This window comes from Notolepis coatsorum, assembly GCF_963971535.1.
Source record: "Notolepis coatsorum genome assembly, chromosome: 16".
In the NCBI taxonomy this organism is placed as follows: domain Eukaryota; kingdom Metazoa; phylum Chordata; class Actinopteri; order Aulopiformes; family Paralepididae; genus Notolepis; species Notolepis coatsorum.
Genome location: NC_140180.1, coordinates 19,122,747 through 19,194,835, shown reverse-complemented (window position 1 = coordinate 19,194,835; position 72,089 = coordinate 19,122,747).

Here is a 72,089-nt window from a genome sequence, read left to right as displayed (position 1 = left end):
CTCCCAGTCACACAAGTCACATGAGTCTCCCAGTCACACAAGTCTCCCAGTCACACAAGTCTCCCAGTTACACAAGTCACACAAGTCTCCCAGTCACACGAGTCTCCCAGTCACACAAGTCTCCAGTCACACAAGTCACACCAGTCTCCCAGTCACACAAGTCACATGAGTCTCCCAGTCACACAAGTCTCCCAGTCACACAAGTCTCCCAGAAACACAAGTCTCCCAGTCACACAAGTCTCCCAGTCACACAAGTCACACGAGTCTCCCAGTCACACAAGTCTCCCAGTCACACGAGTCTCCCAGTCACACAAGTCTCCCAGAGTCTCCCAGTCACCAGGTGGGTGAGAGCAGAGTGAGGTACCTGGGCTGCAGGGTGAGAATACAGCCTTCCATCTAAAAACATAAATGAAAACGTACCATAGTCATGGTAGCCATAATAACTTCAATCCGTTCGGATCCTTTGAATGAAACGAAAATGTAAACACTGACCTCGACGTTAGAAAAAGTAGCACTGGTGACGTGAAATCACTGCGCCCAGACAGGAGTGGTTAGGCAAAAAATAGTTCTGAGTATATCTGCTTAGAAAACGGAAATGTCTAATTCAATAATTTTTTATTTCTCCACGTGGTAAATACACAGATCACAACATGTTTACAGGAACGTTTTGGAGTTGCATTTTGATTGTATTTGGAGTGTATTTTCGTGACTGTTTGGGAACTCTGGTAAATATATGACCCACTTCCAGTGATGAAGCTAGGCTAACGGTCCAGGCGTTCCCTAAGCCTAATGCATGCAGAGAGACAAAAAAGGTATGTATCTTCTTGTCTAACTCCAGGGAAGATGTTAAATAAGCTAATTTCCCAAAATGTTGGAGTGTTCCTTTAAGAGTAGGCTACTCTAATCCATAGCATCAAACACATCAAATCCATCACTATGATTGTCTTCATCACTCTCCCAGCTATCCGTCTCCAAAGAGTCCTTTTCATTTATATTATATGGATCGTCCTCAACATCCACAACACGTTCCAATGCTTTTGAAGATTATACCTCTTTTCATGTCTTTTTGCCATTTTATTATAAAACCAGGGAAAAAAGTAGTAGAACGCGCTCACTTCACTAGACTTGACACTGGGTGCTGTAACCTCTGATACCATACATAAAAAATAGGGAAACAAGTCCAGGCACGCACTCCAGGTTTTTCAAATATATTGGCAGCCTGAAATCATGACGTTTCGGTGTGAACACACCTGCTCCAGAATGGCTTGCATGAAGCATGAAGGGTACGTGACCAAGTTTATACAAGTCAAACAGGAAGTGACAACATAGGAAGTGACAGCACATTCCAACAAGAGATCTGCACAAGAGTACAAAATACAAAATACCACTTAGAAGCACAACCTTTTCAGAAGTATGTAAATCAAAAAGATATATCTACAGAGTAGGCCTACATCTTAAACTACTGAAATATAAACACTCATGACCCATAGTAGCCGTTTTTAAATTATAAATATAAAGAATGATAAATGAAAATAAAATAAAACGAATGAATAAACAATCGAATTAAATGAAATAATCAAATGAAACAGGTCAAAACATTTTCCTCATTGAGGCCTCTAGGCTCTAAACAATCCAGAAAATGAATATAAAAGCTTTCCCTTTGTAGCAAGAGCCTGTCTCTGTCACCACCTCTTGGTGGTCTCAAGACTTGTTCTAAACCCATGTATTTCTAAACGTTATGATTTCAGGCTGCCAATCAATTTGAAAAACCTGGAGTGCGTGCCTGGACTTGTTTCCCTATTTTTTATGTATTATAAAACCAGGAGAAAGCTCCTCTCTTTATCCCGTTACACACAATAGCATGTGTCTAACTGACCCGATCTGTGAGAGTGCAGAGCTGGAGTATAGAGAAACTACACGAGTTTTCCATTTCCATGTGACCATTTCTATGATTTCCATTGGCTATGGGCTAAAGGCTCAGTGAGAGATACATAGATGCAGTGGATTTACTGTCCTTGCAATCAGAAAACAGAAAAAGACTGATGTTTCAAGATTTTAGTCAGTGACATTGAGATAATACTTTCAATGGAAAGAAGATAATCTCCCGATTCAGATACAATTTAAAGCAAAGCTTTATCACAAGCGGTTCCAAATATATTTAATGTTTTGTGAAACATGTCTAGTGTCGCAGAACTCTCTGAACTAATACTAAACAGAGAACATAATACAAAAAGACTAGACCAAGACAAGATAGCGAGGAGGGGAGAGAGCAAGAGACAAAACACAGAGAGAACGAAAGACAGATACAAGGAGAACAAATAATGACAGAGGGAGAGGCAGAGCAGGGGAGAACAGTCCATGGCCTGGCAGGAAAGGCAGAATGTTACACAAGTTGCCGTTGGGAGGAAGGGGAGACAGTGGTCAATGACAAGTGTGGGGCTGTTGATTCTGTTGAGGGTGGACTTGGAGCCGATGAGGAATTGTTCCGTTGTGTCACTGTTGAGTTTGAGGAAATGTTGCATCCAGACTTTTATTGTACACAAGCAAGAGTTAATGTAAGAGATGGGTGGGTTGAGGGGGGATTTTGGTGCTGAGGTATATCTGAGTGTCATCGGCATAGCAGTTGAAAATATAGTCCAGGTTAAAATGGTGGAGAATCTGACAGAGAGGGAGGATGTAGAAGATTAAAAGGAGTGGTCCCAGTTTGGGACATTGGGGAACGCCTTGTGTGACTGTGGATGTTACAGCGGAGTGATTGTGAAGTGATCTGATGAATATATAGGGCCGGAGACAGCTGAGTGCGGTGCCTTCAACACTGAGGTCTTCAAATGCCAAGAGCAAGATGTTGTAGCTCGCGGTATCGAAGGTCAAGGAGGATGAGGAGGTTGATGGCTCTGGTGTCAGCAGACTCAAGGAGGTCATTGAATACTTTGAGGAGGGCAGTTTCTGTGCCGTGGAGTGGAGTGGGTGAAAGCCGGACTGCAGTGGTTCAGATGGGTTATTATTAGAGGGCATGTGGGTTTGGAGGAGTTGTGTGGGGCGGAGGACAGGAAGGCCTATCTTCAGCATGGGGGTGAGGAGGGGGTCGAGGGAGCAGGTTGTGCGTTTGGATGAGCTGATGAGTTTATAGATGAGGCTGGGGGCAACTGGAGAAAACTGGGCAACTGGAGGATAAGTAGTGATGGGGGGGGGGGGGGGTGGTGTCATGGTCATTGTATGACCATTATTGTCGTTTATGCCACTGATGAAACAGTATTATAAAGTGAGCATCTCACTTTATTTTGCCGCAACCAAAGTTGGCATTTCAGGGCTCTAGATTGCAAAATGGTCGCATATGTAAACTTTATTTTGGGAAGTGCAGTTCATATTTGACGTGGTGGCATGGTGGGGGTTGTAATGTCCATGGTTCACAGAGTTGACATTATGTTTATAATGTTCAATGAGTTTGGTAATGTTTAGTTCTGACCTACAGAGGGCGCTCTAGGTTTTACTCCTCAAGAGTGTAATGGGAAATATTAAAGGACTAAACGATGAGCCGTTTACAAATCATTCTGAGTCATTATTAATAATAATAGGAAAGTTTATTTCACCGTGGCCACAATGAAAGGACAGTTTACAGTCAGAGACAACATGTTAACACAGTAGCGTCTGGCCATAAACTGACCAAGAGCTCTAGTCAGACGTAATTAAATACACAGTTGTCAGACGTAACATAATATATCAGATATGATGACGAAGGTAAACAAAAATGGTTCTCAGTCACTGGAAGCAACAACAACTTTGTTATGACTGGGGAGATGTTAGTTCATTGGAGTCTTCTTAAAGAGACACATACACATTAACCAGTCAAGCTGGTCACACTGAAAGTCAAGCTGTATAACATGATATCTCAACACAGATCTATAAGGACATGATAATATATTCCACGACAAGAGCAAGACATGGTTATCTTGTTATTGCGATACAGAGAAGCAGCGGGAGAATTGGCATTGTAGTAGTTCTAGCCATAACAGCAGGAATGTGTCTGTAAACTTGGAAACGTCTACATTATGCAGGGGAAAGTGTACAGGATATTTTCGATACACTGTCAGACACGGGTGACGCAAAATACTATAAAAAAGCAAAAGAGAAACTGAGTGAGTATTTTCCCCCTAAACTCAACGTCACATACAAGACTTACAAATTCAGACAAGCTATACAATTAGCTGGAGAAAGTCTCGACTCCTATCACACCAGCCTGCGACAGCTAGCAGCAACCTGTGAGTTTTCTCATATTGGAAGAGAGATCAAGAAGCAAGTGGCAACATTAATTAAGCGGTCTATTGCTGATTATTTTAAAAAGCAACATACAGATACAGCTCTTCAGACTCGAACCTCCACTGCTCCTCTACCGCTCCTCCACCACTCCACGGGCCAAACTGATTTTGTGACTCCTATTGTTCTGGAGCGGGCCAGATTTCACACCTCCACTGCCTCCCACGGTGTATCAGGCTGGCGTGACTTTTTCATCTTCAATTTGTATTTGTCCCAAATGCCCCAGCTCCATCCGATTCCTTAGCTTTTTTCACTGTTTACTCATTATGCATTGCAACACTATATGGGCAGTACCCCAAGTCAGACTGCCCCGAACCCACTTATTAAAAATGTTCTTGGGGGTCTGAGGGCAGTAGCCCCTGACCCCCTCCCTGGGGGAGCACTTAAGTTAAGTACCCTCCCTTTGTTCTTCTTGGGAGCCAGGGCCAGCTGTCACTGAGCCACCAGCCCCCCTACTTGCAAATCCCCCGCAGCATAGTGGGACTGCTTCCCACTATAGATTTTAATTATTCCCAATCGCACCAGCTCCAACCGATCTTTTCCGATTTTTTCACACGATTATTATTACACATTGAGTCACTTCCATATGGGCAGTACCCCCAACCAGACTGCCCAGAACCTGTCTTCTAAAATATTCTGGAGGTCTGGGGGCAGGAGCCCCCGACCCCCTCTCTGGGAGAGCACTTGAGTCAAGTACCCTCCCTTTGTTATCTTGGGGACCCAGTCACCCCCGAAATATAACACCTGAGTGCTAGTTCTAAAGTGGTAGAAGGGTGGTACAAGAGCAGTAGAAGGGAACTGAATCTGAAGAGCTTCATCTGTAAGGGGAGAGGAGAGAGAAGAGAATGGAGATTTTAGTGAGTTGAGTCCGATGCGTGACCAAAAACACTGACCCTCTCCTGTCTGCTTTTCAGCACTTATATTCATATATTATTAAGATATTGACTCAATGGAGGAGAATGAAACGGTCATTCGGTTGACATACCAGCTCGTTCGTGTTATTAACGGGCTCTACTACTCTCTCATTCGGCTGAAACCCCACACGTTCCCCAAAAAAGTCCGACACCAGAGTTGTGTAATGCTTTGAAACCAAGTCCATTTATTCTACTAAACGTTCTGCCTGGAATTGTGCAGTCGTCGAGAAAAACACCTATTAGCCTCGACTACCACGTTATCTCTGCACTTCACCTGGCTGTTTCACTGCTGCGTGCCGTCCACTCTGTGTGTGTGTGTGTGTGTGCCGGAGGAACTGCTGCTGAGCTCCGCCTCTCACAGAGAGCCCCGCCTCCCACAGAGAGCTCCGCCTCCCACAGAGAGCCCCGCCTCCCACAGAGAGCCCGGCCTCCCACAGAGAGCTCCACCTCCCACAGAGAGCCCCGCCTCCCACAGAGAGCAGACTGAGACGAGAGGGACGGAAGCAGTGCGGCTGGCTAAAACAAACACGCATGTAAGTGGCAATATTGAGTTTATCTCAATATAATCTTACACTATAGGCCTAGCAGCATATGGAATATGTTGTGGCCAGCACGTCTGTGTGAGAGACTAGTGAATGAGTGAGTGAGTGGTATTAATGGTGGAATGGTAAATGGTGCATTTATAAAGCACTTTTAACCAAAGCGCTTTATAATTTCCTCACATTCAACCATTCACTGACACATTCACACACTGACGGCAGAGGCGACCATGCAAGGTGCCGTCCTGCTCATCGGGAGAAATTAGGGGTTAAGTGTCTTGCTCAAGGACACTTCGACACGCTTCCCTGGAGAAGTGGGAATCAAACCAGGAACCTTCTGATCACCAGATGACCGATCTACCTCCTGAGACACTGTCGCCCGATATAGAGTCGCCTATTCTCGGTCCTCGCTCCACAATGATGGAACGAACTTCCCACCACAGTTAGGAGAGCCGAAACCAGACCAATTTTTCGCCGTCGACTAAAAACACACTTCTTCAATCAATATCTGAAATACTATTTCAGATAATTATCTAATATTTCAGATAATAAATACAAAATAAAATAACCTTCTTACTGTCTTGTACTATGGACTCTTCCTACTAATAATACTATACTATAATACTAATATGTCTTTACTACTATGCACTCAACACTGCAGCACCCAGGTTTCAGCACTGTTTAATGAACATTGTTACTCAGCTCCGATGCTGGTGCCCTCAACATCCTGATCCTACTCGATCTTAGTGCAGCCTTTGACACAGTGTGTCAGTCACTCCATTCTCCTCCAAAGGCTGCACCAACTGGGTGTTGAGGGCACAGCACTTGACTGGTTCACCTCCTACCTCACAGACAGACAGACATCAGTTATATTATCATACTGGCCAATTGCGTCTCGCTCTTCGCCATTATGAGATATCTCTTATCTCCTAGCACCTACTGTGCTCACGAACAAACAAATGCACCCACATGCACGTGACCAGGCCACGCCCCCACGTCCTACTATATGACGCCGGACATGGTCACACTCCAACACTGAAAACCCATCCAAGGGACCTACTATTCATCATCGGCACCAAAACAACCCTCAGCAGATCCGGACCCATCACACTCACCATTAACGACTCAACCATCACCCCCTCCCCCTAGTTTGCAACCTCTGCGTCATCCTGGACCCCACCCTCTCATTCGACCCCCATGTCCGCTCCATCGTCAAAACCTCCTACTTTCACCTCCGCCAAAATTAGACACTGCCTCTCCCCCCCTTCCGCTGAATCCCTCATACACGCCTTCATCTCCTCCCACCTTGACTACTGCAACTCCCTCCTCACTGGCATCACCTCTCGCTCCCTCCATAAACTTCAGATGGTCCAAAATTCAGCTGCCTCACAAACACCCGGTCCCGTGACCAGATCACTCCTGTCCTCCACTCTCTCCCGATCAAGGAATGCATAAACTTCAAAATACTACTACTCACCTTCAAAGCCCTCCATAGCCTGGCCCCCCTCTCCCTTACCGCCCCACCCGTTCTCTCCGGTCCTCTTCCACTGCTTCCCTCACTGTCCCGTCATCCAAACTCAAAAGTTTTGGTGACTGGGCATTTTCACGAGCTGCACCCCGACTTTGGAACACCCTCCCTCAGACTGTCAGAGACTCTCCCTCACTCTCCACCTTTAAATCCTGACTCAAAACCTACCTGTTCTCCCAAGCATACAACCTTCCCTACCCATAACCACCCTCCTCCAACCTACCACCTCCCCTTCCCCTTCCCTACTTTCTCTCCGTCTCCTGCCCCCTCCCCTCGGTTTCTTTACTTCCCTGATTGTTCCCCTACTGGAGTTTGTATTTGCTACTTGTTACTCGTGGTTTTATGTCTTGTGTATTCATACTGTTGCTTATTCCATGTGGTTCTATGTTTCTCTGTTCATTTGTTTTGCTTATTGTCAGCGTCTTTGGGTTCTTGAAAAGCACTTGTATAGTAATAATCAAATGTATTATTATTATTATTATTATTATTATTATTATTATTATTATTATTATTATTATTATTATTATTAGCTGAAAAAGTTGTACTCTTCCTGCTGACTTGTCGTACAGAACTTGTAAGTTGCTTTGGATAAAAGCGTCAGCTAAATGACAAGATGTAAATATAATTTATATATCAAATGTTGATGAATTCCGTCATAGCAGAGACAGAGAGAAACTACGTTCAATCTCCTAATAAATCCAGCCATGTTGAAGGGCAATGTCGGGTCACATTCATTCTTAATGGGCGCATTACAAAGCTCAGTTAATGCGGATTAGTAAACATTTGTGATTAACCAGCTGAATTAATAGAGTGTGTCACATTAAACCTCTCTCAACCCTAGCCTCCCCTTGTCCAGAACCCGGCCACTCAGCACCATTTGTAATACTACACCAGGGAGTATTATGTATTATTAGTGCTATGGCCCATAATTATGTGATTAAAGAAAGAGGGGACATAAACTCTAACCTGACTAACTTTCTCGGTTTGGTGACAATACACACAGGACACAATTCGATTGGGTTCACAATAATATTAGTGTATTTTGAACAAGTGGTGTGAAATGTTTTTCTAGAGGACCGCAATGGAAATAACCCTTCAGGCTTTATTGCAATTTCATCCTCAGTGATTTTTAATGACATGCAATGACTGCAGTGCAGTGTTATAGGTGTTTTATGTATGTCAATTATTCATTTACATTTACAATTTACATGATTGAAAAGGTATTTTCTTTAATTTTTAAAGGCATACAATATGCAAAACAATGCAATTTTCCATTTTGCATAATTAAGAAGTAATGGGTGAGTAATGGGTCACCATCAGCAACTGCATATAATCACGTAATATTATTCATTACAATATTTCAATATATTGTCACAATCCCAGTGCTAATCTTTGAAGCACCTAATTCAGTCATATTGCTTCTAATACAGAAGGAGGTGTATCATTTGTCTTGTAGAGCACTCACTTATTAGGTTTTCTAAATGTATCTCTTTTGATTACATTTCTGATTAGGGTCTGTGACATAATGTCTGATGTCTTTCTGCCAGCCCCTCTGTCTATATTTGTCTTTCTGTCTTTACTGTATGTCTCTCTGTCTTCCTGTCTCTGTCTTTCTGCCTCTCTCTGTCCCTCTCCTTTCCCTCTCTCTCACTGTCTATATTTCAGCAGAGAAGGGACACGGAATACAATGTTAATCACTTCTGATTGGATGCTAAACATAACTAAATACAATAAGTGATTTTGTTGATTTTTATGGTAAGTCTAACCCACAGGATGTTGACTAATGACTGTGCATATAAGCCTCCCATTGGCAGACAATTCGCAACTCTTGCCATTGCATCCTTTTTAATAGTTAAATAATTAGCCATCTTAATTCATTGTTAGCCATCTCACAATAAAGGCGTTGATTGATTGGAATGTGACTTTCTTTATTTTAATCTTTTTTTACATAATACAGAATCCATCATTTGAACTTAACTACTATTTGCCTGCCTCTTATTAGTCTATGATCTAGCCTAAGATATCAGTGGAACTCATTATTTGTTTTTCTCATTATTTCATTGCCCTTTAATTCTTTACAAATTAGAACAAGCTAATGTTTTGTAGTGGTGGTCATTATTGAGCCATCCGATATATTGCATAGTAAGCTTTCATTTAATTTTTGTTGGCAGGTTTAGCCTGTCTGGCGCCCAAAAGTATAATTCCCTATAGTATTTGACTATTATTGGGTTGGCCACTGCTACAGAAGTGGCGCCCAATGTGGGGCCGATTCACAGTCAGTTTAGTGTCTGCCTCAGATTATGAGTCACCTATGTGTTCATAGGTTTTGTTGAGGTGGCTTGCATCGATTCATGAAGGGAGTTACACCGGCTCCAACCAACCCACATAAAAAGGAAATAGGCCTGTCCGGTGCGCTCAGAGTACAGCAATTGGAGATTTAGGCCCAATCCCATTTACCTTGCCTTGCCTAAACCCTACCCCTAGTTTTAGAGTGCCCTCGGCTGGGTAGTGGTGGAGCTACAAGGCGAAGGGGTTGACATAAAAATTGAAATCAGTTAAGACAAGTCGATAGTTACACAGTGGCGGACATCATACTTTTAAATGCAGTAAGAGAAGGAAGAACTTCAACTTCAGAGTCAGTTGGAGGGCATTTGAACTGTAAATGTTGTGGAACAGAAATGTTCATCTGGAGAGAAAGGAGAGAACAAGCCACACAATTTTCCCTCAATATCTCTGCATGTTACTAAACACCACTTCGTAACTGGATGTGTCTCTCCTACATTTTGACAAGGGGACTTACTGAATAATTGTTTTTTTTCTTGATTTGGAGCAGTGGAAATAGTTGTTGGAACGGTGTGTCAGCATCTGAAAACACTCACAGTTTGGAAGGCTACATGCTCACTACCCCTAGATCCACAAAACAATTGGGACACCCTACCCTACGGCTACGCGACCATGTGCAAAAGGGAAGGGTAGAGCCAGGGGGGGGGGGTAATTGGGATTGGGCCTTAGTCCACAGTAGAACACTGGAGCACACATAGATTATGGAAATAAACTTTATGTTGATGCAGGGTGCATCTTCAATTGACTCTCATCAGTTTGACTCTGATGAAGACTGAAGCGTCGAATCATTAGTTTAAAAGAAGGTTTATTGCCTTAAATCTGTGTGCTCCAGGGTTCTACTTTGGACTAAATCCCCCTTATCCTGTTGTAATGTGCTATTTCATTTGACTGTTATGCTGAACATTATGTTGGTATTCACTGTGCCAGGGGAGGCCAGTAATTCCCTCACACCTTCCTCAACTTCTGAATCTGTATTCCAGTGTGAACTTCCAGGAGTAATTGCAATTCCTGCAAGGGAGTTGAGTTATATTTCGTATTGCATCGCGTCCCGCTCTGAGCCTTACGAGATACTCCTATCTCCTGTGATACCTAATGTATCTCCCACGAACAAAAACACATGCACCCCACCTGTATGGGGCCCCGCCCCTTATGGTGGCACCGCCCATATAACCATGACCCTGGTCATGAAACACCCTTCCTCTATTTTCGTCCCAGCGTATTGGATGCGTGCACCATACGAGCTAGCGGAATGAAAAGATTAAGGAAGATTAATAATGTTGGAAGCTTACCGGAGGTTGCTGGCCCCTGGCATCTTCGACGCATGTTTTCGGCGACACGACGGGCCTGTGATGTTCCTCGTTTGATGACTGCACATCGAGGTTCAGCTGTACAAGGCTGGCTGTCGGGCCAGCTTGTACTCAGGTAGGCCCTGTGTCTTCAGGCATGGGTATTAGTGTTAGTAATGCTGGTTTGTGTTGTTAACACAACCTTGTTGTGTGTTGGCGCCAGGGGCAAGATGGTTTGGTGAACGTTCTCTGCAGGGAACGGTTTCCAAGCTGTCTTGGGCGTGCTGCTAAAACATCTAAAGCTATGCTAACATGCTATCGCTACTGCCGCATGCTATCACTACTGCTAATTGCTATGCTGTTTTAATGTCTCCGCCGTGAGATGTTGTCACTCTCCCTCCTCTTGCCCGGTTCATCAATGAAGGTCAGTCGGTACAGATGAAGCTTTTAGTTTTCCTGGGCGCTTTGCCGCGACGTGAGCACGGTTATATCACGTCGTGGAAATGAATTAGGAACCCAGGCTGCTGTTCTATTTTATGCCGCCAGGAGGCGCAAAGTCATTAGACGGACGCTACAACGTCCTACACAGTATACTGTATAACGATCTGTATGTTTTGTTGTCTAAAATAAATACCATACCATGTCTAAAGCAATGTTGCTGAATAAAATAATTAACCAGTTAAAACCTGTCGAATGGAGCAGTCAATGTATATATTTTGTGTAGATAGCTAGGTGGGCTCTATTTATAATGATATATTTTGACTAGTACCGTGGTCTAGTGGTTTATCCCCATTCCTTTCAAGCCGACGCCCGGGGTTTGATTCCCAGGCCTTTCTAATATTTATATTTTTTTTTATTATTTATAAAATTAAATTGCCCGCAACGATGTGCATAATACAATAGTAATAATATATAATAAGAATCCAACCAATAGAGCGACATTGTGCAATAAACAAGTAAACAAAGTAGGGCATATCGGCATTTGTACATGAGTTATTCTGAGTCAACTTATTGTCTGTTGTTGCTACGCAACTTCACTTGACTTGAAAAGACTTGATACCTCCCCCCATGCCCAACGATTAAAAATTAACGTTATTAAATGTATATATATTAATTCATTTTGCGCGAATCCACACTTCATTTCCCAGACCCACTTTGTTTTGAAACAACCAATCACGTTGCGCGATAGCACGAGCGATCCACAGTCAGTAATAATGTTACAGCTGAGTTCACGGCGAAATGTGAGTTCAGCCTCCTCTGAACAAGCCCCCAGGAAGCTACAATGTGAGAGCAGAGTATTTAGCTTCATATGTTTAGTTTATTTAATTTATTTAGCACATTATTTAAAAAAACAGTGCTAGGAGGGAACGAAGCCCAAAGGGCATGTACAAAGTTCCACTCCCATCTCATTGTCCATAAACAATATGAACGAAATACATGTGTAGCAAGGTCTACACACTATAGCGAAAACATGGAAGATTGACACGAGTCAGTAACAAGAACAATTATTATTATTTTTTTTGATATACAGCAACCTAATTATATACTTCAGGCTAAGTTTTGCCAATAATATTACTCAGCTCAATGAGCTTAGTCCAGCTCAATACATACAATTGTTAAGGGGTGCAGACCTGAGAAATACTTTCGTCTTGTTTACATCAGGGTCCCCCAACAATTAGCATTTCAATGGTGTGTGGGGGGTTGCCAATCCAATGTGACACCTTCACAGGCTAGTCTTTCTCTGCTCTGCATCCCCTTAAACATTTTGTGTGTATTGAGCCATACTGTATTGTACCCATTCTGCAATCAGTTAAATAAAGTTTTCATTAATTCATTCTGTCCATCTGTCTCTCTCACTTGTTTAATCTTTCACTGCAACACTGGTTCTCTCGCAAAACCCCAAACGTTACAATGCCCGCTACGATTGTGCAATAAAACAATAGTTTCGTTTGAGTTTACTCAGTTTATTTGATCAGGGACAGTGCATATCAATCAACAGTTATACATTTATAAATGAATACAATTACAGAAGAAAAAACATTATTATCAAACCAGATTGGAGGAGTGTAAAGGGGATAGTAAGAGACTATGGAAAACATTGAATGAACCATTTGACATTGCAACTCATTTCAACAATTACTTTGTTTCCAAGGTAAACACAATTATAAATCAAATGTTGCCAATGAGTGGTAAGCTGTCAGACTCTGTAATTAAAAAACATATAATGTATGACAAGAAATGCCGATTTAAATTTAAATGCACAAGTCCAAATGATATTGAAAAGCTCCTCCTATCACTTAAACCAGATAAACCTTGCGGTGTTGATAATCTGAATGGAACACTGCTACAAATCTCTGCAAAATGTGTGGCTAAGCCACTATCACATATTTGATTTGTATGTTTTTTGTTTAATGCCCTTGTTTTTATGTTGAAACGTGTTGTGTGCCGTGTTGGTCAGGACTCCCTGGAAGAAGATATATTGTATCTCAATGGGACATTCCTGGATAAATAAAGGATATAAAAAAAAAAATAGAAAAGAAAATAGCTGACACTTTTATCCAAAGCGACTTACAAGTTCTGTTCGACAACTTGTAACTTCTCAGTTACAGTGGGTGACAATATTGTCACAAGGAAAGATGAAATTACCTACCTGGGTTCCATCCTAGAGGCTAATCTCTCCTGTGACAAAATTATTAAACAATTATTAAACACGTTACATACAAAACTGTCTCTTCTGTTATTCAAGTGTTCTGATGGGAATGGTGTATTGTACCACACATAAAAATAGGGAAAAACAATGTCCAGGCACGCACTCCAGGTTTTTCCAAATTTATTGGCAGCCTGAAATCATATCATGACGTTTCGGTGTGAAACGTTTGACCAATTACTTGACAAATGACCTGTCGACCAAGATGGCCACAAGAACAAGAAAATACAATAAAATGTAATATAACAAGCTGTACGCAATGTATATAAAGAAACAAGAGGAATTAAAATACAATTATATAGGATATAGTGTGTTTTGTCTCAAGTGCCATGCTTTCTCAAAATCCTGCAAAACTGAAGATGTCCTCCACAAAAAAACTCAACATTGTGATTGTGCAAAATACAATAAGTAAATACCCTAGAAGCAGTGGATATTGACACATTGAATGCATAACATAGGAAGGTTGTAGAAACATTAAGCCTTAGTCGCATCAATGTCAGCATCAGCATCTTGAATGGATTAAGCGACTTCTTCACAGGAAGGTGGGGACTAAGGTATGCATAGAGTGCTAACAAAATCTGGAATGTAGGTAGACCAGTGAAAAATAAAACCTTCTCATCTTTACCCACAAATGCACTTTGGTCATAGGTAGAGGACAACTGTTTCACATCAGAACGCAACTGAAGGTTTTCCGCTCTCAGATTTATAACTTCATTGGTCATAGAATAAATAAAATCACCAGTCATATCAGTTTGAGTACCTATACTGCACACATTATCACTTGCAGCAGAATCATCAGCAGCAGCTGGTATGTCCATAAGAAGCAAGGCATGGGCAGCATCCACCTTCAGTTTCTGCTGGGTACGATTCACACGCCGTTGGTATTGTGTTTCTTTAGGTGGTTGCAGAGAAGAAGGCTGTTGCTTTCCGGTCATATTTACAGATGGCACCCAATCTGGGTCATCTTTCTTGTACAGGTGACACTTTTTACCTGGAATACAATAATGAAAAATATAGCACACTTTAGACGCTACATTTTAGGAACATTTACAGAAACGGAGTCTTACACTGTAGTAGGTTATGAAATGAGATAAGAATCATATCCAGCCTCATACTATTCCACTGTAAAATGATAGTCGCTGTTATTAATATTTCACATAACGTTACCTGATGTAACGTTACCATAACGTAAACTGAGTCTTACACTACTACTGTAGTAGGTTATGAAATGAGATAAGAATCATATCCAGCCTCATACTATTCCACTGTAAAATGATAGTCGCTGTTATTAATATTTCACATAACGTTACCTGACAAGAAACACTTTGTTTTGACACTACATTTTAGGAACATTTACAGAAACGGAGTCTTACACTGTAGTAGGTTATGAAATGAGATAAGAATCATATCCAGCCTCATACTATTCCACTGTAAAATGATAGTTGCTGTTATTAATATTTCACATAACGTTACCTGACGTAACGTTAGCATAACGTAAACTGAGTCTTACACTACTACTGTAGTAGGTTATGAAATGAGATAAGAATCATATCCAGCCTCATACTATTCCACTGTAAAATGATAGTCGCTGTTATTAATATTTCACATAACGTTACCTGACAAGAAACACTTTGTTTTGACACTACATTTTAGGAACATTTACAGAAACGGAGTCTTACACTGTAGTAGGTTATGAAATGAGATAAGAATCATATCCAGCCTCGTACTATTCCACTGTAAAATGATAGTTGCTGTTATTAATATTTCACATAACGTTACCTGACGTAACGTTACCATAACGTAAACTGAGTCTTACACTACTACTGTAGTAGGTTATGAAATGAGATAACAATCATATCCAGCATCATACTATTCCACTGTAAAATGATAGTTGCTGTTATTAATATTTCACATAACGTTACCTGACGTAACGTTACCATAACGTAAACTGAGTCTTACACTACTACTGTAGTAGGTTATGAAATGAGATAACAATCATATCCAGCCAAGAATATATTTCACATTACCTGACAAGAAAATGCGCAGAACAAACTCGAATGTTGACAAGAGTCTTGCCATGGAAATCCTGGTTCAGTTTGGCCAACCACAAACGTCTCCTTTCCTGAGACAATTGTTTGCCCTCTTCTCCTTGATTTGTGATGACAATTGGCAATCTGAAGAACTCCAAATGCTTTTCCCTATCCGACCTATTAGTACAGCCAAGAACACGGCAATAATTGACCATTTTGAGCAAAAATGAACTTGAAGAGTTGCTAGTTCGATGCAATCACGCGTTGTTTACATCCAAGTTTATCGCCAAGTAGGCCGACTTCCGGTTTGATGACGCGCCGTGAGAACACTCTTAACTCATGTACAAATGCCGATATGCCCTACTTTGTTTACTTGTTTATTGCACAATGTCGCTCTATTGGTTGGATTCTTATTATATATTATTACTATTGTATTATGCACATCGTTGCGGGCAATTTAATTTTATAAATAATAAAAAAAAATATAAATATTAGAAAGGGCTGGGAATCAAACCCCGGGCGTCGGCTTGAAAGGAATGGGGATAAACCACTAGACCACGGTACTAGATAAAATATATCATTATAAATAGAGCCCACCTGGCACCTCCACTGCTAATTCGACAGGTCTTAACGGTTTCATTATTTTATTCAGCAACATTGCGTACACAAACTTATTGTTACCAAGAAGCATTACACTAACGCTTTCTTTTGATGAAATGAATGGACAAGAGAGCCGTACGTCGGCCATCTAATGAAGTTAGATTTGACACGTTTTAATATTATACACTTTGACTGCTGAATTGACACGTTTAACTTATTCATTCTTTAATTCAGCAACATTCATTCATGCAGTCTGTAGACATACTGTAGGACGTTGTAGCATCCTATGAATGAAGTCACCAGCTGTAATGGAATTGAATGGAACTCGAGCTTAGTCCAGCGCGGAGCTCCTCCAATGAATGAACAAATGCCGGCGCGTCGGGCAGTTGTCACCAGCTGTATGAGAGCGCCCCCGCTGGTCATTGTTAACATTAACCTCGCAAAACGGCATCATAACGGCAGGCAAACAGCTGTTCCTGGACTTTTCCCAGCTGTATCTGTAGCTGTTGTGGGGTTTTGAGTTCTATTTACCTTTTTCGGGTAAATGGGTTGACAACGGGGTAGGTCGTGGCTAGGTTCTAGCCAGGTATTACCTTGTGTTCCGGCGGGGTTTGTTGAACGGTGTTCCCATCTGGGTTGGCGTCGGGTAGTGGGGCTATGGGTTCAGCCGACATGGTAAACATGTTGCGTGTCTGTGCACAGGCAATTGTTGTCTTGGGTTCCACATTGCCTGGCGTTAGGCTGCAGTAGTATAAGGGCAGGGCCGCTTGGGAGAAATGTGAGGCCCTGTGCGTTTTTAGACGCGAGGGCCCCCATCTCCTGGGGCGGCCCTGTGTAGGGGGCTATTGTTTCATTTTGTCACTCTGCTATGAGAAGGTCTGTCTTGCTACAGCTTTCTCTCCTCTCAAACCATTCATACTGACGGTCAATCGGTATACTGGGGGAGTAGTGCGGGGGGGGGGCTTTGTTTACCTTTTTTGGTAAATGGGCTAAACTAGGGCTGGTGTTCTGTTGTGAATATTTTGAATGAAGACGGGTCTGGTCCGTCTCCCCTTAAACTTTGTGTGTATGGGTTTGCTCATTCTACAGTTTTTGTGGTTTAGCTCTTTTATTCATTTAACCTTTTCATGGTCCACACCACAGTGGAGGGTGCTGTTTGCAATCACCACTGGTGCTCCATGTTAACGTCAGTCCTTTGTTTTTGATATATTGAAACAATGCCCCGCCCGGCCGACACCATGGGTCGGCCTGGCGAGTGGCTGGTGGGCTGTTAAGGCTTGTACCGCCACGGTATGGAATTGGCAATGATTAGGACTGTGTTCGAATTGGTGTTTTTTCTATTAAAGAAATGGTGTCTGGTGGAGGGGCCTTGAGGGCCGGCCGACGTCGACACATCGCGCAAGGTTGTTGACGTTATTAGCTTTGACCCAGCCGCAAGCTATAACCGCTCAGGGTTCCCCTCTCCGCAGGGGATTTTGGTCTTCTGCTGGAGCGCGGGCGGTATTGTCCTAGGCCCTACACCGCCTCACACCGCGCAGCCAGAAGAAGAGAGAGCACGGCCTCGTCAGCGGCGATGACGGGGCCCTCGACAGGCGGCCATGTTTCCCCCGCCAGTGGTGCCCTGGTTGGAGAATCGACAGGGTATCGCGAGGCCGACAGTCTTGGCGGCCGAGGGATCGGCCATTTTGGGTGATTTCGGTGTTGGTAAACCACTCCGTCGTCATTTTGCCGCGAGCAGCCCGCTCCCCGCTCAGTCCGCTTTCTGTTACCCTCAGAAGCGGGGCTCTGGGTGTGTTCCTTTGGCTGCGGGCCGCGAACCTTCTTGAAGCGTATGCGGCCCCATTCTTCGCTTCTCATGGAGACAGGGGCTGACACCCAGTTGATGGCTGAGCCTGGGTCTGTCCGTGAGAATGTTGTGCTGTCAAGCGGCTCCCACACCTTGAACTGTGTTGGTTGAGCCTGGTGTTACGTCTGTCAACTTAAGTGTTGTCAGCAGGGGGGCTCGAAACCTTTTGAGGCACACAGTGCGGGCTTCCCCGGCCTCGCCTTCGCCAGGCCAGGTATCATGTTGGTGCTCCCACTCCTGGAATATTGGCAAGTGGTCGCAGCTCACATGGTTTGGGGTGGTAGTGATATCACTGCAGGGCTACGGTGTGTAGGAACCCATGGGGGCCTTACACCTTGCATGTCCGGCTGCAGAACAACTCCTTCAGCATGTTCTGGAGGGGTGTTCAGTGGGGGGGCTTTTTTGATCGGAAGCCCCCCGTATCAGACAGGCCCTTTTTCTGTCGGGGTTCCCCCTTGGGTGCGATTGCCTCGTGGGTGGTGTCAGGGTCAGGTGTTCCGACACGGAACGCGCTCCTCGCACGATTCCAGGGTTGTCTTCGCACAGCGGGGGGGACCGGGCCAACTATCTACAGTTCCTGGCGGACCTGCGCCACGTGACGGCGGGTGCGTTGGGAGTGTCGTCACATATGACTACGGCAGTACCATATGTCGAGGTAGATGGAGAGAATGGTGAGGCGGGGACTTGTGTTTACACAACCCCACCCGTTTTCAGGTTTGGTACAGACCCTGTTGTCGGGGTCTCCAGCAGGGACAGCTCTGGTCGACGAGATCCAATCTCTGTGGACGAAGCAAGCCATCGTCGTGGCGTTCTCCTCCCGGTGTTCTCTGCCCGAGAAGTCGGGAGGGAGGGGTGTAAGACCCAGGCTGGACCTGTCCCATGGGAAGGTTCAGCATTTTTTGGATCGTCTCCTACCTGTTGAACACTGTCAGGTGGGGGTCTGGTTCTCCTCCATAGACCTGTAGGATGCGTATGCGCATCCCCGATCTTCCATCCTAGGGCTTACCTACGCTTCCTTTGCAGGGTTAGCGTATGAGTACCAGAGGCTGCCGTTCGGTTTTCTCTGGCTCCCTGCATCTTCACCAAGTGCGTGGAGGCCGCACTGGGGCCTCTGCGTCATCCGGGGTTACGGAGTGTTCTGCCCTGATGACGTTCTGGTCCTTCGCGGTCAAGGTGGATCGTCAGGTCTCGTACCAGGCAGGTCTCTACCAGCCTGGGGTTGCTGTAGACTGGATGTAGAGTATTCCTCTTCCCAGTCAACGGTTGGAGGGCTATGGGCATCCATCTCAGAGCGTGTTGTCAACACGCTCGGGAGGTTCCGTCCTAGGACGGTTACGGCGCTGTCTCACGTCGCGTTTTCACCGACGCCTCCCTCGCTGGTGATGCGTCGGGCCAACGCAGTAGGGGGCAGCTGGCAAACCATGCTGCCCGGTCTGCGCTACGTTCAATGTGTTGGTGTTGAAAGCGGTCCTTCTGGTCCACAAATGGTGTTGATCAGGACGGACGATACGACGTCAGTGTCGTGTATCGACAGACAGGGAGGAGTACGCTCCCCCTGTCTGCACCAGGCGGCGGGCGGCTGGCTATGGGCGTCCTCCATCTGCGCGGCCTAAGGGCTCCCCACATCCCCGGCAGGGAGAATGTGGGTGCAGGTGTACTGTCGCGGGGCGGCCCTCATCCTGACGGGTGAGGATTGCGTCTGGACATGGCCAGGCAGGTCTGGGACCGATGCCGTGCCGCCAGGGATTCTTCCCCATACGTCTGTTAGGTCAGTTGTTGGGACGGGTACGTTGAGGGGCGCAGGTTCTTGATCCTGATGGTGTTACCATCTGGAATGCGCATGCTCCCTCCACTGTCGCGCTTACGCGGGCAGATGACGTATGTTCCAAGTGTGGTGTAAGGCGGGGGGCCAGGACTCAGTCTCCTGCCCCCTGGTTGCTGTCCTTAGTTACCTCCAGTCTCTCCTTGATAGACTGTCGGCTTCGACGGTGAGGGTATATGCAGCAGCTATATCCTCCTATCATGAGGGGTTTGAGGGGATGTCTTGTTCAGCCACCCTCTTGTGAAGCGTTTCCTGCTTGGCGCTCGACGCGTTAAGCCGGTGCAACGCTCCTTGGCTCCGACTTGGGATCTTCAATTGGTCCTCGGTCGGTTGTCCTTGGCCCCGTTTGAGCCGCTCGAGCGGGCGCCGTTGGGACAGCTGTCCTTCAGGACCGCGTTCCTTCTGGCTGTCACTTCCGCTAAACGCGTAGGTGAGCTCTGTGCTCTCTCGGTACATCCAGAGTGCCTGTCTTTTCGGACCGATTGCGGTGTCACTCTGCGACCTAATCCTGCTTTCGTGCCTAAGAATATCCGGAGTTCCTTCCGCTCCCGGGATATTGTGGTTCAGGCGTTTCGTCCTCCTCCTCACACTGGTGAGTTAGATGCGGGCCTTCACCTGTCATGTCCAGTCCGTGCTTGGGGATTTACCTCAGCCGTACTCAGGATTTCAGGGTTACCGACCAGCTTTTTGTCTGTTACGGTGGGGCTCGTGCTGGTAAGGCACTGTCGGAGCAGCGCCTGTCCCATTGGTTGTGCGAGGGTGTTACCCTCTGCTACACGCTGGCTGGGCAGGATCCCCCTGGGGGCGTCAGGGCGCACTCCACTCGTGGGGTGGCTGCCTCTGCCGCTCTCCTGGGTGGGGCCTCGGTGGAGGCCATCTGTGCTGCAGCTTCATGGTCCTCCCCGGGCTCCTTTGTAAGGTTTTTCCTCATGGACATGACCGGGGGTTCTGTCTCCCAGGCGGTTCTGGGGTCTGTGGCCTTTCCTGCTTCCCGTCCTTTGGTCGGGTAGCAGGAGTGTATGGGTATGGGCCGCAGTGTGTTGAGTCACACGTGGTTCCGCCTGTACGGTGTGTTCAAGGGGTTCTGGCTCCCTCTTGTTCGCATTCAGGTGGGGTTGACTGCGCCCCCCCTTCGTTAGGAAGGATGGGGTGACAGGGCTCCCCGCACCCCTTGATGTGGGCTTACGGGTCCTCAGGGGGTACATCTGTCGGGTCTCGCGCCCGCTCTTCCCCATTATCTCGTAAGGCTCAGAGCGGGACGCGATGCAATACGAAATATAACGATAGGTTATGTAGATAACCTAGTTATATTAGTATTGGCTAAGCGTCCCGCTCTGCGCGCCCTGAGTTCCCTCTTGAGGGATCTTTTCCTGGGACGGGTTTTGGCGAGGAAGGGTGTTTCATGACCAGGGTCATGGTTATATGGGCGGTGCCACCATAAGGGGCGGGGCCCCATACAGGTGGGGTGCATGTGTTTTTGTTCGTGGGAGATACATTAGGTATCACAGGAGATAGGAGTATCTCGTAAGGCTCAGAGCGGGACGCTTAGCCAATACTAATATAACTAGGTTATCTACATAACCTATCGTTAACTTGCTGTCGAAACCCAGGACAATTGGCTGAAGATTACATAAGTAATGGAGAAACAAGACAAAGCATTGAGAGAGTTTACAAAATGTGTGAAGGAAAATCAAACGCAATCAATCCCTGTCTGACCAATCACATTCAAATGACTGTAATTTCAAATCCATCATCACCTCCAACAAAGAGAATGTGGAAACTGAAATAGAATAGAATAGAAATATAATAGAAATCCTTTATTTATCCCGAGGGAAATTCGGCACTACAGATCGCTCACAGTAAACAGTAAACATGTAGGTAGTCAAAAACTAAAGTCACGAATAAGAATTAAAATTAAAATTAAAATAAGAATAAGAATAAAGAATAAAATACGGTCCGGGATATACATTGGTATGTATATACATTCTAAAATATTAAATATACAGAAATATACAGTAAAAAGTACAGTAATGAGTGTAAAATTGTAAAGTTTCGATTGAACCTCTTTAGCTCTGTGAACTTTTTATTTTATTCTTATTTTTTTATATATATTTTGGTGTTTCGTTTTGTTTTTCTTTTGTTTGTATTCGTCTGTATTGTCTACTGTAATGTCTAAAAAACTGTAATAAAAACACATTGACAAAAAAAAGATGCTTCAACCAACCCTGAAGGCAACATTCCTGTTCAACCAGCAGACAAGCCTGTGTTGTGCTCGAGATGTAAAGGACAGCACCCCCCTCAGGGTTCCTGTCTACATTACCACTCACCTGCCAACTTCAAAAACAACCAGCAAAACAAGCAGCATTCTCGTCCTAATTAATACAGCGGTCACCCCCTAGTAACAGTTCTGTAACAACTGTAAAGACAAAGCAGACCAGAAAGCTCCTTGCCTATACTCTCAGTCCAAAGACCAAGAGCCCTTCTCCCAGTCCTCTGTCTGTCCCACAGCAACTGACCTATTACCATTGGTACATGGCATGGCAAGGCCATAGTAGATCACAGGTACAAGTTACACCCTCATCCACAAATAATCTCTGGATGGAATTAGGTAAAACAAATAAAAAATCATGCCATGGACAGATGGTCCCACTAGAATGGATATACCTTTCAATTGGACAGATGTTCAATTTACCAGCAGCCATACTTTATCCACAAGCCCTGACTTATGGTGTTGTCCTTCGCCTTGATTTAATTTCCCTCAGCATGGTACAGATCAATGTGGCCGACAGAGAATATGGTTTCAAGTCCAATCCCTCCATTGTCGACACGTTTCAGCCAGGCAGTGCGAGAGTCCCAGACAAACCACTTCATCAAAACAAAAGATGGCCAGATGAAAAAAAAAACAATCCAGAGTTTATCCTTGATAAGGGCTATTCCTCCTCCAGGACTGATCTTGGAACCTGAACGCAAGTAAAAAATTTGATTCATCTTGCTGTGTCTATGGTCGACTTGCAGAAAGAAAAAAAAGCCACAACTACGTCAATTCCTAGTGTGTGTGTACCCACCAATCTGGAAAAACTGATGTGCTGCAACACTAAGTATACAAAGACTGGTCCTCATTCTGTGCGTTCAGTAGAAAGCTATCTACAGTATTTGCATGTTAGCCTAGCTTAGCACAATGAATGGGAGCGGACAAGGACGGGTAGTCTTCGGGAGAGGTGTTAGTTGGACAATGCCTATAGGCTACCGTGCAGCCAGATAGCTTTCTACTGAACGCACAGAGTAGAGAGGAACCTGGTATCTATCTTCTTGTCTCTCTCTCTGGAGAAGACGATGAGCTAATTTCCCAAAATGTTGGCGTGTTCTTTTAAGTTCGGTATGGTTGAGCCGTCACACTCAGGATGGGCATCACCAGTCATCTTGGCACCAAAGAAGCATGAGGGCCACAGAATTTGTGTGGACTTTCGAAAAGTCAATGCCATCACTGAAACGAATAATTTTTTTCCTATGGTAATCACATTGATTACTGTACATATTTCCAACTCGTTTCCAAGTGGGCTCTGGTCAAGAAGGCAGCATACAGAAAATACCTCATTTGCACCTTACCTTAAAGTTTTGTACCTCATTGTCTGCATTTGTACCTCATTGTTTACTTATTTTTATCATTGTACTTAGATTGTACTTAGGTTGTACTTTAGATTGTATATTGTATTGTATATTGTATATTCCTCTTTTACTTAATTTTTTACTTACTTTTTTACTGTATGAAGCACACTCTCAGAACCAAGCATTTCACCGTAAAGTACATGTATTTTATATGTGACGAATAATAAACAAACTTGAAACTCTTTTCTTTAAAATTATAAATTCCAATGAGGGACTCTAGCTTCAAATCAAAAGGCCACAAGAGACGACATAAAATGTATGTGTACCTGCCATACGTCCTTCATTCATTGGGGGGAACTATTTATGACCCACTATAGCATGCCACAAACATATATACATGTGCTCCAAAGAGCACCCATCCTAGCTTGTGTTATGAGTCTGACTGCCTGGAGGGAAAAACTGTCCTGGTCCGGGCCTTGAGACTGCAGTATTGTTTGCCAGACGGCAACAGCTGAAACAGTTAACACTACACCATATTTTATCTATTTATTATTAAAAGATTTGTATTTTGTTTTAGCATTTTGTACTTTCGTTTGTATATATTTGTATAGTGTTTCGTCTTTATTCTTTTACTTTTTACTGTATGAAGCACAATTTCAGGAGGGTCATACAGAACCAAGCATTTCACTATAATGTACATACAAAACTTGAACTTGAACAGTTTGTGGTTGGGGTCCTTAATAACCCTGCAGGCTTTGTTGACACACCATCTGTTGTTTATATCCTGGATGAAGGGGAGCTCATAACCACAGATGTTCTGGGGCTGTTTGCACAATGCTCTGTAGCACTTTGCGCTTGAGTGCAGAGCAGTTTCCCTACCCGGCGGTGATGCATCCAGTCAGGATGTTTTCAGTTGTGCCTCTGTAGAATACCGTAGGATCTAGGGCCCCGTGCCGAATTTCTTCAGCCGCGGAGGCATTGTTGTTCTTTCCTCACCACCTCCAGTGTGCATGTGCCAGGTGAGGTACTCTGTGATGTGAACACTGAGGAATTTGAAGTTGCTGACTCACTCCATGGCAGACCTGTTGTGTTGATGGGTCCAGCCTTTCTCCCTCTCCTATCCTCCAGTAGTCCACGGCCAGGTGGTCTTGGTCTTTGGACCTTGGTCTTGTCAACGTTGAGGGAAAGGTTGTTCACCCAGCACCATTGTAGGCTGTTTCATAGTTGTTGGTGATTAGGCCTATCACAACAATCCATGTTGGAGCTGTGTGTGGCTACACAATCCTGGGAGTAGAGGCGGGAGCTCAGGACACAGCCCCGGGGGGGCTCCTGTGTTGAGGGTCAGAAGGACTGAAGGGTTGAGTCTAGGGTTGGGTACCGTTCACATTTGAATTGATACCGGTACATTTACATTTAGTCATTTAGCTGACGCTTTTATCCAAAGTGATTTACAAGTTCAGGAAGGGTACAACTCTATCAGCTGAGTAACAATGTTCATCAAAGTGTTGCGTGTTACAGTGTAGGTTAGTTTATTAGGACAGTAAGGTTAGTTAGGGTTAGATCTTTTAATTTTTTTTGCTACCAGTACCAGTTCCCGGAGTTTGGTATCAGTACTCAACAGTACCTATTTTCGGTATATCTCTCTGTATTACTTTTTTTTTATTTCAGTTGTAAAAAACAAGTCCAAACCTTTCAATTTCAACATTGTTATTTATTTATATATATTTGTGGAAAAGGCTCCCTCTTGTCTAGTATATTACACTCTTATACTAAACATGTAAAGGTACCAAAATGTGGTACCGATTGATCTAGTGTGAATCTGTACTCTGTCGTGTGTCCCCCCCCCCCCCTTCCCGCTCCCTGGCGTGGCGGGCTCACCCATGCATATCGGCAGACTCTGATCATGGTATTCTATACCACACGTCCTGACACACATACACTACAAACACCCTCGTCCACACACCAGTACATGACTCCACGGACACCAATGATGAAGAACCGCAATGGAGCAATTGAAACAAGCCGATGGCTTTATTGTGTTTTTTAATCCTATTGGTAAACGGTAGGCTGAAATGTATACCTGTTAAAATGTGTTGTTCATTTAAATCAATAAATGAAAAAAATATATATATCAGTTAGTACCGATGTTAAAAGTACTAAGTTCGGTACAAAACCCTAGTTGGGTCCCATGATCCTCATTACCTGGTGACGGTCTGACAGGAGAAGTCTACAATCCAGCTGCAGTTTTATTTTTAGGCTTATTTTATTCTTCATTCGTGACTTGTTTTGTCTCCCTAAATGTTTACTGTTTACTGTGAGCAATTTGTAGTGCCAAATTTCCCTCTGGATGAATAAAGTATTCCTATTCTATTCTATTCATAGGTTTTTTCTCGGCACCCCATCCTGCGAGTCTAGTATGAGTCTGTTACTACATGTTTTCTATTCAAGCCTGGAGCAACTGGTCCACTTGCATACCTTTACCATACCATATCTGCATATGGCTCGCTGATAACAAACTATCATTACACATGGGCAAAACAGAGTCCATTCTCTTCGGTTCAAATAAAAAACTCAGCAAGACCGACGGCTTCTCAGTTACAGTGGGTGACAATATTGTCACAAGGAAAGATGAAATTACCTACCTGGGTTCCATCCTAGAGGCTAATCTTTCATGTGACAAAATGGCATCCAATGTAATAAAAAAAGTCAACCAACAAACTCGATTCTTGTACCGGATCTCCTCTCTGGTAAACAAGAATACCCTGAACACTCTGGCAGGAGCACACATTCAAGGGTACTACGACTATGCTTGCACCTCATGGTACCAAAGCACCTCAAAGGCGCTAAAAACAAAATTACAAACATCTCAAAACAAACTGGTCAGACTACTGCTTGACCTTACTCCTAGAACCCACCTCACCCCTGCCCACTTTGACAACCTAGGATGGCTTAGAGTAGACGACAGAGTACAGCAACTTGCAATGGGCCTGGTCTACACAAGATACACTACACGACCAAGGTACCCATGTACATGTCAAAATACTTCCCAAAGGTCAGTGAATACCACGATCACAACACCAGAGGGAGCTCCACAAATCATGTTAAACCCAGATTCGACTCAAACAAGGGACTAAACACGTTTCGCAATTATGTGGAACGCCCTACCCAAAGCTGTAAAGGAATGTGAATCACTACCCACTTTCAAAACCACTCTCAAAGAACACCTACGGGAGACTGCAATTCGAAACTGGCCCCTGTAAATGTCCTAACCCAACCCCCTCCAATGTACAGTAAATTACCTAGTATGGTTTTGTCAATATTCCAATGTACAGTCTTGCTTGTACAGTTGTACAGTGTTTCCCCCCCCCCCAACCCCTCCTACTCCTCCATCCCCTTAACAATTGTGTGTATTGAGCTGTACTGTATTGTACCCATTCTGCAATCTGTTAATAAAGTTTTCAATCAATCAATCAATCAATCAATCAAACCTGTCATTTTCCCATCCATTTATCCTATCTATCTACCATCATGTTCCATCAGGCTTTTAATTAAAATGGCTGAATTATTATTGACAGCTCCTGCATGGCGAACTATTTAAGTTTAGTTTTATTTGTTACATATAAGGTACACGTACATTACAGTGAAATGCTTGGTTCTGTATGAGCCTCCTGAGATTGTGCTTCATACAGTAAAAAAATAAGTACAAAATGCAAACAAAATGCAAAAATGAGATGTAGTGCAAATCTTTTAGTAATAAATAGATAAAGAACTAATGTGAAGTAGCCTCTCACAGATGTTCCTGACTTGTGGAGACGAGCCTTCTCTCTTGCTCTCTCTCTCTCTCTCTCTCGCTCTCTCTCTCTCTCTCGCTCTCTCTCTCTCTCTCGCTCTCTCTCTCTCTCTCTCTCTCTCTCTCTCTCTCTCTCTCTCTCTCTCTCTCACTTTCTTGTATTGCACTTGATATAACTAAAATGTTCTGTAAGCTCGAGGCAAGATGATGTAAAATTTGTTAAAGGAAAACTCCAACATTTTGGGAAATGTTGATTGAATGATTGAATGATTGAAGTTATTATGGATACCATGACTGTGGTAAGTTTTAAGGGGCTAGCGTTACACAATAAATGAGTTATAATAATACCACAAGTGTGGGTGCACTCGCCCAAACCCTGTAGCCGTGCATCGCAGTCACGAAAGGGGCTAACTAGGTCGATAGTCCAGCAACGTTATGTCCTATTCATCAATCTCACAATATTCGCTAACGTTAGACAGATGGAATACAGCCTTCCATCTAAAAACATAAATGAAAACTTACCACAGTCATGGTAATAACTTCAATCGGTTCGGATCCTTTGAATGAAATGAAAATGTAAACAAACACTGGCCTCACGTTAGAAAGTAGCACTGGTGACGTGAAATCACTGAGCCCAGAGAGGAGTGGTTCGGCAAAAAAAATTTCTGAGTATATCTGCTTAGAAAACAGAAATGTCGAATTCAATAATTTTTTATTTCTCCACGTGGTAAATACACAGGTCACAACATGTTTACAGGAACGTTTTGGAGTTGTATTTGGATTGTATTTTGTGACTGTAGGGGACTGTAGGGAACTTCAGGGTAAAGGTCTGACGCACTTCCAGTGATGAAGCTAAGCTACGCTAACGGTGCGGGCGTTCCCTAAGCCTAATGCATGCAGAGAGACAAAAAAGGTATGTATCTTCTTGTCTAACTCCAGGGAAGATGTTAAATAAGCTAATTTCCCAAAATGTTGGAGTTTTCCTTTAACTTTGGATCATTGTTGAAATCAGTCTAAAGTATTGCTCACTCTGCCATTTAAGAAGGCGTTCATATTGCGAGCTTGTAGATCATAAGGTTGTGACTGTAGTGTAAAGTGGCATGCAGTCCTCAGATTCAGATTCCTTTATTGTCACTTATTTCAGTACTTTACAGCAAGAAGAAAATCTATTTATTGTGGTCCCTCGACTATAGCAGCTTCCAATAATTTAAAAATACAATATCTTAGCATAGAATAAAATAAGGTGACTAAAATAAAGATGACTATATACAGTTCTAAAAAGTGTGCAGTGCAATACAATACATTTAGCATAGAGTAAAATAAGATGACTAAAATAAAGATGACTATATACAGTTCCAAAAAGTGTGCAGTGCAATACAATACATTTAGCATAGAGTAAAATAAGATGACTAAAATAAAGATTCCTATATACAGTTCTAAAAAGTGTGCATTGCAGATCAGGATGTAGATATTATACTATATGAAATTGAATAACAAAATGACAAAAAAGTATGTTGTGTGATGTGCAATGAGCAATGTGCAAATTTGAGCAGTGTCTAGAACGCAATGGGCAATACAGTTTTTTGTCATCAGCAACAGTGTTTCTCAAGTGTAGAGTCCAGGGGGGGAGGGGGGTGGGGGGTGTCAATGGGCTCTGTTGACAAGTCTGATGGCTTGGGGGAAAAAACTGTTCTTCAGCCGGTTGGTTCTGGCTGTGTGGCTGCGGTAGTGCTTTCCAGACCACGTCTATACTTTCCACAACAAACTTGTGTTTCCGCGTTCGAGTTTTGCGCTCTGATTGGCCAGGTCATGTGACATGTGCGCCAATCGTGGGACGGCAAGTTCTGCGCCTATTTCCGGGTCGAACAGCCTGCAAACTACCTAACGCCTAGTTTATCACTGGTTAAGCTTATTGAATTTCGCAGTTGGTTAAGGTTAGAGTTTGGAATCAGGGCAGGCGTTCTATCGCCATGCTCTAAGACAAACTCTAACCTTAACCAACTTCGAAAGAGCGCCTAAGCTTAACCATCCAAAAACTTGCAGTCCCACGATGGGCGTGCATGTCACATGACCTGGCCAATCAGAGACATGGAAACACTAACTTTGTTGTGGAAAATATTCAGGCTTCCAGACCGCATCAGCTGGAACAGTCCATGGTTGGGGTGGTTAAGGTCCTTGATAATTTCCCCGGCTTTTTTTAATGCACCGGCTCTCATATATTTCCTGGATGGAGGGAAGCTCACATGCACAGATTTTTTAGCCTCAGTGAGAATGACAGCATGTATGACAGCATGTAAGTGAAACCTTACATGCAACAGTGGCTCGGGAGGTAGAGCAGTCGTCCACCCGGGCAGTGTGTCAAAGTGTCCTTGAGCAAGACTAACTGCTCCCGATGAGCAGGGCCCCGTTCCTCGTACCTGGATAACTGAGTTAGCCGGATAACTTTAACTGGATAACTGAGTTAGCCGGACTTTCCGGTTCCCCGTACCTGGATTTTCCAAATCACCATGACAACAGATCCAAAAGTTTGAGCCTGGTCGAAAGCAGAGTTTAAGTTCAAGTTAGCCTGAACCATCGCCACGCCCCCGCAAAGAAGTGACAGCCCGTTTCCTGAAATTATTCCCACAGTCTACGATCTGCATTATACCATTCTGAATTACGTTTTTGTGCTCCATTCTTCCAGAGGGGGCTTTTGAAATGTAAAATAGACCCAAAATGCTGATACTAAATTCACTTTGTCCTAAATAATGCACGTTATATATACCGTGGCGCTCGCTCGTGCGATGTACACATTATGTGGTTATTTTAATTGTAACTGGGATTAAGATGTCTGATGAGATGCGCTGTTTGACGGATTTGAGAAATTGAATGAGCCGTTGACGTCACATTAATGAATGAGGATAAAGAGATATAACTTCATTCAAAACAAAGAATATTCTAAACACGGTCTCTCGTTCATTAATGTATAAACAATGAATTTATCCCATCTGGCACAGTGGCTCAGCGGTAGTGCTCAATCCTGGCAACCCGGCAACCGGGGTTTGAAACCCCGTCTTTCCAATATAAATTTTTGGAATATAATATTAATGATTATACGCAAAGGTAGCATAGTTTTAAGTTAAAATATTATAAATCTACATGCATTGAGGATGTCATTCTTTATATAGCTCTCAACGTGCACCAAATTGAATTATTCCTATATTGCAAAAAGAAGGAGATGACTGGGTCTCGAACCCCGGTCGTCTGCGTGAAAGTCAAAAGAACAACCCGTTAGACCACAGAGAAGATAAGTAAAAGATCGACCATACATCAATCAATGGGTAAGGGAGCCGTATCGTTATTATGTATAACAGTTTAACTAATTATTTTCGCTAGCAAGATCTCATTTGATTATTCAATCCAGCAGGCAAGTTTAAAGAAATATAATCTGATTGATTGAGGTAATGAGGGACTTGAAATTAGCCTATAGATAACGCATTTAACTTGTCGGCGAGGCGATTGAGCCGTACTGCAATATGTTAATAAAGTTCTAAATCAATTAATCAATCAATGCCGCTAGAGAATCAGATTTTCTGCTATCGATACGTGCTGGCTTTTCAACTGAAGCGGCCGCGCGCATTTAGCCTGGGTCGCAAGTCTGGCTTGAGTTAACGAGACTGAATCCACCTTCGAGGAACAGGAAAATCCCGGCTTCAAACATCGGGTTAACTGAAGCTGGATAATGACATCTTGATCGACTTAGTTGAACCAGGTACAAGAAACAGGGCCCAGGTTGAAACCTAGCATGGTTGCCTCCATGTTGGTGTTTAATGTGTGAGTGAATGGGTAAATTGTAAAGCGATTTGGATAAAAGCGCTATATAAATACACCGTTTACCATTTACGTTAAAGGTCCATTATAGGAACCGTTTACAAAATTGTAGTAATTAATAAAAAAAATAAAAATAAAAAAAGGAATCGTTAAGAAATATGAATTTAGATTCTGATTATCGGTTCCTATTAAACTAATTTCACTCACACCAGTTTCAGTTTCTGTGAATTTATTATTGAATCATTAATAACAGAAACCAAATTAGACTGTATGCAATCATTTACAGGATGAACTATATGAAGTCAATTACAAATATCAACATGAGAGGTTTAAAAAGAAATGTATTAATTAATTAAAATATACTGTATATATTTTTACCTGTTTTGACTCCGCCCCGTAAAGAACCGGAATCAAGAATCATTGAGAACCGGAATCAAAAAGAAATTCGGAATCAGAATTGTTCAAATCCAAACTATTCCCAACCTTACTGTGCACATACCTTTGGGTCTCTGACGGGCCTACTAACACTCAACCTGTGAAATAAGAAAACCCAGTCAGATTTTGCACCCAGCCCATATTCAGAAACTGTGCCTTTAAGTCATTTGGAATTCCGTCTTCATGCGATGTCACACAAAAAAGCTCATTGCAATGCAGTGCACGGTCTTTGACTGAAACACACTTGTGTACACCATGTGTGTGATGGCTTGCTCTTTTCTACTTTCTATATTCATATTTGATAGTTTGACAGTTTGATCTGAATTTTGTTTGATCGTTCACCCGTAGTTCAGGTGCGTGGCGTTGGGGAGCAGAAGCAGCTGGTTTTCAGACAAAGAAACTGTCGAGAACAGGACTGAAACAGAGGGGTATAGAGGCTGCTAGAATGCATAATCTCCGTTTCTTTCAGCAAAAAAAACTTCAAACACTTTAAAGTATCTAAAAACCCTATTTAACCTGTTGAAAAGGAATACAAGTTTGGACCTTTAATATTATGTGGTATTGTGGTATAATCTATTGTGTGCGTGTGTGTCAATGTGTAATGCAAGTTTTAACATAGAATAGTCAGAGCATGCACATTCAGTCACACGTTTGTACTATACATACAACCACACACACACACCTACTAGGGGTGGGTCTCATGATATGATATTAACACAATACTAGAGTCACGGTACTATAATACCACGCTAAAAATTCAACTGCATGTGCTTTTCATCAGTTGTATCTAATAAGATAAGATTTCAGTCTGTTCACCTCACTCCAATAATTTTTGTTGCACCAAGATGGGATTGTCAAGCAAACATAATTTTTTTTCAAAACATTAATACTTGGCGTCAGTGTATCATTAATATCGGTACGCAAAATATAGCAATACTACTGTATGCTGTATCAATTCCCCCCCCACCCCTAACACACAATACTAGGGATGCCCCCTGAAAGTCGACGATTTGCATCATCAGTCGGAGACCCCCTCAGTCGGCTGAGATCGAGCTGCCTTTTTTCCCCATCACAATACCAGAATACATCCCTATAAAATCTGACAAAAATATACACTGGTTATATTACAATATTGAGTTATAAATACAATAAAGGGAATTATAAATGAATTTTTGCTTGTGAACCTGCGTGCTAGAAAGGTTTCAGGTGACAACATGTGCTCAGGGCCAAGCCCAAACCTGAGCTGGAGTGTTTAGTCTATAAGATAGTCAGAACAAGTATGGAGTGTTTAGTCTATAAGCTAGTCAGAACCAGTAAGGAGTGTTTAGTCTATAAGCTAGTCAGAACAAGTATGGAGTGTTTAGTCTATAAGATAGTCAGAACAAGTATGGAGTGTTTAGTCTATAAGCTAGTCAGAACAAGTATGGAGTGTTTAGTCTATAAGCTAGTCAGAACAAGTATGGAGTGTTTAGTCTATAAGCTAGTCAGAACAAGTATGGAGTGTTTAGTCTATAAGCTAGTCAGAACAAGTATGGAGTGGAGTGTTTAGTCTATAAGCTAGTCAGAACAAGTATGGAGTGGAGTGTTTAGTCCATAGGTGTCAAACTCAAACTGATGTGGTCTGCAAGGGCCTTGAAATAAAGCCCGAGCCCTGCCCGAGCCTGTGAACTTCAGGCCCTGCCCGAAAATAAGCCTGACTGTAAATAATATTTTAAGTCCTAGCCCGCGTGAAAACCCGAAAAAAATTATTATTATTATTATTATTATTATTAAAATATAATTTTTTTTGTATTTGTTTTAAATATTCGAAACACGGTTTTATATGAACGTAATAAATAAACAAAACTAAGAAGCATTTACATAGCCTGTTTCGCAATGCCGTCTCTCCCAGTGCTCGCTTATATAGACTGACTCACACATCAGCCTCGTAAAACGTATTGAAGGCTATAGAATCTTCTTTGACACACACACACACACACACACACGACACACAATAGCCTACTCAGTCAAACAAACAAACAGAAAACAGAAATCAGATTTCGAGCAGAGCAACGTAATAAAAATCACAACAAAACAAGTAGCGAGTCGCGACCCAGCAAATAGTAAACATCACTCACCACAACGTCAGCAACGTGTTGAACACCGTTAACAAAACCGGCTACATACATCCCAAGAACAAATTAAAACGTTCGCCAACTGGCTATATTCCAACACAACCAATCGAGTTGAACTTGTCCCCTGAGTTCTCCCTGCGCGCTGCAGTAATTACATCCAAATGTTTCTCTGGCGCAAAAGAGAAAGCGAATCTTAAAACGAAGGTTATCATATAACCCTAGTTATATGGAAAAAAAAAAAAAAAAAACGGCGGTGCCCGGGCCCGGCCGAGCCCGAATCATTTATTAAAAAAAAAGCCCTACCCAGCCCGAACCCGCCGGGCCGGGCCGGGCCCCGTCGGGCCTGGGCAAGGTTGCAGTGCATGTGGCCCCCCAAGAGCTCAGGTAAAAAAAATAAATAAAAAAAAGATTTAACATTAATATTGGGTTAAAAAAATAGCAGTGTTAAAATAATTGTGGGGTAATGCGTTAATAAAGCTTTAACTTTGACAGCCTTAGTTATTACACATTCTTACACATACATGTATGTTGAACATCTGAGGTATTGATGAAGTAACAAAGGAAAAAGCCAAAAGCACTTACTCCTCAGACATTCTTTGACAATTTTACAGCCCAAAATACAAAAAAGATCCAGGCAGAATAGGTAACAAAGGGTTTAAGAAATATTGTCTGAACTGTCAGATGCAAACTGGCTGTGTGACATAACCGAGCATCTCGCTCAATTGAATAAGAAGCTGTAGGGACGCAAACAAGTCCCACTGGTATGTCATAAATGTATAGATGTAGCAGTACTGACTATCTGTATGTCATGTATGTCATATATGTCCTGATGAATTGAAAATGGGGGACCCTGATGTAAACAAGACGAAAGTCTTTCTCTGGTCTGCATCCCCTTAACAATTGTGTGTATTGAGCTGTACTGTATTGTACCCATTCTGCAATCTGTTAATAAAGTTTTCAATCAATCAATCAATCACCCAAAACTTGACCAATATAGTTGTGAGACAACCCTTATTTTGTTATTTTTGAGTACAGTTACAGTTGTGTGTTCATGCAGACACATAATAGCAATTTCATTACGAATTGAAAATGGGGGACCCTGATGTAAACAAGTCGAAAGTCTTTCTCTGGTCTGCATCCCCTTAACAATTGTGTGTATTGAGCTGTACTGTACTGTACCCATTCTGCAATCTGTTAATTAAAGTTAATTAAACTATCTTCCATTAGTTGGATGTATGGCCTCTGCAAGGTTGTGTGCAGCCATTTGTTTTTGTAACATCTGCTACATCTGTCCCACGTGTTCTTTGCAGCTCACAGTTGTTAGTTCTGCCCCTCTTGACTGTGACAAAAAGGTTTTGAACAAACTTAATGTCATAGCTTGTATTTGATGATATTCTTCTTTGTTATTTACTTGAATGGTTTGATCATTGATTGAGGGAGTAATATGGGGTTCTGACAAACAAAAATTATTTGTTAAAATAACATAAGCTAACATATATTTTTACATCTATGCAAATGCATATGCAATATGTATAACTTGAATAAGTAATAAATACAGAAACAACATGTTTAACAATGTGTAAATGAGTAGCTACATTTATTTTACATTACATTAACATTTATACAGTCTTTGGCCCTTTGAGGGCAACCATAATGCTGATGTGGCCCTCTGTGAAAATGAGTTTGACACCCTCTATTCCAGACCTGGGCATTGTACGGCCCGCGGGCCGTATCCGGCCCGCGGGATGATTCTGACCGGCCCGCGAAAGATTACATGATAATAAAAAAAAATAAAAAAAAATAAAAAAAAATATTTTATTTAATATTTTTTTTTTTTTTTTTTTTAACTTTTTTCTTTTCATGTCAACGTTCACACGCACAATATATGCTTAGGAGACATGCTCAGAAGATGTTGGTTCTCTTTGGATCCACCTACATACAGTATGTGAACAGACATTCTCAGTCATGATGTTTACCAAGTCCAGGTACAGATCCTCTCTCACTGATGAACATCTGGCAGCTGTGCTTCGCATCTCCACCTCAGACATGCAACCTGACTTTCATGGACTTGTTAAAGCTCAACAGAGACTAGATTTCTCACACTGAATGAAAAAAAAAGAACTGAAGAACACTAAAATGTGGAAATATAACAAGTGAAATGGGACACTTGATATTTTTTTTCTTTTTTTTGCACAGTTCTGAAAACATTAAATGTTTAATATAGGCATGTAAAGTAAAAAAGGCTACAAAACTGGTACACTTTTCTTTACACAGTTCAGTGCCATGTCTTGTTTATTTTTGCTATAAGATGATGTGATGTCTTTAGAAAGCTAAGAAAATCCTTGTTTCAATAGTATATGAAACTCAAAATGCCCTTTGTTATTAATGTTTCACATTTTGTTTATCATTTTGGAAATAAATTCTATTTGAATAAATTATATTTTTGAAAGCTAACCTCACTTTTTAATTGCCAAATAATAACATACACTCTTACCAGGGGTCAAAACAATGCCATTTACTGCTTTTTATATAGAAATAAAATGTATATTATGCATAATTGAGTTTGGAATTTTGGCCCGGCCCCCCAACATATTTTCAGTTGCTCATTCGGCCCCCTGGGGAAAATAATTGCCCACCCCTGCTCTATTCTATCATGTCTCTAGCACCCCCACAGCCGTATCTGCAACCACTTACATCACGGCTCTCATCCACATTCATTCATTTGCTCCCCCCGCAATCTCCTCCCCGATTTCAATGTAACGCGGAAGTGTAGTGGTCTATACTGAATGCCCATACACACTTTCGGCCGTAGTTCTTTACCAGTCTTTATCTCACGGAGGAGATAAAACTGGGAACGAGGTTAGCTGTACAAACATACCGTGTTCGAGCCAATCAGCAATACCAACTGAGTCACGTGTCAGAACAAGTATGGAAGCATTTCAACATTTTGATGGACAACCCTAAGACAGTGAAATGTAAACTCTGTAAACAAGAATGTGTGTATCAGGCGGCTGATTGGCGCAGTGGGCAAGGCGCTCGCCTCTAACGCAGGAGACGCTGGGTTCGAGCCCAGCTCTCGGCATTGCTACCGGCTGGCCGGTCGTTCATACTAACACAATTGGCAGGTGTTAGAGGGCGGGAAAGCCGGTGGGTGGGGATTTGACGTTGTGGACAGCGACTCCTACAGGTTGGTTTGGTGACGCCGGTGCGACGGAAGCAGGAAGTGACGTGGCAGCGTGAGCCTCCAACGCGTTACTCCTCGCCACTGAGAGTTCGAGCTGCTGCGGTGAAAAGATGCGACAGGCTGCCTCCTCGTGTACCGGAGGGGACACGTGATGCAAGGCTTCTGTCCTCACTACAACCGACCAGTGGGAGGCATAGTCTAGCAACGTTCAAGACAGGGGAGGGAAGAATTGGATATACGAAATTGGGATGGGAGAAAAATAGAAAATGGCGAGAAAAAGTAGATTAAAAAAAAAAGAATGTGTGTATCAGTCAACAACAACAAACATGGCAAACCACTTGAAACGCTATTAGCCTACTCAGTTAAGCAGACAATTCATAAGGTAATAGCCTAGACATATAATGACTATTAATATAATGTAATAATATAATATAATACAGGCAATAAGTCTATTTACAAGTCTAATTTAAAATATATCTTTACTAGGCCCATCCGGTGTACAGTGACGATGATTACATGTCTACTTCATCGGCAAGTCTAAAATGAATGCAGACCACGTAAAACGGGCTATTACAGAGAGCATCGCAGCTTTTGTTGTGCTAGACATGCGGCCTGCGAACATTGTTGAGGGTGCAGGATTCATTCATTCATTCATTCATTCATTCATTCATTCATTCATTCATTCATTCATTTTATTTTGTTTCGTACATGGGGGTACAGTTCATCTTTGCACAATATCACCAACATCTCTTTTTTTTAACATGATACACCCATTGCTGCAAAGGAGCAGGATGAAGAAAACTTACGTTTCCTGCCCCCTTCCAAACTTCATATTTATTTTAACATAATGGTCAGCTCAAGTGCACCTTACAGCTTCATACCATATAATAATAATAATAATATAATAATAATCATTACCATAATTATGATAATAATAATAATAATAATAATAATAATAATAATAATAATAATAATAATAATAATAATAATAATAATAATAATAATAATAATAATAATAATAATAATAATAATAATAATAATAATAATAATAATAATAATAATAATAATAATAATAATAATAATAATAATAATAATAATAATAATAATAATAATAATAATAATAATAATAATAATAATAATAATAATAATAATAATAATAATAATAATATGACCATGAATAATAATAACAATAATAACGGTAATAATAATAACAATAATAATAATAATAATAATAATAATAATAATAATAATAATAATAATAATAATAATAATAATAATAATAATAATAATAATAATAATAATAATAATAATAATAATAATAATAATAATAATAATAATAATAATAATAATAATAATAATAATAATAATAATAATAATAATAATAATGCTAGATACCAATAAACAAAGCAGCTAATAAAAACTCTGGAGCCAGGCTACATTGTCCCCAAAAGAGACACTATGCATCCAGTGAAGGCCAAATATGACATAACAATAGAGTATTTGCGGAGCAAATTAAACAGAGTACAGCATTATGTTTCACTACCGACATCTGGACGTCACACAGAAAATGGAATCTTAGTACATGGCGGTGGCTGCCCATTTTGATTAACGATGACTGGCGACTGGAGACGTACTTTTTGGAAACAAAAGAGATGACACGAGAGTCACACTGCAGCAAACACGTTTGAAAGACTCAGCGAAGTCATGGATGCATATGACATTCCTGGGGAAAAAGTGGGTGGCTGCCGTGCATTATCATCAACCTTTATTTATACTCAAAAAGACAATTGAGGTCACCCTCATTTTCAATGTCGTCGAGACTTTACAGACATTTCAATGCACACATTTCTACAATATAACAATAAATATGAATAACTATCTATATCAGTCAGTCCCCCCAAAACACCCCACACATCAATCCCTATCACACATCCCCATCCAAGATGCACCCCCCGATAAAGCACGCCACTCACATCGCCATGCACGGCGACGGGAATGCCACCCCTGCGGGCCACACCATCTCCCCCGGTCCCGGTGCCCCCGCCACCACGAGGAAAACCAGTGAATCCCACATCCCCACCCCCAAACTCCACAGAGGAATGACAGGCCACGTGCCCCAGGATCCATGATAATGCAGCAAACATGATTCTCTGTTTGAACATGTTAACTGACGATCCGTGGTGGGGAACAGTAGGAGGGGTTCGTTGTGCTGCTCGGCACACGCTGCAATTATGCATAAACGCAGCTGTAAAAGAGGTCTGTTGCACCAGAGCAGCTGCTGGACGTCTGGTCGGTCATTTCAAAACAAGTGCCAAGGCCGCGGCAGCAAAAGATGAGCAAAGTTCCTACAGAAAGTGATCGACTACAAATGAACCCAAGACGTGCCTCAACTCATTGGAACTCGGCCATCTCCATGCTTGAACGTCTCGTCGAGCAGAGATGGCCAGTTACCGCCATGCCGCGTCGGACCCCGTCACCAGCAAGAGGGGACGATCGCGATATAGACTTAACAACTGCCCAGTGGAGAATCGCAGGGGACATCGCTTCAGTTATGAAACCCATGGTCACTCTAGACTGAGTTACTGTCACAGGACATAAATGCTTCGTTGTCTGCCACAACTGTTCCTATGCTCATCAATATGAAGACGGTGCACGAGGATAGCATTAGCATTGAAAACGAAGCTCACTCCGGAGTTTGACAAGAGGTGGAAGCTGACGGGGAGATTCCTTGAAAGCAGCATCTATGTGCAAGCTGCAGTTCTCAACCCGTGTTTCAATGCACTGTCGTTCCTAGAGGATGTTAAACGCAACAAGGCATATGGAACAGTGGGAAATCTGGCGGAGAGCGCAGGGATCCCAAACAGACAGAAAATCTGTCAAAATAGAGAAATGGCATATTTCTATAACTTACGTTATACTTTATCCATCCTCTTAAGCCCGGAGCCCTATTTTCTGAAAATCCGCCTAAAATACATACCTAAGTAAATGGAAGATTGCTCCACTTCTACAAGGTCCATTTGCATGTTCTTGGTATCTAGGGACATCTATGGACCTCAGTGAATGTATTCCCAGTGTCAGAAATATTGTGTCTATTACTAGGCTTGCTTAAATTGTGATGTTGTTGAATTATGATTTTTCTTTGCATCTTTGACAGTGAATAACACCATGCTAAAATGACCACTGCCACTGAGCTCGTTCAGTACCTTCTTGAGATCACATGTACAAAAACTCTAAGGAAATGAATAAAGGGAAGATGATTAAACAGAAGGTTTTGTAGATACAGTACTGAATTCTGCCATCCGGACCCATGCAATTTGAAATATTATTATAGAATATAGAAAGTGAGGCTGAGGCCTATAAATTCACTTATTATAGCCAACTTGCACATCTATGGATCGGGCCAAATCTACTCTTTTCAATGGCAGAGTTCAATTTGGATTTAGTATCACCAGGCGTGCATGAAGAAGAAGAACCGAGAATGAAATCTACTGTAAATACAGTCAGCTTTTTATTTTTGCGACAGGTCCGCCATTTTGAATCCGTTTGCAACGCAGATTGTTGCTAAATGTTCACAGAAGGTAGACACACTAACTGCCCTCCAATCGACCAATAGCGTCCAGTTTTGTGATATAGTATCCCGAGAAATAAGAGAAATAAAAAAAAATCATGCACAAGTAATTTGTTTGTTTGTACAAATCATCATCATTCTGCAATTCAAAATGGCCGATCTCCGTGAAAATATTATCACATTTCAAAAACTAAAATCTCACTAATAACACTTTAACCTATTGGTAAACAAACGTATTGCTGAAAATATACACTATGACTGCTGTTGTGACATGGTTAGGATGTGTACTCTTGGATACAATTGGAAAAAAAACTCAACATTATGTCATGCAGTCTAGACAGATTTATGACGTGATGTCATTTTGGGACCGGTACCGGACCCATCGGGTGGAAGAGGTTAAGACCGCCGTGTCTAAATAACCTTTTGAAGGTATGCCTTGTACTATGAAGTGGCAATCTGAGTTGTGCTGCACTGTTTTACTTTATTAATTTAAGACCGCTGTGTCTAAATTACTTTTGAAGGTATGCCTTGTACTATGAAGTGGCGATCTGTGTTGCGCTGCACTGGTTTTACTTTATTTAATAACCTCTTAATGTTCGACGGCACATATCGGCACTGGCAACTTTTTTTTTGTTTTTGGTAATTTTATCATAAAGTCCGCCTGTGAGGGTTCGGTGTGGGAATAGACGAGGAGACCCCAAATGCAGGAACACGAGCTGAGAGAGAAGAGGCTGAGACGACGGGATGAAGTGAACAGGCTTTTACTTGACAGTTTGCAAGCAACAATGATTACAAATCAAAACGGTTACTAAACAAATGCGAACTGTACAACCCGAAAACAATACACAGCAGAGCTGGCAAAAATGGACTAAGAAGGGAACGGACTCACGGGGAATACTGGTGACAAGGTGAGTACGTGACCGAACACAACTGTGGTAACAATGACAAAACAATGCAATGAAAATCAATTCAATGGCGCGACAATGAGTGTGAGAAACGGGCAGGTCTAAATTGTGCCCGTGATTAATGAATGCCAGCTGGTATAAGGCCAGGCAAGGCCAAGGCTGGTGAACACAGAACATTAGCAAAAGAAAACTCACATCAAATAAAAGCATGTGTAAAGGGAACCTTACTGGAAACATATATGTAACAAGATTATCTCCACACTAGAAATATATACGTAAAGGGAATATCTCCACACTAGAAACATATATAAAGAGATAACCCTTAAATGATAAACACACTAAACATATATAAAGAGATAACCCTTACTGGAACATATGTAAAGGATAAACCTTAATGGAAACATATGAAAAGGATTAACCCTTAATGGAAACCTATGCAAAGAGATAACCTTCTAAACACATGCTACACAACACAACACAACATGAACAGAGGCAAACAACAAAGCATTAAAGATAGCATTAATATTATCCAGCGAACCTAGGAGGTCTAGTATCTGGAGTTGCTGCTGCGTTTGGCCACCAGAGGGCAGCAGAAAACCACTGTTCATATTGTTCGGGCAGGATCCCTGGCCGGGACCATGACACCGCCACTGTAACTCTCCGCTTACTGTGACGTGAGGGGACTGAGACTGAGACACTAATGCCCCCTGGTGTGCAGGTTGTTAACAAGGCTTAAGTAAGGGTTAAATACACTGGTGTGATACCTCGGTACATGTTTGCTTAATTTTTGGTATAACGCCCCCCCCCCCCCCTCCGCTGGAGAAAAATGCACCTAGCCGCCACTGCAACGAGCACTCAAGTTACCCTCTGTGTCAAGGCTACTGGGGAGGGCCGGGCGTATCACTACCTTTCTCCACCACAGCACCATTGCCCAACACCCGCTTGAAGAGAAGCAGAAGCTGCTTGGCCCGCAGAGTCACAAGCTGAAGACAGACGGCATCACAAGGTGGAACAGCGCATACTAGATGGTTGACAGGTGTCTGGAACAGCAGCCTGTGATCTGCGCCACCATACGGTCTCCTCGGGCGACGACTGCACTCTCAGTGAGGCAGACGTCTCAAATGCAGACGATGTTATCAAGGCCCTAAAGCCAATGAGGGACGCAGCTAATCTCATGTCAGAGGAGAGCAGCCCCATCGTCAGTTTGATAGCTCCTGTGCAAGGCAAGTGAAACTAATCCAGGACACAAAGGACAGTATTGGAGAGGCGCCACTGGTCCGGGAGATAAAGCACACCGTCAACAGGGACCTCAGCAAGAGGTAAAATAAGTTTCAAGTTCAAGTTTCAAGTTTCTTTAATAGTTGTCATACAGAAGTACAGAATACTTTTATACAAAATGCTTCTTACTGTTGCGCTCCGGAGACTGTGCAAGACAAGATAAGTATGAAATAAAATAACATAGTAAAATTAGAAGTAAAAAAAATGAGGTCACAGTGTTCAGTTTAGACATATGTACAATGTTCGATGCAGAATAGACGTAGTTACCATACAATATACAATACTGTGCAGTGTACTAATATACAATTACTATATAGTGCAAGGCAGAAAAGGAGAAATGGGACGAGGTGCAATTTAGGTACAATTCACAAATATAATATATTTAAAATAACATATTTCATAATAATATATATTATTCTATTATAGAATAGATAGAATAGAAAGACTTTATTCATCCCGATTGGAAATTTGGCACTACAGATCGCTCACAGTAAACATTTACGTAGTCAAAAGCAAAAGTCACGAATACGAATAAAAATAAGACTAAGAATAAAATACAATCCGGAATATGATGGAATTATCTGCTGTATATGATCTGCTGTACGGCCCACTCCTGTGTTGCTAATAATATGACACCTGCATTCCCCCACGGGGATTCATAAATGATCTTATCTTAGATGTGTATCATACACCAGCGATCAGGAGAGAAACACTCTTCTCACAGCCTCTGCTCTTGACCCGCAGAGACAGGAAACCAATGGAAGAGTGATTGCTGAGGTCACATAACTAGAGGTAATTCTGCCATTACATTTCATGTCAAATATATAAAATGTCACTCTGGGCTTAAGACTTTAATTTACCTTTTGTCAAAGCCTGCCCGCCCTCTTTCCTGGATCCTTCAATCACAATTATTGTTTATCCGAGGCAACAGTTGTGATTGGAGGATCAAGGAAAGAGGTAGGGCGGGCTTTGACACAGGGTAAATTAAAGTGGGGGCGACAGTGGCTCCGGAGGTAGACGGAAGCTTCCCGCTCCTCCCGGGCAGTGTGTCGAAGTGTCCTTGAGCTAGACACTTAACCCGGCCCTAATTGATCCCGATGAGCAGGTTAGGGTGAACGTGGGACAGTCCCGATATTGGGACGTTTGTCCCGCGTCCCGCTACAACAAAACAATGTCCCGCAATTCAAAGATAAAAAAAATATATATATATAATGTATTATTATAATTTTTTATTTTTAATCTTACATTTTTTTTTATTATTCAAAGATTATTATTAAATTTTTTTTTAAATGTTGTTCATTTAATGCCTCGTTCCAATACCCTCTTATATTTAAAATAAAAAATCGGGCGACGTCAATCCAATGCGCAGCCGAGCGGAGCAGCTCGACTCGAGTCTCGCGAGTCACGCTGCCTGTCACTTGTCAGACAGTCCGAGGCAGCTGCAGTGTGTGTGACGTCAGTCATACCTGATGTTTCTGCAGAATAGCCTAAAGCTTTTTTACGACGCAGTGCTTGAAGTTGAGGGGGATGACACAACTGTCTGTGAGCTTTTCCAGCTCATGACCAGTCTAAGACTGAAACTTGAACAACGATCTGTTGAGATCAGAGGTTCTGTGTAGGATTGTTAGTAACTGTCTAACTGTACATATGGCTGTTTACACTAGTAACTGTTTACCTGCATATATAACTGTCTCCACCAGTTCCCACTAGAGGGCGCTCTAGGTGAAACCACCCAGGTACACCACCTTGGGGCAAGTATAAAAGTGAATGTATCCTCCCACTTCCTTCTCTCCCCCCATGTCTCTCAGAGAGAGAATAACTGTAGATCTGTGAATAATAAACCACGCCACGTTAAGGCTCAAGATAGAATCCATGCCTCTTGACCACATTATTGTCGCCCTATAGTCAAATTCAAAGGACCGTTATTTTGGATTCGAGACCAGTTCTCTCATGCAGAGGTTTCCTACCGGCCGCACAGGCTGCTGCGATCGAACAGGACTTTTAAATTTTCTATCAGAGAGCGCTCGCTTACCTAGACAAAATGGTTTGATTTCTCTGATCAGAATTACCTGAAACAGGTGCCATGCTTGGCTCTCAAGAAGAGAGCATTCAGCTTCCAAGAGCTTCGCGAAGCAGCTGAAGCTCTTAATATCAGCAGCAAACTGGACTCTGCATTGTTTAAAAAATGTTGTGGGTTCACCAGACACATATTGCCGAGACTGTGCTGTCATATATAGGGTTTGTGGAGACTTTGGGTCTCACCCTTTTTGTTATATGAGCAACTGAGTGATCCGCTATTCACAATAAAAACATTATTATATTGTGAAGATCAACCATCGCATTCCCTCTCCTCTCTTCTACACTTCACTGCTAATAATGCTCAGGAAAAGATGGCTGAAAAGACTTAGCTCCTGCTCTTTCTATTAGTGATTTTATCAGCTTGGATACCAAGATTGATGGTTACCTTAATGATGAAAGTGTGATTAAATAAAGATGTTGGTGACATGTAGCGGCTGAGAAGGTGATTGATGAAGCATCTATACAGTTTAATAAGATTAATAACAAAATGTGCTATATATAGCCTACCGTCTGCGTCGAATATGAAATAAAGACATTTAAATAATAAATACATTTCTTTCATTTTAATTAGCAATAAAAAAGAATTTAAATACTTTTATTTCTTTATTTATTTTCTTCACCCGTGTCCCGCATTGTCCCGCAAAAGCAGTGCTGGTGTCCTGCGACTGAACCATTTTGGTCACCCTAGAGCAGGTTGGCACCTTGCATGGTTGCCTCTGCCATCGGTGTGTGAATGTGTGGGTGAATGTGAGGAACAAAAAGCGCTTTGGATAAAAAAAACATCCATAATTGACCATTTACCATTTAAAGTCTTAAGCCCAGAGTGGCATTTTATATGTTTTGCATAAAATATAATGGCAGAATTACCTCTAGTGATGCCACCTCAGCAACCACTCTTCCATATGTCTCTTGTCTCTCCTCCTCAAAAAGGAAAGGCTCTTAAAATGCGGGTCAAGAGCAGACAAAATAACAATTATTCCATACAATACAAGGTTTTTGATATTGACTCTGAAGGGGCAGAGACCTGGTGCTAGATTCCATCATGTCTGACTCTGCCAGAACGGAGGAGGAAGTGACCAAGTATAGCTACCATAAGTGCTCTCTCTCTGAGGACCCTCTCAGCCGGTGGAGTAAGAATCAAGTGATTTCCAAATTGGCCAAGAGATACATGTGTATTCACCAGTATCTCTTGCAGATATCATTACTGCACAGCGGAGCACACTTTGACTGAAACATGTAGACCAGCTCCTGTTTGTACACAAGAACTTGCTCTTTGTTCTCACTATCTAAGCACTTCCATGCCATTTACAAAAAGGGACTCAATATTTTGACTCTCCCCTATGCAGAAGTTTTTATAGTGCCCAGACAGACTACAGCTACAGTTTCATAGTGCAGGCAGGCAGGCAGAAGCTACTACAAGGCTTTTTTTTCTATGAAAGCTGTTTTTGATTTCGGTATACAATATTCTTTGTATTTTTTGTATTACTCAGGATTTTGTTTGAAGTCAGACGTCTAATATTTATTTGTGAATAAGGGCAGCCTCGTTTTTATGTTATTAGTTATTCAGAATGTACTGAAGTTCACAAGCATTATTCTTGTATGAGAGTATACTCTTAGAGTATCACGCACTTATTGATATTGATAGATATGATTTAATTGAATTTGATCATGTGCTTATTTTTAATTCATGATGCAGTCATAACGTGAAACAACTGAATGAGAACTGTCAATGTCTGTATACTGTATGAGCTGCGAGATACCCTGAATTTCCCCAAGGGGATTAATAAAGTATCTATCTATCTATCTATCTATCCATCTATCCATCTATCCATCTATCCATCTATCCATCTATCCATCTATCCATCTATCCATCTATCCATCTATCCATCTATCCATCCATCCATCCATCCATCCATCCATCCATCCATCCATCCATCCATCCATCCATCCATCCATCCATCCATCCATCCATCCATCCATCCATCCATCCATCCATCCATCCATCCATCCATCCATCCATCCATCCATCCATCCATCCATCCATCCATCCATCCATCCATCCATCCATCCATCCATCCATCCATCCATCCATCCATCCATCCATCCATCCATCCATCCATCTATCTATCTATCTATCTATCTATCTATCTATCTATCTATCTATCTATCTATCTATCTATCTATCTATCTATCTATCTATCTATCTATCTACTGTTTTTGATGTTGGCATACAGCAAAAATATATATTTCTTTGTCTGAGGGATTCTATGCTCAGGATTTAGTTTGAAGTCAGAAGTATTAATTATTTATTTGTGAATAAGGGCAGATCTTTCACATTCGTTATTCAGAATATGCTGAAGTCCACAAGCATTGTTCTTTTTATGAAAACTGTTACTGATTTTGGTATAGCAAAATGTTTTGTGTTTCTTTTTCTGACGGATAATTTTGCACATAACAGGACTTACAGGAGGGATTTGGTTAGAAGTCTCTTTATTATTTATTTGTGAATAAGGGCAGATTTATATGTTGGTGTTTCAGAATATGCTGCAGTCGGTGTATTACACACTGCTACAGGCAGGCACACTGTACTGTACTTTACTTTGTTCTGTGCAATGCTAGGAAATATGTTGGTAAGCTTCCATTTGTTTATTACCGGTAATAAAATATAAGGGAAGTAGATTCATCTGTTTAGTGTTTATTTTAATTATGGATGATTACAAATACACTTTGATTTAGTAGCCACACAGTGAGAGAAAAAATCAAACAAATGTATAGAAAAGATTATGCATAAAAAAAGATGCATCAAGATTATCAATCATCGTTTTATCATTGCATCATAGCCCTCTGGATCGCAATCTAATCGAATTGTGAGGTGGCCAGAGATTCCCACGCCTACTAGAGAAATAAAGAAGTAGCCTATTAGCTCTTCTGTTGAAGAGCTGTCAGTTATTTCAAAGTGGACAATGCCATGCATTTATTCAAACTGTTTCTTTTAACTTGTGTTTGGTTAACATATTTGTATGTTTAAAGCTAAATAGAGAGCTAGGTTTAACCAGAAATACCTGTGTGTACTGTCGTTGTCCGACACATCCACACACAGGCTAATGCATTGTCAGTAATTCACCATCTAGTGTCATATGTCAGATATTCCTGGTAAAAAAATTTTTTATTACCGGATAACGGAAACCCTGCCTCAGGTAGCTTTAAAGATGTTAATACAGTATGTACAGTAGCTATACTGCTAGCGGACATTGACTCCCACACAAACACTTGATTAAGCACTTACACTCAAATAACCAGTTATTTTTAGACTAGATTAGACTAATGTATTGTCATTATACAGCATAAGTACAGTCAAACTTGTGCTGTATAATGATAAGCTAAAGTGATGCTCTGTGTGTGACTACCGATTGACAACATTATAGTGTTTGAGAAATTATCCACATTACCAAAATATATACAGTATATTATATATAATTTTTACAGTATATATTTAAATATTAATTTCAACAGACAATGATGCACAAACACTATAAATACACATAATCAGGATATATCTTAAACTACAGGTATCATATTAATCCACACAGAAATGTTCCGTTTACTCATGCATACAGGAAAACAAAGTCACAGGGCAATACAAACACAGGTCCATCGGCAGTAGGGGTGGGCGATACTGCAAAATTTGGTATCGACCCGATACCATGTAAATACAGGGCCAGTATTTCTGATACCGATACCAATACCGATATGTTTTACCTCGAAAAGCAGTTTATCTACTTTCCTGTAGCGGGGAGCAATGCGTCATAATTTTTCTTCTGACTTCCCCTAGCAACAACAACTTGGGCCCACCCATCACACAGCGTGATTGGACTAAACACATTAACCAGCACAGCAATAGGCTGACAATAGGGTTAATTACTTTCTGAAGTAGCTCTCGTGTATCAGTTTCTACCACATAATAATACACTTTATTTGTATAGCACCTTTCATACAATAATTGCTGCTCAGAGAGTGCTACACATGAACCAACTATACATTTACCAATAATATAAGCTGCAGCTAGCTTTACATGAATGGAATAAAGAAAATGCTGGCTTCTCTGAACAATATTACTCAATGCAAATACAAATGGATGAGTGAATGTAATATAGAGCTTTGCTACAGAAAAGCTATTTGATTCAGAAAACAACGACGCTACCACGCTACTGAGAAATACACACATACACACACAAACCAGGGTTCACCTGAGATTAATTTCCATCGGGCTTGAGGACCATATATCTGTGACGTTGTTTGATGGTAGCTGTTAGGTCAAACACTCAATCATGAACCCACATTAATAAAACGCATTAATAATAAAACAACGTACTTAGTAGTTGCCCTAGTAGGTCAAGCTATTACTGCTGGGGAATGAGCAGATGAAGCTGCAGCACCGTGGTTGTGACCGTTGCACACTTAAAAACAGCTCTGTTGAAAACAACCCCGACACTCTGTCTGTTGACATAACCCAGCAAGTTGGGTTCTTTCCATGGTGCCGGGCTGGGATCATAAGAAGAGGATGGGTCACAGCTCTTATGGTGGTGCAGGGAAGGGATAATAAGAAGAGGATGGATCACAGCTCTTATGGACGTTATTCATCACGGGGAGACAGCACTGCTTCTTACAATGCAAGTTGTCTCCCAGTGGTAACGGGGAAGCCATGTTTTTTGTTTTTATGATGACACTGACCCCTCACGAACTACTGAGTAATAATACTAATCTTGTGTATGTACAGTGTTACAGTATTATTATGTACAGTGATACAGGGATAACTGCTAATATACACTGGCCAGTAAGGGTGTGCAGAGATGTCATTATCTGTATCTGTATCTATATCTGTATCTGTATCTGTTCAACCAAAACAATATTCTGTATCTGTATCTTCTGTATCTAAAAATACAGAGGATTCCGCGGACGGACACATAATAATACAAAAAAAGGTTTTCCTGAGGTCACCAGCTTAATTGGTCATTTTGTTTATCTATAAAATTTGTGCAAAACAGCTCAATATGTTGTAATGCACTTCTGTTCACATAGATAACATCTCTCACCTCAGCTTTCACTTACAGTATATTGCGCAAAACCAATAATGTCCACAGATTTTCAGAGTAGGTATGATGAATTAGCAAAGATTCACTTGATAACGTAAAAATGGATGCAAGTTGGGTGCCGGGCTGGGATAATAGGAAGAGGCTGGATCACAGCTCTTATGGATGTTATTCAGCACAGGGAGACAGCACTGCTTCTTACAATGCAATTAATCTCCCAGTGGTAACAGGGAAGCCATGTTTTTAGTTGTTATGATGACACTGACCCCTCCTCTTCTTATAGTTCTAGGTGCTGTTGGGGTATTTTTCATTTAACCTCTTAAGCCCGAGCCCTATTTTCTGAAAATCCGCCTAAAAATACATGGAGATGTAGTTTTTTGAAATTTCAACGCTCATTGAAAGCCCTGTCTTTCCTTCATCATAATGACTACAGCAAAATGGCCGCTCGGATTTATTTCCAGTCGAAAATTCACAATCTATTGAATACAATTCCTAAACTCATATTTCATTAATAACACTTTAACCTATTGGTAAACAAACGTATTGCTGAAAATATACACTATGACTGCTGTTGTGACATGGTTAGGATGTTTACTGTTGGATACATTTGGGGAAAAAATTAACATTATGTCATACAGTCTATAGACAGATTGATTTATGACGTGATGTCATCTGCGGTCCGGGGTACCGGACCATTTCAAACCTTTATTTTAAGTCAAAGATCAGTTGAGGTTTCCCTCACAATGTTGAGTTACATGCCATTACGCATCAATAAAAACACAATATAAACAATAAAATACAAGCAAAACACAGATAAGAAGATAAGACAAATATGTTAAAACAGTTACACAATGTACCAGGGAGGGTTAAGATCATGGCCCTAAACTGACAATACAGTGTAGGTCAGCAGAGAATCGATTTTCAGCTTGTGCTGAAGATCAATTCCAGGAAGTTGGTGCATTAAAACAAAAGACTGACTTTCCAACTCCAGACTGTGCGCATAAACTAGTAGTTTGAGCGGGTTAGATAGGGTCCAAAGTTCCAATATAGCATAATTTTAATATAAAGTGGTAGCATTCTGATGACCTCATTTTGTTCCTCACATTCACCCATTCACTCACACAACGACGGTGGAGGCAACCATGCAAGGTGCCAACCTACACATCAGGAGCAATTAGGGTTTACTGTAAGTGTCTTGCTCAAGGACACATCGACACGCTGCCCGGGAGAAGTGGGAATCGAACCAGGAACCTTCCAACTACCAGACGACCGCTCCACCTCCTGGACCACTGTTGGACACAGTTGTGAGTATCACCAGTAATACATCTGAGGGTAGAATTATAGACCATGTCCGCGAGTTTAAGAGTGGAAAAAGCAGTATTTCAATAAATTACAGTACATCCCCATAATCCAACACTGATAGGAAAACTGCTTCAACAATGTTTCTACTAAACATAGGGAAGCTGGTTCTGTTTCTATTGAATACGCCAATTTTTTCACAATTTTCTGACAAGATCATCTATATGGTATTTAAATGTAAATACCATATGCCAGCCAGATGCCAAGATATTTATATTCAGTAACTCTCTCAATATAAGATACATTTCTAGTGGATATATGCATGCATACTATCATAATCAATATTTCTGGCTCTATAAACTGCATGAACTTGTTTTATCTGCATTACGCGCCAGTTTAAGATTAATTAAAGTGCATCCTGTAGAGCATAACAGGAAAGCTGCAGAATCAGCAATATAATACACAATAGTGTCACTGAAGTCTCTCAAATAAATAATTCTGAAACCAATCACAGGTACATGACCTTTGTAAGAGCAAATAATGATCAACTGTATGAAATGCTTTTGACCGATCCACAAAAAGAGCAGCACAATGTTTCTTGCTGTCTAAAGTAACTAATGGGATGGCTGAAATAGTGCTGTCATTGGCTCTGAAATTAGATTGGTGCGGATTTAAAACAGAGTGACTAGCAAGAAATGACTTGAGTTGGTTATTTACTAGAGATTCAAGGATTTTAGCTATATGCAAGGTACCTTGGGAATTGGTCTGTAATCATTAATCCATTATGTAATGGAAAATACGTGTGCCGATTTCCAAATACTCTTAATACACTTAGAAAGAAAGATTGAATATGCATTTTAATTGCTCTATGATAAATGGAGCAGCCAGCTTTAGAAAGAAAGGGTCTAATATATCCCCTCCAGTTGAGCTCTGGAATCAATGGCTTGAAAAGCTTCAAATACATCACCAGTAGAAAAGGGCTGAAAGGTCAAACGAGGCACATGGCTCAATGTGGAAATACAATCGTCATTAATACGGGGGGCCCTGTGTATTCCTTGTCAAATAGGTCCAAGGCTGACTACAAGGGGAAGATTGAGGACTGCTTTCAGAGCAACGACACCAGACAGGTATGGCAGGGGGTCCAACACATGACCAACTTCAAACCCAGCCACTCCTCAGCCAACGAGGGTGACCCTCAGCTGGCGGAGGAGATGAACTCCTTCTTCGCACGATTCGAGGCGAGGCCGACGGAAACAGCCACACTGCACATCAACGCCACCCCCGAGGTGGTGCCGACAGAAGCAGCCTCACCACACTCACCAGCCCTCAGCAGCATCATCCTCACGGAGCATGAGGTGAGACACACACTGAAGGGAGTGAACCCAAGGAAAGCAGCGGGGCCGGACGGTGTCGTGGGACGGGTGCTGAAAGACTGCACCGGCCAGCTGGCGGGGGTCTTCACTAAGATCTTCAACCAGTCCCTATCCCAGGCCATCGTCCCACCCTGCCTGAAAACCTCCATAATCATCCCGATCCCGAAGAAGAACTCCATCAGCTGCCTGAACGACTACCGTCCAGTCGCACTCACCTCCCTACCCATGAAGGTCTTTGAAAAGACACTCAAGCCCCACATCATCTCTAGCCTCCCACCCGGACTAGACCCCCAGCAGTTCGCCTACAGAGCCAAGAGGTCCACGGCGGAGGCCATCGCTACAACTCTCCACAACTCTGCCGGTGGTCCAAGGACTTCCTGTCTGACCGCCCCCAGAGGGTCAGGATAGGCCCCCACACCTCCACAGCGATCAGCACCGGATCCCCCCAGGGCTGCGTGCTGAGTCCCTTATTTTTCTCCATTTACACCCACGACTTCACCGCAGTCCACCCCAGCAACGCCATCATCAAGTTCGGTGACGACACCACCGTGGTGGGCTGTATCTCAAAAGGTGACGAGACCGTGTACCGTGATGAGGTGGAGCAGCTGTCAGCCCTGTGTGCAAAATGAACAACCTGCAGCTGAATAAGCTAAAAACCCAGGAGATGATCGTGGACTACAGGAGGAAGAAGACCGACATACAGCCCCTGTACATCGACGGGGGATGTGTGGAGAGAGTCTCGGTCATCAAATTCCTGGGCGTCCACCTGGAGGATGACCTGACCTGGAGAACCAACACCAAGGCAATCGTGAAGAAGGCACAACAACTCTACTTCCTGAGAATACTCAGAAAATACCACCTCAGACTAGACCTGCTTGTGTCCTTTTACCGCTGCTCTGTGGAAAGCATCCTCACCTACTGTATCAACGTGTGGTTCCTCAGCTGCACAGCTGCACCTCATACAGCTGCGCTCGGGCAGGCGTTTCAGCGTCATGCCCACCCGGACTAACAGACTAAAGTTCAGTTTTTATCCCAGGGCCATAAGTGCACTAAACTCAGCTAAAATTTAAAGCAAACAATCTCCCCTGCAAACCCCCCCCCCCCCCCCCCCCCCCCCCCACACACACACACACACACACACACACACACACACACACACACACACACACACACACACACACACACACACACACACACACACACACACACACACACACACACACACACACACACACACACACACACACACACACACACACACACACACACACACAAACACCAAGGGAATAGTGTGCAATTTTCTTTTTATACCCCCCCTGTTTATGTCTATTATGTCTCACTCTTGTCTTTATTATTTTAGGACTGTGTATTTTAGGACTGTGTTGTTATTCTCTATAGGACTGGGTGGCTGTTAGCACCTAGGGCTGCATTTAAAATGTCGTTGTACCATTCTTGTGACAATGACAATAAAGATCATTCATTCGTAAATGCCTAGCATCTGCAAAATGTTTGCTGAAAACTAGGCTCTTCTGATCAAAAATCAAACAATCCCCACATCCCTAACAGACCGTCTGCAGTCAGTCAGGTTACTTGGGTCCCCACCACTCTCACACCCTGTCACTCTACTCTGTACACGTTATGATGACACCCAGGGATCAACCCACGGCACGAACACAATCATCATATTTGCGGACAACACAACCGGGGCTGATGATCACTGAGGGTGATGCGTCAACCTACAGAGAGGAGGTACAGAGGCTGACCGACTGGTGCACTGCTCAGAACACAAAACTGGGCCCTTAACACCCAGAAAACTAAAGAGCTGACCATCGATTTCAGGAAGAAGCAACCCCCCACTGTACATGAATGGAGAAGAAGTGGAGAGAGTCTCCAGTTTCAAATGTATTGTCATCATCCAGCAGTACAGTACAGTACTGTACTGAAGAAGTTGGCATCTAAACAAAGTGCAAATGTAACAGTAAAGTGCAATAACAATGTATAAGTGATTCAACTTAAATATATATAAATGAGTACTACTGAGTAATAATACTAATCTTGTGTATGTACAGTGTTACAGTATTATTATGTACAGTGATACAGGTATCACTGCTACTATACACTGCCTTACTGGATGTGTGGAAATGTCATTATCTTTTTTTTATCTACTTTTTCTCCCATTTTCTATTTTTCTCCCATCCCAATTTTCGTATCGTCCAATTCAACCCTCCCCTGTCTCGAACGCTGTTAGGCCATGCCTCCCACAAGCCGGCTGCAATGTGGACTAAGCCTTGCATCACGTGTCCCCTCTGGTACTCGAGGAAGCAGCAGTCGCATCTTTTCACCTGCACAGCGCGATCTCTCAGCGTCGGGGGTCTGCGTTTGGAGGGCACGCCGTCCCCGTCGCTTCCTGATTCTGCTGCGCAGGCGCACCAACCGACCTGTAGGAGTCGCTGTCCACAACGTCCGATCCCCACCCACCAGCTTCCCACCCCCTAATACTGCCAATTGTATTAGTATGAACGACCAGCCAAGCTGATAGCAATGCGGAGAGCTGGGCTCGAACCCAGCGTCTCCTGCATTGGTGGTGAGCGCCTTTCCCACTGCACCAGCTAGCCGCCCTCGGAAATGTCATTATCTGTATCTGTTCAACCAACACAATTATCTGTATCTGTATCTGTTCAACCAACACAATTATCTGTATCTGTATCTGTTCAATCAACACAATTACCGTAATTCCTCTAATAGTAACCCCGGCTTGTATTTGTTTCAACTGTAGCGGGTACCAGGCTTGTATTAGGAGGAGGCCTGTATAAGAGGGAGGCCTATATTTCAAATTTTCAAACGGATCATAATGAATAAATCAACATTTTCTGTCAGTTTGAACCCAGTAAAATGTACTGGGTTCATTTATTGAAACCAAGTACTGTATGAAATAGTAAACAGTGCAATTACAGGTGGTCACTGGTCATTTCAACGTTTTCAAAGTGAAATCAAGTAACTAGCTCAGTATGCAGCTCAGTATATTAGTAACCCGGCTTGTATTAGGAGGCCGGCTTATAATTGCTTAGCTCAAGAGCGCACCCGGCCATTAATAGAGACCCGGCTTGTATTTGAGACCCGGTTACTATTAGAGGAATTACGGTATCTGTATCTAAAAATACAGATGATAATTCCGCGGCCGGACACATAATAATAATACCAAAAAAATGTTTTCCTGAGGTCACAAGCTTAATTGGTCAATTTGTTTATCTATTCAATTTGTGCATAACGGCTCAATATGTTGTAAATGCACTTCTGTGCACATAGATAACATCTCTCACCTCAGCTTTCACTTACAGTACCAATAGTTTCCACAGATTTTCAGAGTAGGTATGATGAATTAGCAAAGATGCACTTGATAACGTAAAAATGAATGCAACCAAATAATACTACATAGTCGAGTGAAAACGGATGACTGACAAGCTTTTAAAGGCGAAAGTAAATAAAAACAGGAGGTACAACTGACGGCTAAATACTGGGTCCTCCTCCAATTGTCCACAAAAGCAGGGTTGATGCATTTTTATTCAATAAAAACACGATGCAGGTGCAGATTAATGCTCTGTGCGTTTGCTTGAAAAGTCGGGACATTCGTATTGCCGCCCACCGAGGTGCACTTGGTTTTTTAGCTGCAGCCACCACCAGCAGCTCCATAGGTCACTCTGTCGGTCCACAAATATATGCGGTTGCAGCTGTTGTGAATTAGTTTCCTTTAAGGCCATTTCTGTTTTTTTCCATAGTGGCCGACAGTAATAAATGAGTATGACAGGATACATGGGGGAGAAAGAGGGGGACTGACATGCAACAAAAGTCCCAGGCTGGTTTCAAACCCAGGACAAAGTAATCACATGAAAGAATGGATGAGTCACAATGGTAAATGGACTGCATTTATTTAAGCATTACATCACGCGCAGGAGTGGTTTGTGACCAATAAACCATGCCTAGGGGTGGTTGTTAGGCCCGAGGCGCAGCCGAGGGTCGTTAGACCCCCCTAGGCATGGTTTATTGGTCACAAATCACGACTGCAAGTGGTGTAAAGCTTTTATACAACTGCCAGATTCATCCAACCTTATTTCTATACAATAAACACACATTAATCGAAGATTTATTGAAAAAACCATCCGCCAGAAAAAGTAGTTCCCACAACTACAAAAAAGACAAGTTGCCTCCATGTGGAAGCAGCTTGAAGTGCATCCAACCAAACTAACACATCCAACTGTGTATTATTGGAATGATTGAGAGAAGTTGCCTCATGTGGAAGCAGCTTGAAGTGCATCCAACCAACTAACACATCCAACTGTGTATTATTGGAATGATTGATTGAAAATTTTATTACCAGATGCAGAATGGGTACAATACAGTACGGCTCAATACACACAATTGTTAAGGGAATGCAGACCTACTTTCCATAGAACTTCATTCTTAGATGCTTCTATATAAAGTAGGTAAAACAAATTAAAAGGTTTTCTTTGCCCTATAGGAAAAAAAACGTTTTCTTCGCCCTATTTTTTTATTTATTTCTTTTAGCCTAAACTTAACCAGTTGGAAACCAGGGGTACAGTAATAAAATTAGCAATCAACCAATCAATCAATTCAATAGACCATGCTCACTTAAAACAGCGCTGCTTCTCTCTCTGACTCCCCCGCTGTTGCAGACAGGAGTGTGTGTGTGTGTGTGTGCGTGTGTGTGCGTGTGTGTGTGTGTGTGTGTGTGTGTGTGTGTGTGTGTGTGAGTGTGTGTGTGTGTGTGTGTGTGTGTGTGTGTGTGTGTGTGTGTGTGTGTGTGTGTGTGTGTGTGTGTGTGTGTGTGTGTGTTTGTGGGTACGCCAGCGTCGGACAGTGTGAGAGTGAACGCTGCAGTCAGTGGGAAGGAAGTAGAAATTTAAATCAATCAATTAATCTATCAATCAATCCGCGATTTTTCTTTTGTTCTAGATTGACTCAAGACCCATCAATTACATCATCCAACATTGTTTAAAGGACTAACACATTCCCCTTGACAGAATCGCTTCATATTTAGTCGTTATGGGCTTATGGCGCTATCAACATTCTGGCGCTATCAACATTCTCCCGGAGTGAGCCGGCGGAGTGATTATGTGATTCGGTTGTGGGCGGGTCCTGAGCCCAGGACCGTGGATTGTTGCCAATAAAGACGTGTAAATGGCCAATCAGAATCGAGAAATTTGCATGCCGTTGTATAAAGAGGTATAGTGCCTTTATCCAAAGTGCTTTACAAGTTATGCCTCACATTCACCCATTCACTCACACATTCACTCACCGACGGCGGAGACAACCATGCACGATGCCAACCTGCTCATCGGGAGCTGTTAAGTGTCTCGCTCAGACCAGGCTGCAGAAACAAATTAGTGGGGGGGCATAAAATGTTCTCGGGGGGGCACAATGGTTTTTCAACACAGGTTCCCTTTTATACGTTTCAGCTGGGACAGCAGCGCTGTGGCTTGCTTGGCGCTGCCCACGGTGCTGAACTAAACAGCAGAGAGGCAATTGAAAAATCAAATTTCTCTCTATCTTAAGAACTTTCACTTATACAAAAACAGACTGAACGGATATATATAACAGACCTGCTGGGGCAGCGGACTGAGAGCAGGGGACACAAACAGGCTGGATAAGATGGTCAGGAAGGCCAGTAGCGTGGTTGGGGTGGAGCTGGACTCTAGCGAGGGTGGCGGAGAGGAGGAACCTTGCTAAGCTCCAGGCCATCAGGGAAAACCCCTCCCACCCACTATACACAGACTTGGCTGACAGGAGGAGCATGTTATAGGCTTACACTACCTAAATGCAGCACTGAATGGCACAGTCCTTCATTCCGACAGCCATCAGACTATACAATGCATCACTGTGCCTCACTGCATCACTGAGCACAGAGTGACAGTTACCATCTTCCTGGACTCTTGCTTTTTAAACAGCACTGTGCAATATTACACCTACTGTAGACTTCAGTATATTTTTACTGTATTTATTTACTGTATCTTTTATTCTATTTTTATTCTATTTCATTTTATTCTATTCTTAGGCCATTTGTTTTGTTATTCATATTTGTGACTTGTTCTGTCTAAATGTTTAATGTTGAGTGATTTGCAGTGTCAAATTTCCCTCGGGATAATACATTTCTATTCTATTCTATTCTATATCTTTGAAAAGTCTCCATTTATTCAACACTTCTGAATTCACTGACAAACTGAACTGAACTGACAAAAATAAGATGCATAAAAAAGCAAACAAAATTCCTCCACAGGCTACTCACCATCATAAGTAGAGAGGCAAGCTGTGTTTGGGGACAGAGTGAAATCTTCTTAAAACACTGTCCCTCCACTCATTCCTGAACTTTTTTGTTAAGTCCTTCTCAAATGCCAACTGAATTAAATTGGCCTTAGTTGCGTCGATGAAGCATACTAAGGCGATGTTCTGTAAAGACGTTCTTGAGGGTAGAAAACGAATTCTCACAGAGTGCCGTGCTAGCTTCAGTAGTGTTGTTGTTGACATCAGTGCCCACTAGGGCTGTCCCCGACTAAGGATTTGGATAGTTGACTTTGATTGACAAAAAGAAATAAAAATAAAAGTTTCTTACCAGGGTGGGCACAGCTGACTCAGTGGGCGGGCCCGGCCCCCTAATGCCCGCCCATGGCGCCGGGACTGGTCTCGCTCAAGGACACTTCGATGCACTCCCAGCGTAACGTTTGGGGTTTTGCTCTCTTCAGGGAGCAAAGCCCTATAGCGTCACCTGGTGGTATTTGACCTGTCTCTCTGCCCTAATTGCAGTCATTGGCACCTGGTGTGTCTAGTTAAGGTGGCTTTATATGCTCTTCCGTGTCACTACTGACACCGTGAGGCGATCGCCAGATTATCCGCGAGTACACCGTTGTGAGTAAGTCTTATCGCTCCTTGCCATAGGAGGATAAGTATGTTCGCTTGTGTTCTTCGTTATAATGTCACTTTGATTGCCGTTAATGAATTATATCGCTGTGTGTATATGCCGCATCGTCGTCGACATATATTCCCATATGTATCGGGTTTTTCTCCCCTTTGCTTTCCCTCTTTTTGGAGACAAGTATGCTCCCCTTTTGTTTGTACGCCGCTGTCTGCGTGTATGCCTTACATGTTCTACAATAAAGAAGTAACCCTTTGTTTGAGAATCAACACCTGCCTCTCGTCTATCCGTTCTGCACTGCACCTGGGTCCAACACACCTACCAAACCGTAAAACACCCAGGAGGATCTCGGAATCGAACCGGGAACCTGGCGAACGCTCTACCTCCTGAGCCACTGTTGCCCCCACAGCCATTGCGGTTATATAGTGTTTTTCTAGATGCTCTCGTACAGCGTAAATTGCTTCCGTGTACCTAGATCACCGAACTTGATTCAGATTCAGATTACTTTATTCACCATATTGTATATACAAATGGAACGTGATTCGACATTACAGTGCATGATTTTTTTCACAAATAAGAATAACATAATAATAAACAAGTGCAAAATAGGACAGAACAGTGAGACAACAATAAGACTGTAAAAGTTCAGTGGTTGGGGACATGGATACAGTGCAGCAGTGCAGCACAGTTCAAGTCCAGGGGTCCAGCCCTAGCAGCTCACAATAGAGGGGGGGGGGGGGGGGGGGAGCAGGGGGACACCTGACTCGTTTACCAGGCGAGCTGCTGAGGGGAAGAAACTGAGTCTATGGCGGGACTTTAGTGTCTTGGGCAGCCGTAGCCGCCTGCCGTGGGGGAGCATGTTGAAGAGGTTGTGACCCGGGTGGGCGGGGTCTGCCATGATCTTCCTCGCCCTCCTCAAGGCCCTGGTGGAGTGTATGGACTCGAGGGAGGGAAGGGGGCAGCCGATCACCCTCTCCGCCGAGCGTATCACCCGGGACACACTGTTCCAGTCCAGAACTCCATTTCATCTATTGATGGAGAACTCAATCTACAAGGGAAAGCCTCTGCTAAACAACTAAAGTTATTGACAGGAACTACCACGTGCAGTTTGCTGTCCTCCTTTCTCCATGGGACCTCCTGGTCCGCTATCCTCCGTTAGGCATAGAAAAAAAAGAAAAAATCAATCCCTTTGTGGAGCAGCAGCACATTTGTCCTTGGCTTTGACAGAGGCTTAGGTCAATGAAAGCATTGCATCTCTGCTCCCTCGCAGGGCCCTCCAGCAAAGCCTGTGCTTGACACAGCAATACTCTGATGGGCGTTCAGCCATGATAGATGGTGTAGGCAAGTGGATGGACCCGGCCAAGCCAGGCAGAGCCACGGGCCATGCAGCGCTGATCCATATCCTCTGTCTCTCTTCATTTTTTCTACTGAAGCAACTTCAACACAGCCCTTGGGACGCCGCAGACCACGATGCTCCCCTTTCAACGGTGATTCTGTGCCACGTGCACACACAAATGCAACGTCGAGTTTTCCCACAAACCTAAACCTCGCTCATTATGATCGCCTGGAGTCGCCAGGAACGACAGACGACAGGTGATTTGATTCAAGGTAATCGTTTAATCCTTCGCCCGCAGTTTCACCGCGATTACGTGTGTTTGAAATAAGTGACAGTGACAGGTTTCACTGTTCAATTTGGCTGGAGGTTCCAGCTCTATCTATTTCCACTGAGATTCATACAGTACGGCCCAATGACGAGGCCACCAGAGTGCTGCTCGACAGAATCTTCACTGTCATCATCGGAATGTTTGGCTTAGATACATGAATGCACAGATAGTTATTTTGAGTGTGTTACTAAGTGTTGCTAAGTGTCAACGCATCAACAAAGCATTGTTCGAACGCGAAGTGCACAGGCGACCTGCTCAGATAGGACCGAAGATTATGCAAAGATAATTCAGGGGTAATCATTCCATTATTGTTCTGTAAATCTAGAATGCCGCACCGCATTTTTTAGCCAAACATTCCGTACCAGAGGACAAGGAAGTGTTGAGTGTGTGCGTGTGTGCGTGTGTGTGTGTGTGTGTGTGTGTGTGTGTGTGTGTGTGTGTGTGTGTGTGTGTGTGTGTGTGCGTGCGTGCGTGCGTGCGTGCGTGCGTGCGTGCGTGCGTGCGTGCGTGCGTGCGTGCGTGCGTGCGTGCGTGCGTGCGTGCGTGCGTGTGTGTGTGTCTGTGTCTGTGTGGAAAGTGAAAAATATCGCTGGAGCATTGAGTAAAACGTTTTAAACAGATTCAGCATAATCAAAACACACACATCTGTCAGCTTAAAGCAAACCTGATGTGTCTGTACATGAAACACACACTCACTCACACACACACACACACACACACACACACACACACACTTAGCACACATTAAGTCCACACACACACACACACACACACACACACACACACACACACACACACGCACACACACACACACTCACACACACACACACACACAAACAAACACACATTTAGCACACCGCCTGGCCAACCCTATCCTGGCAAGCGGTGAATCGGGAATTCCTTCACTACATCCTCTCCTCGTTCACTTTCCTCTTCCACTTTTCCTTCTCCTCCTCATGTAGGGGACATGTTAATGAGGAGGAGTGAAAGGAGGTCACGGGCTTAACAGACATGGGAAACAGACACACACACACTCGATATACAGTCTTGTCCAACGTGTCTGTTCAGTGCAAAATGTGCTACCACTATTCCACATTTAGTATAAGAGAAACCGGGGTGACAGTGGCTCAGGAGGTACAGTAGAGCAGTCGTCTGGTAATCCGGAGGTTCCCGGTTCGATTCCCGCTCCTCCCAGGCAGCGTGTCGAAGTGTCCTTGAGCAAGACACTTAACCCCTAACTGCTCCCGATGAGTAGGTCGGCTCCTTGCATGGTCGCCCTCGGCCATTGGTGTGTGAATGTGTGAGTGAATGGGTAAAATGTGAGGAACAAATTGTAAAGCACTCTGGATAAAAGCGCCATATAAATGAACCATTTACCAAACGATGATTAGTAAAGTATTAGTATTCTCGTGTCGTTTCATGCCAACCACCATGGCACGATGCCATATCACAGGGTTATTTGATTACAATCACCTGTTGTTTGCCGACCAAGATGTCTGCGATCGAGTGGTGGCTTAGAATCGCTCATCCTCGATGGCTGCCAAGGGAACGTTCAGTGAGGAAGGCTCATGAATGCATTCTTCTTCTCAGCTTAATAAATGGAGGCTTAGCCTGACTTAAGAGGAGCATAATTAACCAAAATCCTTTAATTCGCTTGATTGTTCATTGGGCAAATATGTGATTTGCTAATTAACCTGAAGCAACCCACAGCGTCCAATTTGAGTAATGAGTAGACTTGGAACAAGGTCAGCCTTGCGTTAACAAAATGCGTGCCATGCCATTTTCATTAATTATTTGCACTGACTACTAAGAGGGATGTCCCGATCGGAGCAGAGCGGACGGAGCCGAATCTGAAGCTGATCACAGCATATTTTAATTGATCGGTATTGGCTATCGATGTGGAATAAGTTGATATTATTCATGGAGGCGGACAACAGGATCTTAAGGATAGAGTTGACAGAATGACGTGTTGCTACATGGAGAGACCTAGGTTACAGCGATGGCCCTATAGCCTAGATCTCTGTATAATGGTGAGCTTACAAAGTATTTATACAGGAGAGTAGACAAAACAAGTGGAGCATTAACACACATAATGTGAATTATAGATATGATGTAGAGTGATATCTGGATAATGATACTTATGAAACAGCTGTGTGTGTGTGCGAGAGAGAGAGAGGGGTAGTGTGTGTAAATAGAGTGAAGGCTATGTGTATGTGATTGTGCACGTGTGTGTATGTGTGTGTGATAGTGAGAGAGACACAGAGAGGGAGAGATAGTGTGTTTGTGCATGTGTGTTAGAAAGAGATAGAGAGAGAGAAGTGTGTTTGTAAATTTCGGCTATATTAAATCAGATCAGATTATTTTTTCTTAAAACATTTATTAAAGTCATTAAGGGAAAGCTGTGATTTAGGCTATGTTTATTTCTTTAAGCAGAATTATTCAGTATTGTGAGATATAAAATTATTCAGATCAGGGGTAAAATAAACTTGACCAGGACATCCCTAACTAGAAAGGTGCACTCAGTAGAGTGCAAATCTCCACCAGGCGTAAGGGGGCGGGGCAAACATAGACCAATAAAAACAGAACTCCTCAAGTTCAAGTTCAAGTTCAAGTTCTTTAATAGTTGTCATACAGAAGTACAGAATACTTTCATACAAAATGCTTCTTACTGTTACGCTCCAGAGACTGTGCTAGACAAGATAGTATCAAATAACATAATAACATAATATAGCATGAATTTAGAAGAAGAAAATGAGGTCACAGTGTTCGGTATAGACATATGTACAATGTTCTGAGTTACCATATAATATACAATACACAATACTATGCAGTGTACTAATGTACAGTACTATCTAGTGCAAAGCAGAAATGGGATGAGGTACAATTTTAGGTACAATTTACAGTAAGGTGTACGAGTTGTAGTGCAATCCTTCATCCATAAATATAAAGTGTGGGGAGTGGGTGCTACAGTGTGTTTGTTTAAAGTGGGTGTGTGCTATAAGTGTGTGGAGTGGGTGCTACAGTGTGTTTGTTTAAAGTGAGTGTGTGCGTGTGGATGTGTGTGCTATGTGCGTTTGGTGGTTGTTGTTGTGTAGTGTTCATTCATTGTTCGTTTAGTAGCCTGATGGCCTGGGGATAGAAGCTTCTTTTGAGTCTTTCTGTGCTCGCCTTGAGACTCCTGTATCGCTTGCCTGACCGCAGCAGTTCAAAGAGGCAGTTGTTCGGGTGACTGGAGTCTTTAATGATTCTCTTAGCCTTGCCCTTGCAACGCTTGTAGTAAATGTTCTGGAGGGTGGGGAGCCCCCCTCCAATTGTGCGTTCGGCTGAACGTGTCACTCTTTGTAGTCTGCTTTGGTCTTGTGCAGTGCTATTCCCAAACCAGGAGGTGATGTTGCCGGTCAAGATGCTCTCTATTGTACATGAGTAGAAGTTCTTAAGGATCTTCTGGCTGACTTGGAACTTCCTTAGGCGCCTGAGGAAGTAGAGGCGTTGTCGTGCCTTCTTCACAACACTGTTAATGTGTGTGGTCCATGTCAAGTCCTCGGATATGTAGGCTCCGAGGTACTTAAAGCTGTTGACTCTCTCAACCGGTGCCCCGTCGATGCTGAGGGGGCTGTAGTCCTTGACCCCCGACCTCCTGAAGTCCACAATCATCTCCTTTGTTTTGCTGACGTTCAGGGAGAGGCTGTTTTCCTGGCACCATCCCGCCAGGACCTTGACCTCTTCCAGGTAGGCCCTCTCGTCGTTGGCAGAGATCAGGCCCACCACCACTGTGTCGTCAGCAAATTTGACGATTGTATTGCTACTCCGCTGAGCCACACAGTCGTGTGTGTACAGGGAGTAGAGGAGGGGACTCAGAACACAGCCCTGGGGGGCCCCTATGTTGAGGGTGATGGATGAGGAGGTGCAGTTGCCTGCTCTCACCACCTGGGGTCTGCCAGTCAGGAAGTCCAAGACCCACTGGCAGAGGTCATAGCCCAAGCCCAGGTCCCTGAGCTTGGCTATGAGTATGGAGGGGACTATGGTATTGAATGCCGAGCTGTAGTCGATGAATAGCATTCTCACATAGTTCCCCTGCCTCTTGTCCAGGTGTGATGCTGCTGTGTGCAGCACATGGGATATGGCGTCCTCCGTGGACCTGTTGGGGCGGTATGCAAATTGCAGGGGGTCCATGTTGATGGGGAGGGAGGAGCAGATGTAGCCCTTTACTAGCTTCTCGAAGCACTTCATGGCTATGGAGGTGAGAGCTACAGGGCGGTAGTCGTTGAGGCAAGCAGGCTTGGATTTTTTGGGTACAGGGATAATAGTGGACTTCTCGCAGTGTTCCTATTACAGACTATTACACTATTGCATTATAATTAGGGCTGTCAGTTTATCGCGTTAATTAGATTAATTAATTACACAGCAAATTATCGCGTTATGAAAATTAACTCAAAATGTATTTAAAAAAATATATATATTTTTTTTTATATTATTTTTTAATCTCATTCATTCTATAAGAACATAGAATACATATTTACAGACTTTTTTTTAAATGGTCCATTTGCATGTTCTTGGTATCTGATTCTAGGGACATCTATGGATCTCAGGGAATGCATTCCCAGTGTCAGAAATACTGTGTACTTGAGTAAATTGTAATGAACCAAATGAGAATATCAATGAAATTTTTTTTTTATCTTTGACTGTGAATAACACCATGCTAAAATTGACCAGACCTGAAAAATCTAAGCAAATTAATAAAGGGAAGATTGTTCTGAAGGATCAGATTAAACCGAATATATATATTTATTTATATATATATATTTAATTGTATTTGTATATCCCCTGATATCCCTTGTATATTCCTTGTACAATATGCATTGAATATCCCTTCTAGTCTACTGAACATCCCATAATAGTCTCCATTCTACCATTGGACGAGACCTTGGTGCCAGGTCGCCATACCCCTCAGACCAGGTTCAATCGTACCGCTCAACATGTATGGACAAGTCCTAGTTCCGCGTAGGAATATGTCTACCGCACCACTAATGGTACTATTTGTTCATAGTGCGTATATATACTGCGCTATTAAAGTAGAGCTTTCTTTTAGTCCAGTTCCTTACCCTCCAACAGAGTGACAGACGCAAAAGCCTCCCCGCGAACCACGTGTGGGCAGTAAGGCCAATTCGGCCCAGTATCGGCATTGAGACATCGTGTATATTAATATTTGAATAGTCATATTTGGCACTATATCGTCGAGTTGGACGTATTCTATTAAGCTAATAATAGTCTATTTATATGTAGTGCCTCGTGCGGTAAGAGTTCTATAGTAATCAGCACCCCCATCGTTTCGGGCATCAGCTGGACGCTTATCCAGGGTGGTTGACCCCACGTGAAGCTGCACCCGAGGAGCTCCAGGCCAAAGAGCGAGTGGACCTGTATATTGGATTATTCTACCGACGACGGCTAGCCTTCCCCGGCTTGGATTATGCTTTGAGTACTTTGATTATTCTATGGATAAAGGCCAACACTGCGGTGTGTTGGAAATACCCCCCCCGGAGAGGACGACAGGTGAGAAGACGCTCTACACGACGAGGTCGCCTCACGTCTCTCCATCGTGGACCGGAGGACGCCGGCCACAGAGAGTCCAACTGCTTTCATCTGTGGATCGAGGATCGCTGGGCACCGGGTCGCACGACTGTGGGCTCTCCCAGGATACCCTCGGCCAGACGGGATACAGCCAGACTCTACCCCCCCCCCCCCCCTCCAGCTGTCCTACAAGCAGTCGGAACCTTCCCCTAGTGTATCCAGCTATATAATCATTCAAGTATCATTGCTATTGTTCCCTAAATATTCCAGGTTGTATATTTGCTTCCTGCGAAATCAGAGATTGGACATTCGATATTGATCTACCTACGAATACTCATTTGCCATAAAAGTGCATACTATTTCAAATCATAAATGTAATTAAGTGATCGTTGTACATACCTTTTGCTATGTATTATTATTAAACGCAGACTTTCGACTTGGTACATTTGTGTTGGATCCTTTTCATCAGGTGGGAGTGTTTATCATAATTATTTATACCTAGTACTGGGTGGCCAGAGTCTAAAGTACAAGAGGTAGTGGTAGTAAGTATCATATCTAACAATACAGTCAGGGAATTGTACCCCTCAGTTACAATTGGTCCTTCGAGCCGGATGGTAATCAGTGTAATATTAATATAGTGTTATTAATATTAAAATGGCCTATGATGAACACTCCACGAAACGATCCTCCTAACCAACAACGCCCGCGGCGCAAACGACAGCTCCCTCAGTACCTAGAGGCTTACGCTGTCAGTCAACAACCTAGTCTTCTACCAACAGTAAACGCGGTAAAACTAGAAAGTAAAATTATGTCTAACCCTAACGACCAGGCTACCCCGACCATAGAGGCCCCTATGGGTTCTAACATAACTGACCCAGCTCACGGTGGGGACCAGGGGGAACCAGACATGACTTTACACCCCGCCAATACCGAAGAAGTAGTCCCCGACGAGTCCCGGGAGGAAGACAACACTACCGAGAGAGAACTCGGCACGGAAGAAGATGAGGAGAGCACCGTGGAGATAGAGCTCCAAGACTCCGCACGGAGTACCCCAAGGGACGGCTCCCCTATACAACCGTCTTCTCCCAGCGAGGCAGAGAGGACACTACAGCAGGCATTCCTCGTCAGCCTGAAAGCCTCTACTGAACGCGATAGACTCCAGGGTGAACGCGATCGATTGCAGATACAGCAACGGAGCGAAGAAGAGCACATACGCCTGGAAATAAGACGCATTCAGATGGAAGAGAATATGGCAAGAGACCGGGCCGACGCCCAGCGCGCCGCCACCGGTGCCAAGAGAGAATCGGATCTCACCAAGCGCGAAGCCGAGCGCGACAGAGCACAAGCGCAACTAATAGAACAGCTGATCAGAAGGACAACACCCCCTCCCTCCACCAGAGGCTCCAGGAACTCGTCTAGACATCACTCCAGGGCGGCATCCCCTAGCCGAGTAAGCGACCCTGAACTTGACCAACAGACGAGGTTTATACCCCCCGCAGACCCCCTTCCCCAACCGGTCCAAGCGAGACCCAGCCACCGGGAAGGAGCAGCATACACTGCGGAGAGGCTAAATCAGAGACTACAAGCCCTGGATGACCTAACGGAAGACGAAGAGGAAGAGGAGGAGAACCACGCCCGACGACAGCACAGTACTCTACCGGACCAGGAGGTCCAGTACAGCCCAGGCTATACCCCCGCGGAGCTGCGCTACAGACCCCCGACGCTATTCACGGGTGAGCACGACGCACGACCCGCACCGAGGAACAGCACCTGGACCAGCGGGCCATGGTACACAGCCGGTACCAGCCCACGCCAAGGAGCAGGAGGAGACTCGCCTAGGAGGCCTCTCCCCCAACGCTTGCCGATGTATCAACAATCCGCGTCATACATTGGCACACCTATGGTACCAGACTTCACCCAGGAGAACCGGGCCCAGTATACGGAGCTCCGCATGTGTCTGGAGACAATGTTGGTGGATGTCATTGATGAACGCCATAAATACGCGATACTACTGAAGCATTTAAAGGTACCCCGCGCGCACAACATAGCGCTCGCCTACGCCACTTCCACGACCCCATACACCGCAGCGCTGGTAGCGTTGGACCAGAGATATGGACGTATATGGGATTACGTGATCCAGGAGATCAGGCACATCGACCGCCTACCCCCAGCAACAGACAATCGAGCACTGGACGACCTGTCCATCAGAGTGCAGTCCCTGGTAGGGATGCTGGGAGCGCAGAGGGAAAAGGGTAGGCATGAACTATACGCCAACTCAAATGTAGAGAGGATCTTGGAGAAGCTACCGCCCGCCCGACAGGAGCGCTTTAGGCGGCAGAGAGACCACCGAGACCCTAATGGCCCCGAACCGAACCTCCTCGATCTAGCCGACTTCCTGGCGAGAGAAGTCAGCAGCTTACGGCTAGATACATTCGGACGGAGCACCCCTGGCTCCAGAGAAGGAACTAGGAGACTAAATGATGGAAGAAGATCGGTGACTGTCATGCACCAATCGGAGTCAGTGCCAAGCAGTAGGAGCCACAGTACCCCCTCAAGAAAGGAGAAGTGGAAGATAGTGTGCCCCTACTGTGAGAAAGAACACTGGCTGTCACAATGTGACTCATTCCCCAAGATGAATGCGGAGGAAGCGAGTCAATGGATAAAGTCCAACAGACGCTGTTTTCGCTGTGCGCAATCACACATGGCAGCCGAATGCCGCTTAAAGAAAAAGTGCAGTCGGTGCGATGGAGCCCATCTGGACATACTCCACGACAGTAACAGACGGCGGCCTCCACCCGCACCATCAAGCAGCAAAGCAAGCGTCATGTACATCGACCCCGCCAGCAGCAGCGGAGCCAGAGTGCTCTTAAAGGTAGTCCGTGTGACATTGAGCTACCAGAATAAAGTCATGGACACTTACGCCGTCCTTGATGACGGGTCAGAGAAGACCCTTCTGCTCGCGTCCGCTGCGGCCCAGCTAGGGCTGCGGGGGAGCGAAAACCAAATGACAATTCGGACAATAAGAAGAGATTTGAAAACGATAAAGGGCGAGAATGTCTCATTCTCTATCGCAGCAAGCGGCCAGCCCGAGCGACGGTACAGGATTACAGACGCTTTCACCAGCCAAGAAATAGGACTGTCGCGGTACACATACCCCGTAGCCAAGCTGATGGAGAAATATGTACATCTACGCAAGCTACCGATCCCACTCATAGACGGTGCTACCCCGACACTGTTGATAGGCTCCGACCATGCAGACCTCATCGTCCCGATAGACCGGGTTCATACCGGACCCAGAGGCTGTCCTGCAGCAGTCGAGACCCGCCTAGGATGGACTCTACAAGGCCCACTCGCCAAATCTCTCAACCGAACCACAGCCACTAGCTGTCTCCACTCCCGAGTCACAGAGGGAGACACCGCACTCCTGCAGCATGTAGAGAGGCTATGGACCTTAGAACAAATGCCCTTTAAGAACGAAAAGAAAGACATTCGCTCTAAAGACGACATCTACGCCATTAACCTCCTCGAGACGGGAACAAAGAGAGTCCCAGTCAGCGGCGTGTTGAGATACGCCACGCCACTCCTGCGGCGGGAAGGGATGCCTACCTTTCACGCAAAGAAAGACGCCACAGAGCGGTACCTACTAAACACAGAGCGGCGCTTAGCCAAGGACCCCGCCCAAGAAAGTGTATACCGCGCTGAGATTGAGAAGCTCATCATAGCGGGACACGTCACAAAGATTGACATTAAAGAGGCCGACCAGACGACTGAATCGTGGTACGTGCCCCACCACAAGGTTCATCACAACGGCAAAGACCGCATCGTGTTTAACTGCAGCTACCAGATCGGATCCCAAAATCTGAATAAAGAGCTATTGCCCGGTCCTACACTCGGCCCCTCCCTACTAGGCGTACTACTCCGCTTCCGCCAGGACAAGGTGGCTATCAGCGGGGATATCAAAGGGATGTTCCTGCAGGTGAGATTAGTAGAGGAGGACAAGCCCCTGTTGCGGTTCCTATGGAGAGAGAGGCCAGGAGATGAGCACCCAGCCATCTACCAATGGGAAGTCCTCCCTTTCGGAACTACATGCAGCCCATGCTGTGCTACATTTGCACTACAGAGACATGTCGCAGAGGACCCAGCAGCGGACGAAGAGGTCCGACACAGTGTGAAGAACAGCTTCTACGTAGATAACTGTCTACAAAGCGTTTCGACCCAGGAAGAAGCCGAGGCTCTCCTACATAAACTCCGCGCCTCTCTGATCAAAGGCGGCTTTGATCTCAGGCAGTGGGCCAGCAGCGATCCGCACGTACTGCGCAGCCTCTCCTCCGCGGACAAGGCAGCGAGCAGCGAGACCTGGATGGCCACAATCCCAGGAGAAGCCCAAGAGATGACACTAGGACTAGTGTGGCGCTTCAAAACAGATTCGCTCCACTATAGACACAAACCCCTGACCACGGAGCAGGGAAGGTCGACGGCAATACCGACCACCAGACGGAGTGTGTACAGAACACTCGCCCGACAATATGACCCGTTAGGATGTATACTACCGTACACCACCAGGGCAAAGATGATTGTACGAGCATTGTGGGACAAGGACCAGGGCTGGGACGACCCCATTCCCGCACACCTTGCATCCACCTGGAGAGAGTGGGAGATGGAACTCCACTCACTCCCAGGCGTTAATATACGCCGAAGCTACTTCCCACCCACGGTGAGGCCAGAGACATGTAAAATGGATTTACACGTCTTCAGTGACGCCTCCGAGGTCGCCTACGGATCAGTAGCCTACTTGCGGGCCCAAGAAGAGGGGGGAGAGATCTACACAGCATTCATCCTCGCCCGCTCGAGAATAGCCCCACGCAAGCAACAGTCTATCCCACGTCTAGAGCTCTGCGCAGCCCTCGCAGGAGCGCATCTAGCCACGCTCATCCAACGTGAGCTCACCATTCCGGTGCATAGAACAATCCTGTGGTCAGATTCCACGACAGTACTCGCCTGGATCAAATCGGATTCATGCAAATACAAAGTCTTCGTGGGAGTCAGAGTCACTGAGATTCAAGAGTTAACCGGAGAGTTAACCGGAGAAGCAAACTGGCGCTATGTTGATACAAAACACAACCCAGCTGACGTCATCACCCGGGGAATGTCCCTAGATGACTTAACCCGTCATAACATCTACAGTGACGGACCAGCATTCCTCAAGCTCCCGGAAGGAGATTGGCCCACGCCCACCCCGAGGGAAGCAAGTGACGAGGAGGCTGAGAATAAGAAACCCATGTTCTGTGGATTGAGCACTGTTGTCTCCGCAGACCCCAACATAGACGATTGCATTACCATAGAGAGTGCGCAGCAACGGACATTCCTGCGGCACCACCCAGAGATTAAGTCCCCCGCTGATATGTCAGCAGCTGACTACGAGGAAGCAGAACTGCTTCTACTGCAACGAGCCCAGAGAGACTCGTTCCCCGA